Source organism: Salmo trutta, chromosome 25 (assembly GCF_901001165.1).
Source record: "Salmo trutta chromosome 25, fSalTru1.1, whole genome shotgun sequence".
NCBI classification, from domain to species: Eukaryota; Metazoa; Chordata; class Actinopteri; order Salmoniformes; family Salmonidae; genus Salmo; species Salmo trutta.
In genome coordinates, this window is record NC_042981.1 from 26,503,891 (window position 1) to 26,564,838 (window position 60,948).

The 60,948-nt window shown below is 44.9% G+C and overlaps 1 protein-coding gene across 1 annotated transcript; it reads left to right on the plus strand.

The window, feature by feature from the left end:
- The first annotated feature begins 8,494 nt into the window (after positions 1 to 8,494).
- Positions 8,495 to 60,424, plus strand: LOC115162271 (protein unc-79 homolog). Its single transcript, XM_029713420.1, has 52 exons — positions 8,495 to 8,596; positions 10,350 to 10,470; positions 14,876 to 15,189; positions 22,582 to 22,752; positions 22,991 to 23,086; positions 23,226 to 23,281; positions 23,586 to 23,715; positions 24,113 to 24,177; positions 25,030 to 25,118; positions 25,316 to 25,356; positions 25,564 to 25,592; positions 27,346 to 27,575; positions 27,992 to 28,163; positions 28,363 to 28,593; positions 28,825 to 29,015; positions 29,327 to 29,450; positions 32,609 to 32,752; positions 34,304 to 34,519; positions 34,833 to 35,060; positions 35,191 to 35,341; positions 35,633 to 35,712; positions 35,876 to 36,024; positions 36,261 to 36,418; positions 37,439 to 37,620; positions 37,847 to 38,048; positions 38,271 to 38,450; positions 38,944 to 39,012; positions 39,548 to 39,885; positions 40,154 to 40,336; positions 40,573 to 40,735; positions 45,317 to 45,466; positions 45,614 to 46,235; positions 46,422 to 47,089; positions 47,841 to 47,942; positions 50,737 to 50,853; positions 50,973 to 51,075; positions 51,193 to 51,333; positions 51,464 to 51,502; positions 51,692 to 51,804; positions 51,902 to 51,987; positions 52,770 to 52,943; positions 53,043 to 53,111; positions 54,184 to 54,294; positions 57,241 to 57,345; positions 57,453 to 57,530; positions 57,648 to 57,737; positions 57,979 to 58,154; positions 58,385 to 58,568; positions 58,725 to 58,928; positions 59,425 to 59,502; positions 59,614 to 59,655; positions 59,762 to 60,424. Exons 1-52 carry the CDS (start codon positions 8,575 to 8,577, stop codon positions 59,948 to 59,950), a joined length of 8,166 nt encoding a protein of 2,721 aa, XP_029569280.1. The 5' UTR covers positions 8,495 to 8,574; the 3' UTR covers positions 59,951 to 60,424.
- The last annotated feature ends 524 nt before the right edge of the window (positions 60,425 to 60,948 follow it).

Consider the following 60,948-nt stretch of genomic DNA (forward strand, 5'->3'; position numbering starts at 1 on the left):
CAAAGCTCATAGGAATTTAATTAAAAGAAAGCTAACTTTTACAAGTTTTTGCCCACTGAACTCCTAAAATTACACAAACATCACACAAGAAACTACAACATAACAACAAAGTTTCAGTCTCAGGCAGCCATATCTGTAACATATCACTTTACATTCTCTAATGTGGTGTATTCAAGTGAGGTGGGTTTTCCAGCCGAGAGTGAAATATGTTTTATTTATTTGTTATTTATAAGTTAGTAGAGCCAAGCTTTCCCCTCGGAAAAGAGATATGATGACTGAGATGTGAGACAGAGCCCAATGTTGGTCCAGCTGTCCGCTCTGCTCTCCTCAGGGACGTCCACAGGGTTTTTAACGGATAATTTATGGGTGTTTTGCTATGAAGTCTACAGTGCCAGGGGAGGATGCTATGGAGGCAGGGGGATGGAGACTGTGCTAGGGAGACAACGATATATTATCATCAGAGCCAAGGTTCATGAGCCTCTGGGGGGAAGGTCAATTGGTCCGCCCAGCTGTAAACCTACAGCTTGAGGGGAAGTTGGTTTCTATGAGAGAAAGAGAGAGAGTGAGAGAGAGGGAGAGAGAGAGAGAGAGAGTGTGTCACGTCCTGACCAGTAATAGGGGTTATTTGTTATTGTAGTTTGGTCAGGACGTGGCAGCGGGTATTTGTTTTATGTGGTTCGGGGTGGTGGTTTGTTTAGTAGGGTATTTGATTTATGTATTCCGGGGGTTTTTGGGCACTGTTATATGTTAGCGTATTTCTATGTTCTGTCTAGTCTTTTGTATTTCTATGTTTTGTTAATTGGGGTTGGACTCTCAATTGGAGGCAGGTGTTTTCTAGTTGCCTCTGATTGAGAGTCCTATATATAGGTGTGTGTTTGTTGAGTACTTTGTGGGAGATTATGCTGTGTATAGCTTTGTGCCTTACCAGCATGTGAGTAGTAGTTGTGTTTTCTTTGTGTTTGTTTTGGTTCTCCTTCTTGTCCGTTTATAATAAAGAAGATGAGTGCACATTTCCCCGCTGCATTTTGGTCTAAATCCGACGACAACCGTTACAGAGAGATGGCTTTGCACAAAGCATAATGTCCTGAACAAGGTAATTACAGTATTATTACACTGTAACGTAGCCTAGCAGTTAGCGCTTTGGGCCAGTAACCGAAAGGTTTCTAGTTCGAATCCCCAAGCCGACAAGATGAAACATCTGTAGATGTGCCCTTGAGCAAGGCACTTAACCCTAATTGCTTTAGGGTCACCAATGATAATGGCAGACCCTGTGTCACGTCCTGACCATAGAAATATGTTATTTTCTATGGTAGAGTAGGTCAGAGCGTGACAGGTTTTTTCTTCTTCTATGTTTTCTATTTCTATGTTTTGGTTCTAGTTTTGTATTTCTGTTGGGGTTTTGTTTGGGATGATCTCCAATTAGAGGCAGCTGGTCCTCGTTGTCTCTAATTGGAGATCATACTTAAGTAGGGGTTTTTCCATCTGGGTTTTGTGGGTGATTAATTTTGAGTTGTGTATGTTTCACCTCTGCGTCACGGTTTGTTGTTTTTGTCTTTCAGTTTATTTATGTATTGCATAGTTTCAGTGTAAATAAAAATGTAGAACGACACACACGCTGCACCTTGGGCCTCTCATTCCTACGACAACCGTGACACCCTGGCCATGACCCCACTCGCAGAGGGTGTCTCGGGGAGAATTGGGATATGCAAAAAACATATTTCCAATTTACACATATTATTAATACACGCTTGTACATGTGTGAAATAGGACAAATATAAGCACCCATCAAATTACACTAAACAAATATAAACGCAACAGGTAAAGTGTTGGTCCAATGTTTCATGAGCTGAAATAAAAGATCCCTGAAATGTTCCATATGCTCAAAAAGCTTGTTTCTCTCAAAAAAATGTGTTTTACGTCCCTGTTAGTGAGCATTTCTCCTTTGCCAAGATAATCCATCCACCTGACAGGTGAGGCATATCAAGAAGCTGATTAAAGAGCATGATCATTACACAAATGCACCTTGTCCTGGGGACTATAAAAGGCCACTCTAAAATGTGCAGTTTTGTCTCACAGCACAATGCCACAGATGCCTAAAGTTTTGAGGGAGCGTGCAATTGGCATGATGACTGCAGGAATGTTCACCAGAGCTGTTGGAAGCAAATGTAATGTTAATTTCTCTAGCATAAGCTGCCTCCAATGTCGTTTTAGAGAATTTGTTAGTAAGTCCAACCTGCCTCACAACCGCAGACCATGTGTGTAGCGTCGTGTGGGCGAGCGGTTTGCTGATGTCAATGTTGTGAGCAAAGTGCCCCATTGTGGCGGTGGGGTTATGGAATGGTCAGGCATAAACTATGGACAACGAACACAATTACATTTTATCGATTGGCAATTTGAATGCACAATAATACGCGACGTGATCAGGCCCATTTTTTTAAGGTATCTGTAACCAACAGAAGCATATCTGTATTTCCGGTCATGTGAAATCCATAGATTAAGGCCTAATTAATTTATTTCAATTGACTAATTGCCTCTTATGAACTGTAACAGTGAAGTCGTTGAAATTGTTACATGTTGCGTTTATATTTTTGTTCAATATATTATTATTATTATTACAAGACTAAGGCGTTACATTCAGGTGGTGCCTGTTGACCGTTTGATTCAGTATTTGCACAGCAATGTTTTACATGCTAAATATGTATGTGATCTCCTTGTTTCCCTCACAGCAATGTTTTACATGCTAAATATGTATGTGATCTCCTTGTTTCCCTCACAGCAATGTTTTACATGCTAAATATGTATGTGATCTCCTTGTTTCCCTCACAGCAATGTTTTACATGCTAAATATGTATGTGATCTCCTTGTTTCCCTCACAGCAATGTTTTACATGCTAAATATGTATGTGATCTCCTTGTTTCCCTCACAGCAATGTTTTACATGCTAAATATGTATGTGATCTCCTTGTTTCCCTCACAGCAATCTCGCTTCACAATGTCAGTGTTTGCGTTCACTCTCCTAGTCCCGACTGGATGGATCATGCACAGTATCCCAGTTTACTGCCAGAGACCCCTCCAGAACACTGACTCGGCTCCACCAAAATGTATAAAAGGACATCACTGAAACATCACTGAGCCACAAAAACTCTGCCTAAATGTAGCTTATCTTAATAATGTATAATATGAATTAATGTATAAACAGTTAAACTAAACCGCAATCATTTACCAGGTGGATGGTAAAATGTTTAATATTTGTAATTTATTTTGTTTCTAAAGAGGTTGAATCATGAAATGTAGTATTTTTGTCTTGATGGCATTGCATTGTTGCTCGTCTTCATTGCAAGATACTAAACATTGTTTCAGCACACTGACACCCGGCCCACTCAGTTTTCACCTCCAAAATTCCAATCTGCATGTGCCTTCAGTTGAATGAGGGATTTTTGAGATCTTCTAGTGGACATACAGAACCAGGAACCAGTGAGTCCACTCAGAACCAGGCTCCAGACACAGGATGATGTCTAAGGGCTGTCTGAAGAGAGAGACCAAGGTGCAGCGGAGTTAGTGTTCATCATAGGAATTTAATAGACCAACGTGAACACTTTACAAAAACAAGAAAACTGACAGCCAAAACATTCCTGTCAGGTGCAAACACTAACAGAAACAATTACCCACAAAACCCAAAGGAAAAACATGCTCCTTATGTGTGACTCCCAATCAGCAACAACGAGCTTCAGCTGTGCCTGATTGGGAGCCACACACACGGCCCAAAACAAAGAAATACAAAAACATAGAAAAAGGAACATAGAACGCCCACCCAATGTAACACCCTGGCCTAACCAAAATAAAGAACAAAAAACCCCTCTCTATGGCCAGGGCGTTACATGTTGCTACTTTATCAGCTGGAGATGGAAAGGGGAATACTCTAATCCTGGTTATTGGCAAACACTGAGATCTGTTGAGAAGTAAAGTTAAGGTTGTAGTGTCTATTCTCTTTGCCTCAGAACTGAAATTCTTGTTTCTTTTAGCTGGGGTGAACTGGGAATAATTCTAATTGATTCCTGTAAAGGAAAGAAAACCATTCCAGATATACAGTTCCAGTAAAACTTTTGGACACACATACTCATTCAAGGGTTTCTTTATTTTTACTATTTTCTACATTGTAGAATAATACTGAAGACATCAAATCTATGAAATAATACAGATGGAATCATGTAGTAAGCAAAAAATAAAGTATTAATCAAATTAAAACATATGTGTCATATTCGTGAATGTAGGTGGCAGGGAAGTCAGGCGCAGGAGAAACCAAGTTGGTTGATATGGAGTATTTAATAAAAAACAAACTCCATAACCAAAGTACAAAATAAACTGGGTAAAAAATACCCGTCACACACCGAAACACAGATCCACGTAAAATAACATACAAACAATCACCGACAAGGACATGAGGGGAAACAGATAGATAAATACACAAGCAATTAATGGGATTGGAAACAGGTGTGATGGAAGACAAGACAAAACCAATGGATAATGAAAAACTGATCAATGATGGCTAGAAGACCAGTGACGTCAACCGCCGAGCACCACCCGTGCAAGGAGGGGCATCGACTTCGGCAGAGGTCGTGACAATATGTTATATTTGAGATTGTTCAAAGTAGCCACCCTTTGCCTTGATGACAGCTTTGCACACTCTTGGCATTCTCTCAACTAGCTTCATGAGGTACTTTCCTGGAATGCATTAACAGGTGTGCCTTTTTAAAAGTTAATTTGTGGAATTTCTTTCCTTCTGTCACGCTCTGACCTAAGAGAGCTGTTTTTTCTCTGTTTAGTTAGGTCAGGGTGTGATATTGGTGAGCATTCTATGTTTTTTGTTTCTATGTTTAGTTCTTGTTTTTCTATTTCTATGTTGGAGTTTTGGGATGATCTCCAATTAGAAGCAGCTGGTTCGCGTTGTCTCTAATTGGAGATCATATTTAAGTTGGGGTTTTTTCTATTGTGTTTTGTGGGTAGTTGTTTTCCGTTTTGTTGTCTGTTGCCAGACGGAACTGTTTGCTGTCGTTTTGTTTCTTTGTAAAAGTGTTTAGTTTTCATTAAAGAATAATCATGAGCACTCAACACGCCGCGCCTTGGTCCCCTCTATACGACGACCGTTACAGAACTACCCACCATGATTGGATCAAGCGGCGTACCCAGGCAGAAATGGACACCTGGTCACATAAGGAGTGGACAGAAAGGAGAAACTGGACTTGGGGCCAGGTAATAGAGAGATATCGGAGCCTACCGGGGAAGAACAAGAGGCAGCCCCCCAAAATATTTTGGGGGGGGGCACACGGGTAGTTTGGCTGGGCCAGGGGTGAGACCTGAGCCAACTCCCAGTGCTTATTGTGGTGAGAATGTGCCTGCTTCTCGCACTCTCCCTCCAGTGCGCCTCCATAGCCCAGTATGGCCTGTGCCTGCTCCTCGCACTCATTTACATTTACATTTAAGTCATTTAGCAGACGCTCTTATCCAGAGCGACTTACAAATTACTCCCCCTCCAGTGCGCCTCCATAGCCCAGTACGTCCTGTGCCTGCTCCTCGCACTCTCCCTCCAGTGCGCCTCCATAGCCCAGTACGTCCGGTGCCTGCTCTGTGCACCCGGTCCTCAGTGTGTCTCTCCAGTCCGGTGAGAGCTGTTCCAGCTCCACGAGAAAAGCCTCCAGTGATAATCTATGGTCCGAAGCCTGTAGAGATGATCCATGGTCCGGAGCCTGTAGGGATGTTCCATGACATGAAGCCTCCAGAGGTAATCCATGGCCAGGAGCCTGTAGAGATAATCCATGGCAAGAAGCCTGTAGGGATTATCCATGGTCCGGAGCCTGTAGGGATAATCCATGGCAAGAAGCCTGTAGGAATTATCCATGGCCCGGAGCCTGTAGAGATGATCCATGGTACGAAGCCTCCAGTGATGATCCATGGTGCGGAACCTATAGAGATGATCCATGGCATGGAGCCTGCAGCAACGGTCCCTAGTCCGGAACCTATAATGACGCTTCCCAGTCCGGAGCCTCCAGCGACGCTCCCCAGTCTGGAGCCTCCAGCGACGCTCCCCAGTCTGGAGCCTCCAGCGACGCTCCCCAGTCTGGAGCCTCCAGCGACACTCACCAGTACGGAGCCTCCAGCGACGCTCCCCAGTCTGGAGCCTCCAGCGACGCTCCCCAGTCTGGAGCCTCCAGAAACACTCCACAGTACAGATGCCCACCAGGACCCTCCCCTATAGGTTCAGGTTTGCGGCCGGGAGTCCGCATTGTGGGGGGGGGGGGGGGGGTGTACTGTCACTCTCTGTTTAGTTAGGTCAGGGTGTGATATGGGTGGGCAATCTGTTTTTTGTTTCTATGTTTAGTTCTTGTTTTTCTATTTCTATGTTGGAGTTTTGGGATGATCTCCAATTAGAGGCAGCTGGTTCGCGTTGTCTCTAATTGGAGATCATAGTTAAGTTGGGGTTTTTTCTATTGTGTTTTGTGGGTAGTTGTTTTCTGTTTTGTTGTCTGTTGCCAGACGGAACTGTTTGCTGTCGTTTTGTTTCTTTGTAAAAGTGTTTAGTTTTCATTAAAGAATAATCATGAGCACTCAACACGCCGTGCCTTGGTCCCCTCTATACGACGACAACTCTATACGACGACCCTTCTTAATGAGTTTGAGCTAGTCAGTTGTGTTGTGACAAGGAAGGGGTGGTATACAGAAGCTAGCCCTATTTGGTAAAATTCCAAATCCATATTATGGCAAGAACATCTCAAATAAGCAATGAGAAACAACAGTCCATCATTACTTTAAGACATGAAGGTCAGTCAATGATTTCAGAAAAGTAAAAAATTTTCAATGTATCTTCAAGTGCAGTTGCAAAAACCATCAAGCTCTATAATGAAACTGGCTCTCATGAGGACCGCCAATGTATCTTCAAGTGCAGTTGCAAAAACCATCAAGCTCTATAATGAAACTGGCTCTCATGAGGACCGCCACAGGAAAGGAAGACCCAGAGTTGCCTCTGCTGCAGAGGATAAGTTCATTACAGTTACCAGCCTCAGAAATTGCAGCCCCAAAAAATGCTTCACAGAGTTCAAGTAACAAACACATCTCAACATCAACTGTTCAGAGGAGACTATGTGAATCAGGCCTTCATGGTCGAATTACCGCCATATCTTTGTGAGACGCAGTGTGGGTGAATGGATGATCTCCGAAATGTGTATTACCCACTGTAAAGCATGGAGGAGGTGTGATGGTGTGGGGGTGCTTTGCTGGTGACACTGTCAGTGATTTATTTAGAATTCAAGGCACACTTGACCAGCATGGCTACCACAGCATTCTGCAGCGATATGCCATCCCATCTGGGTTGCACTTAGTGGGACTGTCATTTGTTTTCAACAGGACAATGACCTCCAGGCTGTGTAAGGGCTATTTGACCAAGGAGAGTGCTGCATCAGATGACCTGGCCTCCACAATCACCTGACCTCAACCCAATTGAGATGGTTTGGGATGAGTTGGACCGCAGAGTGAAGGAAAAGCAGCCAACAAGTGCTCAGCATATGTGGGAACTCCAAGACTTTTGGAAAAGCATTCCAGGTGACTGCCTCATGAAGCTGGTTGAGAGAATGTCAAGAGTGTGCAAAGCTGTCATCAAGGCAAAGGGTGACTACTTTGAAGAATATAAAATATAAAATATTTTTTTGGTTACTACATGATTCCATATGTGGAATTTCATAGTTTGATCAAATCAAATCAAACTTTGATGTCTTCACTATTATTCTACAATGTAGAAAATAGTACAAATAAATAAAAACCCTTGAATGACTCGGTGTGTCCAAACTTTTGACTCATACTGTAAATAGTCAGTTGCCATAACTCCCCAGTGACAATGGAAAGACTGTTGGAAAAGCAAAAAAATTATAGGAAGCAATTTCCCTTCACCACTACTTACTGCGGTTCTCAAATTGCCTACGGTAGTTTGATAGTATCCTACCTAAACATAGTCTTTGTGCATACTGTCAAAATACATTGTTTAAAAATGCTGCCCCTGATGCTCTTTATAAATTACAGTTACAAAATCTCTGACAACCATCTGGATTATTAATTATATAAAATAGTGATATATAGCTTATAGTGTAAGACAAGAAGTATACCACCACCTTTGAAACTCACTCTTTGAATCTCAGCTGATGCAAAAGAGCATTAGCAGCTTCGTGTTGGGTCGGGTGTTAAATATCACTTTCTTGAATGACAATTTGTCAGAGTCGGACCAGTCCATTTTGAAAGGTATGTGCTGATTTGGGTCTGGCTTTTCTATCAGCACAATGACATACACATTCCCAAATTATAAAAATGTCCATGAAAGACCCCGCATGCATTTAAATGATTTACGAGGCCAATGCAATCGATTGCAATTTCTGCTAACATGCTTTTTATGGCAGCAGTGGTACAACCAGAGCGAGCCTGTGAGCGAGGGGGGATTATTCACTTTTTCAAGACTGAGGGGGAACAACACCGTAGGGGAGAAAAAAAAAACATTTGACAGTGTTTGTTTTAGGATTCGTGAAGTGTTCCCACAATGTCTACGAAAGCAGAGCAATGTAAGTACCATTATTTAAAATGTTCCTGACATATCATTATCCACCCATTTTTAGGTGTAATTTTCTAGTAAGAAAGCAAAGGAGGGGAGCTGTCCTTGGTGATGAAACCGCGGTTGCTAAGGCAGGTTGCAACACGTACTCGCTCTGCAGATGATGGCTCTAGGTAGGGGCTAGTGAAGGGGATGCGCTATTTTCTGGCGGTGGTCAACACAACGATATGGGGAAAAGATAATAATAGATATTAACCTTTCATTTTTGATTGACACGTTGAAAGAAAGGTTGGTGCGTGGAAAGAGATGTAGGTTATTCGTTTCAAGGTCGATTTCACAAATGCTCCGCTAAACAATATGGTGGCATTGGTGATCAGTAATGTGGTTGCTTTGCTTGTTCTTTTACTTACTTGACATAATATGAGACGAGTTTTTTTCTTCGTCATTTGCCTCTGAAACAGGTGGATGAGCATACTGCGGTTACATTGTATTTGATCAACTGAATCAATGCACAGTGTAATAAACAATTGGTGGTTTGTTGTTGTTGTCAATCAACACACCTTGGAGAACTCAACATTACTCAAGTAGGCATGTGTTACTTGGTTTCGAATAGGCCTATAATAATAACTGGAAGAAACAAGTTAATATAGGCCCATCTACATTTATTTGGTATAAAGACTGCTCAATATCGACTTGAAATATACGTGGCAATGTTTGGGGCAAAATAGAATGTTCTGTAGGCTGCTCTATGGTCCCATGTAGGCTATGTATTGTAAACATCACAAGAAATGGAAATAATCACAATTTGAACTCTAGCCTATAGACGATTTGTGTTGTTTCTCCTTATTTCAGTACATAGACATTACTGAATTGGTCGGACGTTAGTTTGCACAAGTTTCACAAATTTTAGCCCTTAAAAACAACAGTTGAAATTATTTTTTGGCAGGCAAAAACTAGAGACAGTAGATGTTCAGATTTTGCACCTTTGCTAATCTCGTCCACCCAGCAGGCTCTAGCAAGTGAGCCTATGAATGAGGTTACACCTTTGCTAATCTCGTCCACCCAGCAGGTTCTAGCAAGTGAGCCTGTGAATGAGGTTACACCTTTGCTCACATTTCTGGTTTTGCAAAGTGTGTCTGAAGGTAGCCTATTTTGGCAATGCAGTCATTCATTGCTATGAAATTTGCAAAAAAATAACACACTCATACACCCACGTAGATAACCTAAACACACTAATTGACTTACACACACACGCATACACACACGCACGCATACACACACGCATACACACACGCATACACACACACACGCATACACACACACACACACACACACACACACACACACACACACACACACACACACACACACACACACACACACACACACACACACACACACTCACACACACACACACACACACACACAAAAACAAAGCCTGTGGGTGTTATTGTTATTTTTGGGACATGTCATTTGCCGGTCAGCGAAAGCTAACCACTATTCCTCTCTGAGTCACAAAATGGCACCAAAACGACCCATTCCAGGGCTGGTTGTGACCTAGCTGGCCAAACACAAAGGCCACTTAAAGAGAGACAATGAAGGTGCCACAGAGACCCTCGCCCTTTGCCATGCTTATGGGGCAGCATATCAATGACCAGGCTTATACTGTACCAACCCTAACCCATTGCCCCCCCCCCTCCCCGATTTGATAAAGGCTTCATCAGATGTCATATGTTTGTCACTCTGCTCTTTATCTTGTTTAGTTGCCTCTAAGATAAGATACTTGCAAGAGTATCACAACCGCGTGCAACACAATATTTACCCCGTGCCCTCCGGAACAGACATTGCAAACACATTGAAATACTTTTCCCAAACCCTGCTCAGGTAAGTAGCCTGCGCTGGAACCACAGGTGAAGTAAAGGAGTGTAACAGTATTTGATGTTTAGTTTCAGAGGAGAGGTGACTGGGGTTAAGCCTAATTCTAATACATGCACAGCATCATGACAGTATTACTGCTGGTAGGAAGTCAGTTGGAATTAAAAGATAGAAGTGGAAATATGGGAAACGGTATTCTACAATGTAACTTTATAGTGTGCATCATCATTTAAGAATCCTAGTTGAAAACCCTCAGGTAATTTTCAGAGAGGGAATTGTCTTGCTCCATCCTCTGCCTTTGCGATACCATATGCTTCATGTTGCTGTATGAGGACCATGATCCTACAGTATCTCATCACTGCACTGTAACATTCTGACCAAACTGGACGCATGCGTGCGCCATCGCGCCATGTTGATTTTGTACCCCCACACCAGACATGATGATCAAGACACGCAGGTTGAAATATCAAAACAAACTCTGAACCAATTATATTAATTTGGGGACAGGTCGAAAAGCATTAAACATTTATGGCAATTTAGCTAGCTAGCTTGCTGTTGCTAGCTAATTTGTCCTGGGATAGAAACATTGGGTTGTTATTTTACCTGAAATGCACAAGGTCCTCTACTCCGACAATTAATCCACAGATAAAACAGTATATACCGAATTCCTTTCACGTTATCTTTCCTCCTTCCTCAGTCTTCTTTTTTACTTCTTTGGACTTTATATGGCGGTTGGCAACCAACTTTATGGTGCATTATTACAACCGACTGGAGTGTGGACGTCAGTTCATCTTTCAATCACCCACATGGGTATATGCTCCTAAAAACCAATGAGGAGATGGGAGAGGCTGGACTTGCAGCGCATTGAGCGTCACAAATAGAACCTATTTCTATTTTACCGCCTGGCCACGCAGACGCTCATTGAGGCGCGCGAGCAGTGTGGGTGCAATGATTGAATAACATGTATGTGTACATTTATTTTTACAAAGCTTGCGCACGCGATGCGAGCGGTGTGGTCAGCATGTTAGAGTCAACAACATGTTCCCCCTCTTATCATGCCATGGCTGTTTGGAATAGTATGCTCAAATTGAGACAAGCCAATAATGGCAATTTTGGTAGATTCGAATTGTGTTGATGTTGTCTAAAAGTAGTAGGTTATAAATGTTAATAATGATGTTATCTTGCTGATTATACTGGGTATGGTTTGTATTATATTTGAGAAACAAACGAACAAAAAGAAATAGGCAATTTCAACCCCTCTGTAGGTTCAGTGTTAGCTTTCTAGATGTACATGTCCATGGGATGTCCTGGAGTCTCACTCCCAGAGGGTTAGGGGAGGTCTGGTCCTCTGGTTCCTTGGGTCTGACAAGTCCCCAATGTGCTGTGACAGAGGATGGGAAGGAACAACACGTCCCCTCAGAACAGGTCAAGAAGCCAGGGCAGCCATTATGGCCATAAGCAGTATGTGACATTTAAGGCTTTGAGTTTGAGCAGAGCTCTCTGTGAGAATGAGCTGTGCTTTGATCATTGGCTACAGAAATCATCATCATTAGGCACAGTTATCTAAAGGGATGTGCATCAGGGAGACAGAACTTTCATGTTCCACTTTTATGAAAATTATGGGATTATGATGATCCCTTTAATTTCATCACACAGTGGACATACAGTAGTAGTGTACTGTAAATACATTTTACTGTGGCCAGATTCTGATTATTTTCAAGTCAAACATTGGTAAAGTATCCTGGATCTTTCTGACTTTGCTGAGAGAGCTAGCAGTCCTTGTGAGTGTGTGGTTACAAGCCTGGCATCCTATTTGTCCTTGGCACAGATGGAGCGTGATGGGGGCTGTGATTGTACGAGCCTGTGTTGTGGCAGCATGTTAACTCGAATGACAATTGTGTCTGTGAGGCGCAGTATCGTTGGGGTGTGAAGGGAATCCTGCTGGTATGATACTGTAACATTCGTCTCGTGTTTTCCTTGAGCTAAATCTCCTCCCTCCCAACTCACACATCAAGGCATGCCTCCCACATTGAAACCACTCTGCACTGCTCAGTAGACTCTCAGACATTCAAACAGACACCTGTGTTTCATTGGCCTGGGGTGCACTGAGGTTTGAAAACTGGAACGAGCATATGTCAGGTTCCTGAAAAGAAAGAACCCTGCACAGACAGAGGATGGAGCGGCCAAATTAATATTTCATGAATTCTGCAGCATAGAAAGATATCAGTGTAAGACATTGACGGTATTGGTTTAAAGGGATGGGGCTACCCATGGGCTCAATTTAAGGAGGTTTACCCCAAGGGGGTGCTATGTAACATGTTATAAATTAGTCAAGTATGATATAGTTGCCAGATTTTCCTCCCAGCCAGTCATCTACAAAGTAACACATACCAGCCAAGCTCTCTAGCTCTCTGCATCAATGAGCCATGGATTCACAGTCGCCCTGACCCCATGCCAAATTCCATCGCTCATTAGAGTGACTGTGAGGAACCAAGATTCAGTCTGACACTGAAAACAGATAATGTAACGTATCATAGTATGATGGAATGTTGAACCTGGCATGAACAAGTCACACTCAAAGGAAATCAAAAATCTCACATCTAGCTATTTGAGACACAAAAAACAGGGGCTATTACGATATTGTATCCCCTAGCTAATGCGTCATTACAGTAATGCTACTTATAATCGGTGGCTCACTCATGCTTGAGAGCAACAACACATTGCCACACTTAGAGAAAACATTTGGAAGATAGAGTTGCTTTGATTGGAAGAGTAGTATGTTTTACCTGATCTGAGATGTGTGTCTAACTGTGAGTGCATAACGTGAGTCTGTGTACTGTATGTGGGTTTGTCTGTGTGTGTGTGTGTGTGTGTGTGTGTGTGTGTGTGTGTGTGTGTGTGTGTGTGTGTGTGTGTGTGTGTGTGTGTGTGTGTGTGTGTGTGTGTGGGGGGGGGGGGGTTTGTTCAATTGAATTCTGCAGTTTGATATGTGCAAAGGGGTTAGTGATATTAAGTCATACTCCACAAGATATAAAGCTGACCCCCCCATTGTTAAACTGACTATCCATTCCAACTCCCCGAGAAAAACGTTAAAGTTTTTTACACTTTGGTTACTGGTATTTAAAATTGTCCAACATATCCGAATTCTTGCGGAGTATAACTTTCAGGGGAATTGTCAGAGTAATGAAGTGTTAAATGATGTTGATATTGTAAAATGTTGTAATAGTAGGCTATTCTGTATTTCTACACTATAATCCCCTTACTCACTGCCCCTCTAGAAATGCTATACCTCTATCTCTATGAATGACCTTTCAAAAACAATACATCAGCATTTGTAATCTGTGCTCTCATGCTAAGTACCTCCAAATCATTTTACTGATAGAAAAGCTTAGTTTTTTTACATAATGTTTAGTGAAAGAGAAGGGCTCTCCACCCCCCTCCCCCCCTCCCCACCGCTAGAATCCTCACACACTAACCAACCAACTAGTTCTCCGTCTCTCTAAATGGTGCGATTTCCACCTTGCCAGGGGACAGAAAACACAAACGTCCATCCCACATTAGCTCACAAACATAATGCTACCGGTCATCCCGTTTGAAACAACCTCTTCCTTTGTCATTATAGTTTCTCCCCTACCGTAGATTACTTCTTACAATTATTTAAGAGACTTGAATCCATATGCCTGTTGGATCTCATTATTTCTCCTGATGATACTGATACAGTATCATAATGTATGCGTACAGACATTTCTCTGGTGCAATAAACATGTGCTGTGACCCAGGAATTCTTATCTAACCTCACACACATATTTATTACTAGCTGAAGCATGTTTCAAAAGTGCCACCTCTGTATTTTTCCTAAAGGATTTGGTGTAGCTCCCATCCTTCACGACAGCCCCACAAAACAGGATATATATCCCTGAGAAACATCATGGCCCATTGGCATCACTGTATGACTGTTGCTGAATTGATCTGATTGGAATATAGCAGCCATAGAGGGAAACCATTTGCAGTTTCCCCTTTGGAGAAGTATGGGGTTGCCACTGAAAACATGCAATTTTTTACATTCTTGCTCCTTGTCACCAGATACGCATGAGATGCAGTGATCATTGCAGTTTTTGCAAACATTTCTGTTTATATTTTTTGTTTTTAGAAGACAAAGATATACAAAAAGTGAAATAGAAAATGTAAGTTATTCTATATGACACTGAACAGATAAAGCAGGGAACAATTCCCCATGCCTTCAGTGAAATATTAGAGACACTGCATCCTATGTTGGGTCTATCTGGGTTAGTTTTTTTCTATTTACCCTGTCTCTGTAGTGCCATTTCAATGTAATGTGCTGTTTCTTTGTTTCTTTGTTGTCTCTTTTTTCCCTTGTTCCCCCCTCCCCCCTACCCCCTCACCCCCGGAGCAGCATTCTGTCCCGCACAGGCAGGAAGGAGAACCAGGAAGCATCCAATTTGGCCGTGCCTATGACCATGTGTCTTTTTCCTGTGCCATTCCCACTCACCCCATCTCTAAGACCACAAGTCAGTTCCATCAACCCTACAGTTACTCGCTCCCTCCTTTACAGCGTTCTGCGTGATGCCCCGTCAGACCGCGGGGGGCAGGGGCAGCAGAGTCGGGACGCTCAGCTCTCAGAGTACCCCTCTCTGGACTATCAGGGGCTCTATGCGACCCTCGTTACCCTGCTTGACCTGGTGCCCCTGCTGCAGCACGGTCAGCATGGTGAGTGAAGCCAGGGTGTTTGTTCTCTCCCCCCCGACTGTCTTTCTTGACCACATGAAGCTGCCTTTTCTGGCCTCATTTCTACCAAGAGAGGAGTCCCACAGAAGATCTAAAGGCATGCATGGGGTGATGGGGAACACGCTGGATCCTGACAGTGTCAGGAACCACTCTAAATAGCAGGAGGATGAAGTCAGGCGCAGGAGACCGAGGTGCGTGAAACACACGTTTAATGAATAAGTCCATAATAGCCAAAACAAGGCAGGGTAACAAAACTCCAAACAACAGGAAAAATGAATCCTAGAAAGAGTCGAGACGCAGCCCAGCAACCCTAATGCCCAAAATGACAGCGGCAGAGGAAAAACAAATCCCCAACCTACTAAAAGGACGACACAAAAATAATCCCGCACAAACCCCAACTAAAACAGACAGACTAAATACCCCACTAATGACCTAACACAAAACAGGTGCTAACCTAAACAGACATCACCAAATGACACAGAAACAGAGATCGGTGGCAGCTAGTAGGCCGGCGACGACGACCGCCGAGCGCCGCCCGACAGGGGAGAGGCGTCACCTTCTGTGGGCGTTGTGACAGTACCCCCCCTTGACGCACGGCTCCCGCAGCACGCCGAAGCCGACCTCGAGGACGACCCGGAGGGCGAGGCGCAGGGCGATCCGGATGGAGGCTGTGGAATTCCCGCAACAGCGATGGATCCAAGATGTCCCCCACCGGTACCCAGCACCTCTCCTCCGGACCATACCCCTCCCAGTCCACGAGGTACTGCAGGCCCCCTACCCGACGCCTGGAGTCCAAGATGGACCGGACTGTGTACGCCGGGGCCCCCCCGATGTGGGGCGCAGGGACCTCCCACACCTCAGCATCCTGCAGTGGACCAGCTACCACCGGCCTGAGGAGAGACACATGAAACGAGGGGTTAATACGGTAATAGGAAGGGAGCTGTAGCCTATAACACACCTCGTTTATTCTCCTCAGGACTTTGAACGGCCCCACAAATCGCGGACCCAACTTCTGGCAGGGTAGGCGGAGGGGCAGGTTCCAGGTTGAGAGCCAGACCCTGTCCCCCGGGGTAACACGGGGGCCTCACTGCGGCGGCGGTCAGCGCTCTCCTTGTGCCGTCCCACAGCCCGTTCAAGGGATTCCTGGACGGCACTCCAGGTCTCCTTAGAGCGCTGTACCCAGTCCTCCACCGCAGGAGCCTCAGTCTGGCTCTGATGCCAGGGCACCAGGACCGGCTGGTAACCCAACACCACCTGAAAGGGCGACAGGTTAGTAGAGGAGTGGCGAAGAGAGTTCTGCACCATCTCGGCCCATGGCACGAACCTCGCCCACTCTCCCAGCCGGTCCTGGCAATAGGACCGCAGAAACCTGCCCACATCCTGGTTAATTCTCTCCACCTGCCCATTACTCTCGGGGTGAAAACCTGAAGTCAAACTGACCGAAACCCCCAGTCTCTCCATGAACGCCCTCCACACCCGGGACGTGAACTGGGGACCTCGATAAGAGACGATGTCCTCAGGCACCCCGTAGTGCCGGAAGACATGAGTAAACAGGGCCTCCGCGGTCTGTAGGGCCGTAGGAAGACTGGGCAAAGGGAGTAGACGGCAGGACTTCGAGAACCGATCCACAACAACCAGGATCGTGGTGTTCCCCTGAGACGGCGGGAGATCCGTGAGGAAATCCACCGACAGGTGGGACCATGGTCGCTGTGGAACGGGGAGGGGCTGTAGTTTCCCTCGAGGCAGGTGTCTAGGAGCCTTACACTGGGCGCACACCGAACAGGAAGAGACATAGCGCCTCACGTCCTTAGCCAAAGTGGGCCACCAGTACTTCCTTCTAAGACCCCGCACCGTCCACTCAATCCCTGGATGACCCGAGGAGGGTAGGGTGTGCGACCACCGGATCAGTCCGTCGCGGACACCGAGCGGGACGTACTTCCGACCCGCGGGACACTGAGGTGTAGTGGGTTCTGATTGCAACGCCTGCTCGATGTCCGCATCCACCTCCCAGACCACCGGTGCCACCAGACAGGAGGCTGAAAGTATGGGAGTGGGGTCAATGGACCACTCCTCGGCGTCGTGGAGACGAGACAGTGCGTCGGCCTTGATGTTCCGGGAACCTGGGATGTACGAGATGGTGAACTGAAATCTCGTGAAAAACATAGCCCACCTGGCTTGGCGAGGTTTCAGTCTTCTCGCAGCCCGGATGTACTCCAGATTACGGTGATCAGTCCAGATGAGAAAAGTGTGTGGTGCCCCCTCAAGCCAATGTCTGCACACCTTCAGGGCCCTGACCACGGCTAGCAACTCCCTGTCCCCCACATCATAGTTACGCTCCGCCGGACTCAGCTTCTTAGAAAAGAAAGCACAGGGGCAAAGCTTCGGGGGCACGCCCGAACACTGTGACAGCACAGCTCCAACCCCAGCCTCGGACGCGTCCACCTCCACTATGGATGGCAAAGTGGGGTCTGGAGGTGCCAGCACTGGGGCGTCGGTAAACAGAGTCTTCAGCCGACAAAAGGCTCTGTTCGCCTCCGCCGACCACCGCAGCCGCACCCGGCCCCCCTTCATCAGTGAGGTAATGGGAGCCGCCACCTGCCCAAAGCCCCGGATAAACCTCCGGTAGTAATTGGCAAACCCTAAGAACCGCTGCACCTCCTTAACCGTGGTCGGAGTCGGCCAATTACGCATGGCCGCAATGCGGTCACATTCCATCACCACCCCGGATGTGGAAATGCGATACCCCAGAAAAGAGACGGCGCGTTTGGAGAACTCACATTTCTCGGCCTTGACGTACAGGTTATGCTCCAACAGTCGCCCAAGCACTTTACGCACCAGAGACTCATGCGCGGCGCGTGTGGCGGAGTAGATCAGAATGTCATCGATGTACACCACCACACCCTGACCAAGCAGGTCCCGGAGAATCTTGTCCACAAAGGATTGGAAGACAGCTGGAGCATTCTTCAACCCATACGGCATGACGAGGTACTCATAATGGCCAGATGTAGTACTGAATGCGGTTTTCCACTCGTCCCCATCTCGGATATGCACCAGGTTATACGCGCTCCTGAGATCCAGTTTTGTGAAGAAGCGCGCCCCGTGAAATGACTCCACCGCCGTAGCGATGAGAGGTAGCGGGTAACTGAAACCCACCGTGATGGAATTTAGACCTCTGTAGTAAATGCACGGACACAAACCTCCCTCCTTCTTCTTCACAAAAAAGAAGCTCAAGGAGACAGGTGATTTGGATGGCCGAATGTATCCCTGTCTCAAGGACTCAGTGATGTATGTCTCCATAGCCGCTGTCTCCTCCTGAGACAGAGGATACACGTGACTCCTGGGAAGGGCAGCGTTAGCCTGGAGGTTTATCGCACAATCTCCTCGTCGATGAGGGGGTAATTGAGTCGCCTTCGTTTTACTGAAGGCGATAGCCAAATCGGCATATTCTGAGGGAATGTGCACGGTAGAGACTTGGTCTGGACTCTCCACTGTAGTCGCACCGATGGAAACCCCTATACACGTGCCCGAGCACTCCCTCGACCACCCCTTAAGAGCCCTCTGTCTCCACGAAATTGTAGGGTTGTGAGTGGCCAGCCAGGGAATTCCCATTACCACCGGAAATGCAGGGGAATCAATGAGAAAAAGGCTTATACGTTCCTCATGACCCCCCCATCACCATAACCAGTGGCACAGTGACTTCCCTCACCAGGCCCGACCCAAGTGGCCGACTGTCTAGGGCATGCACGGGGAAGGGTTGGTCCAGCTGAACCAGGGGAATCCCTAACTTATTGGCGACCCCACGGTCCATAAAAGTCCCAGTCGCGCCTGAATTGACTAGCGCCTTATGCTGGGAGTGAGGGGAGAACTCAGGAAAACAAACTAAGGCATACATGTGGCCAACAGGGGGCTCTGGGTGTGTCTGGTGCTGACTCACCTAGGGTGTCGACGTGGTGCTCTGCCTGCCCTCTGAACTCCCGGGCGAGCCTCTCCAGCACCGGTCGGCAGTGTGCCCTCTGCAACCACAGTGTGCGCAGGAGAAGCCCCCCCCCTCCGGTCCTCCTAGCTGCAGCCCCCCCTATCTCCATGGGCGTTGGAGCAGGAGGACTGGGAGGTGGAACGAAAAGGCCCCGACCGGAACGCCCGTGGGCAGCCAGCAGGTTGTCCAGCCTGATGGACAGATCAATGAGCTGGTCCAGGGTGATGGTGGTGTCCCGACATGCCAGCTCCCGGCGGACGTCCTCTCTCAGGCTACAGCGGTAGTGATCAATCAGGGCCCTCTCATTCCACCCCGCTCCCGCGGCTAGGGTCCGGAACTCCAACGCAAAGTCCTAGGCGCTCCTGGTCTCCTGTCTCAGGTGGAACAGTCGCTCACCGGTGAACTCCGGGTAGTCATCCCTAGCCGAGTCTGGACCCTCCCAGATGGCGTTGGCCCATACTAGGGCTCTACCCGTGAGACACGAGGCGAGGACCTTAACCCTCTCCTCTCCCGAGGCTGTGGGGCAGACGGTCGCTAGGTACAGCTCCAGCTGGAGTAGGAACCCCTTACACCCAGCGGCCGTCCCATCAAACTCCCTGGGGGCGCGATCTTAATGCCACTGTGGCTTAGCTCCGTCGGTGCTGGTAGGGGCGCAGGGTATTGAACCGGAGCTGGCATGGGTGGGGGAGCGCCTCTCTCCCAGCTCTCTAGACGCGCCAACACCTGGTCCATAGCTGTACCCAGGCGATGGAGGATGTTGGCATGCTGGGTAACCTGCTCCGCCATGGACGGAGTTGGCGCTTCTGCTCCTGCTGACTCCATGATTTCGGGTGCGTGATTCTGTCAGGATCCACTCTAAATAGCAGGAGGGTGAAGTCAGGCGCAGGAGACCAAGGTACGTGAAACACACGTTTAATGAATAAGTCCATAATAGCCAAAACAAGGCAGGGTAACAAAACTCCAAGCAACAGGAAAAATGAATCCTAGAAAGAGTCGGGACGCAGCCCAGCAACCCCAATGCCCAAAATGACAGTGACAGAGGAAAAACAAATCCCCAACCTACTAAAAGGACGACACGAAAATAATCCTGCACAAACCCCAACAAAAACAGACAGACTAAATACCCCACTAATGACCTAACACAAAACAGGTGCTAACCTAAACAGACATCACCAAATGACACAGAAACAGAGATCGGTGGCAGCTAGTAGGCCGGCGACGACGACCGCCGAGCGCCGCCCGGCCGGGGAGAGGCGCCACCTTCTGTGGACGTTGTGACAGACAGCTCACTTTATTGATAACCTAGAATAACCTGGAATTTACAGACATACTGTAGTACTGTATACATGTATTAACTGTTTGCTTTCTCTTTTTAAATGAGAATGTGAAATTGGAAAAATGCATTGAAAATGGAAATGTATTTGCAAAAAAGCCATTTAAAGGTTAAATTGCTATGGCTAGCATATGTTGTGTATCTATTAACTGCACCAGGGAATAGTAATCTGTCAATAGCAAGTCTGTGAATACAGTTGTTGACGGAAGTTTACATACACCTTAGCCAAATACATTTCAACTCAGTTTTTCACAATTCCTGACATTTAATCCTAGTAAAAATGCCCTGTTTTATGGCAGTTATGATCACCACTTTATTTTAAGAATGTGAAATGTCAGAATAATAGTAGAGAATTATTTATTTCAGCTTCTATTTCTTTCATCACATTCCCAGTGGGTCAGAAATTTACATACACTCAATTAGTATTTGGTAGCATTGCCTTTAAATTGTTTAACTTGGGTCAAACGTTTCGGGTAGCCTTCCACAAGCTTCCCAAAATAAGTTGGGTGAATTTTGGCCCATTCCTCCTGACAGAGCTGGAGTCAGGTTTGTAGGGTTGAACACACTTTTTCAGTTCTGTCAACACATTTTCTATAGGATTGAGGTCAGGGCTTTGTGATGGCCACTCCAATACCTTGACTTTGTTGTCCTTAAGCCATTTTGCCACAACTTTGGAAGCATGTTTGGGGTCATTGTCCATTTGGAAGACCCATTTGCGACCAAGCTTTAACTTCCTGACTGATGTCTTGAGATGTTGCTTCAATATATCCACATAATTCTCCTTCCTCATGATGCCATCTATTTTGTGAAGTGCACCAGTCCCTCTTGCAGCAAAGCACCCCCACAACATGATGCTGCCACCCCCGTGCTTCAAGGTTGGGATGGTGTTCTTCGGCATGCAAGCCTCCCCCTTTTTCCTCCAAACATAACGATGGTCATTATGGCCAAACAGTTTTATCCGACCAGAGGACATTTCTCCAAACTTTATTGCGTCAGGAGAGAGATACAGATGGACGCAGCTGCGCCAAAAAACCTCCAGCCAACAAGGCAAAGTGTAAAGCGCACAAAACAGTCACAAAACCTCAAATGTATAACAATACAGGCTTCGTGAAATAACACGGGAAAAAATACGTAACACACAAACAATTTCACACAAAGACATGAGGGGGAACAGAGGAATAAATACATGTAGTGTGATTGGGGAATGAAAACCAGGTGTGCAGGGAATAAGACAAAACAAATGGATAAATTAAAAATCGACCGCCAAATGCCGCCCAAACAAGGAGAGGAGCCGACTTCGGCGGAAGTCGTGACAGACAGGGAATTTTTACTTGGATTAAATGTCAGGAATTATGAAAAACTGAGTTTAAATGTATTTGGCTAAGGTGTATGTAAACTTCCAACTTCAACTGTATATCTGAGTATATAGAATATTTGCAACAGTAGTGTTTCATGAATAATTTAAAAAAATATGAAAGCATGAACGCCTATCTTCTTGACTGGAAAGCCCTACCCTTTGCTGAGGGTAAACATCAGTTTCATAATGCTCTCTCAGGATGTTATTGTTTTTATACCAAACCTGGGTTCAAATACTATTTCAGGTATTTTAATTACTTTTCAATATTTTTCAAAACAAGTATTCAGATACATATTTATTTGAAGTATTTGAATATTGGAACATATTTGGAAAATACACTCAAATATACTCCCATGCATTTAACCCAGCCATTTGGAAAATAGTATTTGAAATAAGGTATGAAATTACTTTCAAATACAAGTTGGTTGTCTATTTGATTTTTACAAATTAACCATTCAAATACTCAATTAAAAGTACTTATTTTGGGATGTGTATTTGAAAATACTCAAAAACACAGATTTTTTTTTTTTTTTTTACTCAAATACACATATATCTGAACAGATCTGATTTATACAAATTCTATATATTTATGTGTTTTCTTTAAGTTTTAATGCTATATTTTTCATTTACTTTGTAAAATATGTACATTTCATTGAATTTCTGTCTCTCTCTGTGTTTGTGCGTTTTGGCTCTCCCTTCTCCCATCAGATCTTGGACAGTCCATATTTTACACAACAACTTGCCTCCTGCCCTTTCTCAGTGACGATATTCTCAGCACTTTACCCTACACTATGATCTCCACTTTAGCTACATTCCCCCCATTCCTTCACAAAGACATCATTGAGTACCTCAGCACCTCTTTCCTCCCCATGGCTATATGTGAGTACAGCCACTCTGTATCAAACATCCATCTACATGCATGTGAAAAAAAACACTTTGTTGAATTCAAGACAAGTCATTAAGTGGGATAAGTATAATTTAATATGAGTAGTCATATGTTTTTAGCAGAAATGTCAATGTGCATCACCATGTCAAAGGAACTCCTTGGTTGGTGTCCTACCTTATGCACTACTTCATGAGGTTTAGGTTGTTTCTTCTCTTTTCTGACCTTTTTTAGTGGGTTCCACTAGAAGAGAAGGGGGCGTCCCAGCATATGTCAATCTCTCTGCCTCCTCCATGCTAATGATTGCTATGCAGTACACTTCCAACCCAGGTAAACATGTAACTTAGGTTATCCCCAACCAGTACAGTACGTCACAGTTTTTCTGTCGTGTAGCACAGCCTGTCTTTTGATTCATACTGTGTTGTACCTGCCACCTGCGTGACTTAAATATTTGTCTATTTGTTTCCAGTATACCACTGTCAGTTGTTGGAGTGTCTTATGAAGCACAAGCAGGAAGTGTGGAAGGTATATGTTCACAAATTGAATGTGTCATAATTCACATAGATTAGATGCCCAAACAACCCTCTCATACAGATGTAGGATCTTCATTTGATCACCCTGTAGAAGGAGAACTGCAACAGGGTGATGTCCATTAATTATAATCCACATAATCATTTACATTTTCTGTTGCTGCAGGATTATTTACCTGCTGTAGTAAACTTGCTCAAATTAAGATCCTACATCTGTAGATATGGAAAGTGTCAGTGAAAAGCTTTGTGACGGTCTTACACATTAGCTCATCACTATGGCCTGTGTTGTGCTGTGGCAGGACCTGCTGTATGTTATATCGTACGGACCATCCCAAGTCAAGCCTCCAGCCGTGCAGATGCTCTTTCATTACTGGCCAAACTTAAAGCCCCCAGGAGCCATCAGTGAATACAGTGGACTGCAATACACAGGTGAGGTTGCTTATGGTCTGCCTGTCAGGCTGTGCTTGTATGCAATACAGGTGTAGGATTTTTATTTGATCACCCTGTTGCAGGAGAACATTCCAGCAATACAGGACATACAGGACATTTGAGGTTTGAAAAGGCTTCTGAAGTTTGTAATTTTCACTTTGAAATTTCAGACTTGATTTTACGAAAAATGCATCATCCTCTACAAAAATGTCCATTAATTTTAATCCACATAATAATTCAGATTTCCTGTTGCAGCAGAATTATTTTCCTACTGTAGCAAACTGTCTCAAAATAAGATCCAACATCTGTAGATCTCAGGTTGCAGCAGTCTAACCCTCCTCCCACACTACCTTTTCCCCTTTCCTTCTTTCCCTCTATTCTATTCCCCCTGCCACAGCCTGGAACCCCATCCATTGCCAACACATTGAGTGTCACAATGCCATCAATAAACCTGCTGTCAAGGTAATGTCTGAGTAACTACTGTGCACTGTAGCCAATATAAAACACATACAAGACCAATATACTCAATGAGAACATCCATTGTGTACACAAACATAAAGTGAATACACACAGTATGTGCCAGATTGCCATGGTGTGTTAAAGCGTCTTGGTGTTTGCTGCTGTAAGCGCAATGTTAAATGAGCCAGGGATTGCTTGAGTCACTGTGGTAGTTCCGTAGGGTAATGATATCAGTGGCCACCCGACTCAAGGCCTGTTTGCTATGCTCAGCCTGTCTCTGCTCATCTGTGCTAAAAACGGACAAGTAGAGCAGAGACAGGAACAGGGGCAGGGACATGGGACGGATTTCAATTACCCAGGATTATAGAGGGTGTGTGTGTGTGTGTGTGTGTGTGTGTGTGTGTGTGTGTGTGTGTGTGTGTGTGTGTGTGTGTGTGTGTGTGTGTGTGTGTGTGTGTGTGTGTGTGTGTGTGTGTGTGTGTGTGTTGGGGGGGGCTAATTGGAAGCGATGACCCCATGCCGCCCCTGAGGATAGGGCGCCTGTAAGTGAGAGCAGTAAATTACAGAACACCATCTGAGCATCTAGGCCATAAGCACTGTAGCTTAATACAGGGCCATGCACAGATCATAGATAACTGAACAGAACCATATGCATGCAGCCAGCTGCAGAGACAGGTAAAGGGGACATTATACACACACACATTTATTTGAGTTTGAGGTGTTATCACGTGTCAGGGCACAAGCAGTGGAGAAATACGGTGTGGTATACACTTCTTATGACACCTACAGCTAGATATCCCTGCTACTACTGTATATTCCATCTGGATTCTGTAACTGTCTGTTGTCGCCCTATAGATGTGCATCGACCCCACCCTCTCCGTTGCACTGGGAGACAAGCCCCCTCCTCTATACATCTGTGAGGAGTGCAGCCAAAGGATAGCAGGGTATGTTGTTGTAACCTCTTTCTCTCCACATAGATGCCATTCCAAACATCACCTGCTGTCTGCTTCATTATTTTGGTCTTTATCCCAAGGGAGAAGCATCACCATGGTTACATAATTCCATTGCTGGAAGTGTATTTTCAACTGAGGTATTCTCAGTTAACTACAATTTGATTTACATATTCGTGTGACCTTTACAGAGACCATTCAGAATGGCTTGTTGATGTGCTCTTGCCCCAAGGTGAGTGTTAGCAAACAAGTATTAGCATTCAGGTTGCCATCTCTCTCTCTCTCCCTCTCTCACACACATATACAAGTACATACACGCACACATGTACCTCAAAATACCCCCAAAATAGAGTCAATCAGAGCGGAGTTATTTAGGCTGAGTGAACCCATTGTCTGTCTGTATGTTATATTGAAAATCTCTGTGGCCTCATTTTTACAGCTGAGATATCTGCTATTTGTCAAAAGAAGGTAAGACATGAACGTTGGTGCATTGATATGTGTTTGTGTTTGTGCTCTCATCAGCTCATGTAGTATTCATAGTGGTAAAACTCATGGCTAAACAAGAGTACCCCTTTCTTCTTCATATTAGAGAAACAAGTGAAGTAGACTGGTGAATAGAATTGTTTGCTAGTATTTGTTACTTCTCTGTTGGATGGCTTTGCTTACATAATCATGGACTGTGGCTGTGCCTCCCTTGCTATGTCACTGCTGGTTGTGTATAAATATCATGCCTTCATGCCAACATCCACCCAGTGTTCATTTAACCATGAGCAGTGAAAACTGCTGTGTAACTGATTTGAGGACAGGAGAGAGATAACCACTTGTGTCATTTTAAGTGGTGGAGAAAGAAACACTATGCTAGCCTGCTACAGGCTAACGGGGCCCAAAGAAGCTACAACTTGCACTTCGACATTTCATATAGCAGACCATTACATTTATCTCTGAAGTGTTTAAGGACCGTGCACTTTCATTTGGAGAGTCCATTCACTCGAACACTCCGTTCATTACTTGTCTAATGGATGGTCCAGTCTTAATGGAACTGGCAGGGCATGATGTTTGTTCCGGAACACAGTCCAAAGGCATAAAAGTTCCCCCTTGGTTCCCACGGAGACTGACACACAAATCTGTCAGGTAGTGTATCAAATCAAATCAAATGTTACGGGTGTAGACTTAACCGTGAAATGCTTGCTTATGAGCCCTTCACAACGATGCAGAGTTAAAAAAGTCTAATAAAAAGAAAAGACTAAGCTGAGCAGCTGCCCAGGGTTGTCATGGGAAACAGCTGTCCTACATCTAGTTCATCCAGCAGTAGTTTTAATCCTCACACAGCCTTTTCAATAGGCTTTGTCCCACTGTAGAAAGCTCTTACCTGGATCCACGCCAGCTCTCTCATTATCAGCACACATTGTTCTATCTGAGATGTGATTGCTTGTCAGAGTTACAGCTAGGATAGAGATTGCTTTCACAGTGCTCTGCAGTTACAGTATAGGATATACTGTAGTGCAGTGTTCCCCAACCCGCAAGTGATTTTATTTGGCTCCCCAAGTTTTCTGAGCAAAATTGTTTTTTATTTGTTTTTGTTGGACATAGAAGACTGTAAAAACACCAGTAAATTAGCTCCAAGTGATTAGAATTTTGGAAATCTGTTCCAAAGGATTCCCATGCATAATAGTGATAATAGTAATAATGTGATCGTATACAAATGTAAGCAAGGTTTGAAATGATGATATTTTAGTATCTGTTTGGGCTTCTTGTGGTCAATTTGCTGTACTGTATCCATTGACCAGGTTTTCACCATTGTCAGTTGTATGTTTTTGTAAAGATTACAGAGAGAGATGGGGAGAAGACAGGAAGAGAACAGAGGGAGAAGATCTGTTCATTTGAAAGGCCGAAGGTTTCAGTGGCTGACCAGATTAAACCAGTCCCCCTATTGCCACCCTTGTTATTTAAAAAAATAAATAAGACACCATATGTACAGTCTCTATCTAAGAATGATGCTATCTGTCCCATGGCAGCCTATTCATTAGCATACAGACACAAAAAGAACACCACTCGTTCTTTTAATTTAGGACGTTTACACATCAATGAATTTATTGAGGCATAGGACCGTTTAAGGAAAGCTTTTTTTCACAGTGAAAACAGTTTATTAGGATTCTTATATCTTATAGTTTCTAAATGATACGAGGAGTTGTTTTATCTCATTGTCCCCTCTGTCTTGTAGAACTGTAGCTCTCATGTCAGGAGGGCAGTTGTCACCTGCTTCTCAGCTGGTTGCTGCGGGCGCCATGGCAACCGACCCGTCCGCTACTGCAAGCGTTGCCATGTCAACCATCACAGCAGCGAGGTGGGGACTGCGGCGGAGACCCATCTGTACCAGACCTCCCCACCTCCCATCAACACCCGCGAGTGTGGGGCAGAGGAGCTGGTGTGTACTGTGGAGGCTGTTATCAGGTATTTTTATTTGTATTTGGTGCATTTTTATTTGTATTTTTTTATTTAACATTTATTTAACTAGGCAAGTCAGTTACGAACAAACTCTTATTTAAAATGACAGCCTACCCAGGCCAAACCCTAACCCAGACGATGCTAGGCCAATTGTGCGCCGCCCTATGAGACCCCCAATCATGGCTGGTTGTGATACAGCATGGAATCGAACCAGGGTCTGTAGTGACGCCTCTTGCACTGAGATGCAGTGCCTTAGACCGCTGTGTCACCATCAGAGACAACACAGGCAACCAACCGCATGCTTCACAGTAGCACTGTATTCAACCACAGTTATCTCTCTATCACTATCTGTCTATTTCCCTCTGTCTTTCTGTCTGTCTCACTCTTTATTCCCCCTCTCTCCATCCATCTATCAACATCAGTCTACTGAAGGAGGCAGAGATCCACGCGGAGCTGCGTGAGTTTGAGCTGAACAGGCGTCGTCAGATGGGCCTGTCTGCCTCCCACCACTCCCTGGACAACATCGACTTTGACAACAAGGAGGACGACCAGCACGACCAGAGGCTCCTCAGTCAGTTTGGCATCTGGTTCCTGGTGCGTGGCTCGCTGGTCTATTACTCACTATCACTGTCGAGAGATTAGGATGTTGACACACCTGTCTGGGCTCTTATTACAAGCCTGTGCTGTACTCTCTTCATAGTGCAACATTACAATGCTTTAACCGTATCCGTCTCCGATCTTGGAAGCCCCTGACTGACCATGTTACACCCTATCCTTGCCCCCACCCCTGAAGGTGAGCCTGTGCACCCCCAGTGAGAACACGCCCACTGAGAGCCTGGCGCGGCTGGTGAGCATGGTGTTCCAGTGGTTCCACTCCACAGCCTACATGATGGACGACGAGGTGGGCTCCCTGGTGGAGAAGCTCAAGCCCCAGTTTGTCACCAAGTGGCTGAAGACCGTGTGTGACGTGCGCTTCGACGTCATGGTGATGTGCCTGCTGCCCAAGCCGGTGGAGTTTGCCAGGGTGAGGAGGAGCGGGGAAGGAGAAGGGGTGTTGGAGTGTAAAGGCGGCTCAGGAAGTGTTCATGAGGGGTTGTAGGGTGTAATGTTGGGTGTAGTGTAGTATGAGGTTAGGAATGTTTCTCTGGGGACAATGCACACTGGAGGGACAGTGTGTGATGGTTGTGTTTTTTGGTGAATATCCCCCTTGGTTATACCTGACCTTGTGTATGTGTCTATGTACCCATATCCCCAGGTGGGGGGTTACTGGGATAAGTCTTGCAGCACGGTGACCCAGCTGAAGGAGGGGCTGAACCGGATCCTGTGCCTGATCCCCTACAATGTGATCAGCCAGCCGCTATGGGAGTGCTTCATGCCAGAGTGGCTGGAGGCCATCCGCACTGAGGTGCCTGACCAGCAGCTCAAGGAATTCAGAGAAGTGCTCAGGTACTGTATACTGGACCTCCTCCAAGTCACCTAGTTCAATGTACCACCTCCTCTACTTCAATGGTGTGCTATGGTTACTGATCACGCACAAATCATTTTCTGTCTTGTGAGAATAACAGAATGTTATGTGAAATGATATGTGACTATGTGTAACACACAGTGAAAATGGTTTCCATTGTCCCATTGTCCCATTGTCCCATTGTCCCATTGCATTGTCCCATTGCTAGTGATACACCTGAGAGGGGATATACCAAAATGCTCAACTCTAAAAGCATGGCCCCTCCCTCCTCACCCCTCTGTTTCCCCTGCAGCAAGATGTTTGACATTGAGCTGTGCCCTCTGCCCTTCTCCATGGAGGAGATGTTTGGGTTCATTAGCTGCAGGTTCTCAGGCTACCCAGCCTCTGTGCAGGAGCAGGCTCTGCTCTGGCTGCATGTGAGTATAAGGCCTGTGGCTTTTTATGAGGATCCATTTCATATTGTGTGGTTGAAATGAAATGAAATGAACAGGTTGTCATGATGTGTATGCCTGTGCAGGGGCTGTACTGAATATGGAACTGGGTCACAAGGCTAGCATGAGACTGGAGTTCTGAGAGTGAGAGAGGAGGGATTTTGCTATTGATTCCATATGCACTCACAGTCTGCTGTCCTATATACGTGGAAGGGTTTCTTTCACGCCTGTGATAACAGACACCAAAGTAATTAAATCTGAATATATACAGTTGAAGTCGGAAGTTTACATACACTAGGTTGGAGTCATTAAAAATTATGTCGTGGCTTTAGAAGCTTCTGATAGGCTAATTGACATTATTTGAGTCAATTGAAGGTATACCTGTATACCTGAATGTATTTCAAGGTCTACCTTCAAACTCAGTGCCTCTTTGCTTGACATCATGGAAAAATCAAAAGAAATCAGCCAAGACCTCAGAAAAAAATTGTAGACCTCCACAAGTCTGGTTCATCCTTGGGAGCAATTTCCAAATGCCTAAAGGAACCATGTTCATCTGTACAAACAATAGTACGCAAGTATAAACACCATGGGACCACGCAGCCGTCATACCGCTCAGGAAGGAGACGCGTTCTGTCTCCTAGAGATGAACCTACTTTGGTACAAAAAGTGCAAATCAATCCCAGAACAACAGCAAAGGACCTTGTGAAGATGCTGGAGGGAACAGGTATAAAAGTGTCTATATCCACAGTTAAACGAGTCCTATATCGGCATAACCTGAAAGGCCACTCAGCAGGGAAGAAGACACTGCTCCAAAACCGCCATAAAAAAGCCAGACTACGGTTTACAACTGCACATGGGGACAAAGATCGTACTTTTTGGAGAAATTTCCTCTGGTCTGATGAAACAAAAATAGAACTGTTTGGCATAATGACCATTGTTATGTTTGGAGGACAAAGGGGGAGGCCTGCAAGCCGAAGAACACCATCCCAACCGTGAAGCATCATATTGTGGGGGTGCTTTGCGTCAGGAGGGACTGGTGCACTTCACAAAATAGATGGAATCATGAGGAAGGAAAATTCTGTGGATATATTGAAGAAACATCTGAAGACATCAGTCAGGAAGTTAAAGCTTGGTTGCAAATGGCTCTTCCAAATGGACAATGACCCCAAGCATCCTTCCAAAGTTGTGGCAAAATGGCTTAACTGCTAGCGGAACGCCTCACCAATATCCAATGGTAGAGCGTGGCGCGAAATACAAATACCTCAAAAATGCTATAACTTCAATTTCTCAAACATATGACTATTTTACACCATTTTAAAGACAAGACTCTCGTTAATCTAACCACATTGTCCGATTTCAAAAAGGCTTTACAGCGAAAGCAAAACATTAGATTATGTCAGGAGAGTACCCTGCCAAAAATAATCACACAGCCATTTTCAAATCAAGCATATATGTCAAAAAACCAAACCACAGCTAAATGCAGCACTAACCTTTGATGATCTTCATCAGATGACACTCCTAGGACATTATGTTATACAATACATGCATGTTTTGTTCAATCAAGTTCATATTTATATCAAAAAACAGCTTTTTACATTAGCATGTGATGTTCAGAACTAGCATACCCACCGCAAACTTCCGGTGAATTTACTAAATTACTCACGATAAACGTTCACAAAAAACATAACAATTATTTTAAGAATTATAGATACAGAACTCCTTTAGGCAATCGCGGTGTCAGATTTTAAAATAGCTTTTCAGCGAAAGCACATTTTGCAATATTCTGAGTAGATAGCTCAGCCATCACAGGCTAGCTAATTTGACACCCACCAAGTTTGGTGCTCACTAAACTCAGAATTACTATAAGAAAAATTGGATTACCTTTGCTGTTCTTCGTCAGAATGCACTCCCAGGACTTCTACTTCAACAACAAATGTTGTTCTGGTTCGAAATAATCCATAGTTATATTGAAATAGCTCCGTTTTGTTTGTGCGTTGAGGTCACTATCCGAAGGGTGACGCGCGAGCGCATTTCGTGACAAAAAATGTCAAAATATTCCATTACCGTACTTCAAAGCATGTCAAACGCTGTTTAAAATAAATGTTTATGCTATTTTTCTCGTAAAATAGCGATAATATTCCAACCGGGCGACGTTGTATTCATTCAAAGACTGAAAGAAAAACATGGAGTCGTCTCGTGCACACGCAGCTCCAGTGTCATTGTTCCCTGCCTGACCACTCACAAAAACTCTTGCTGTTTTTCGCCCAGAGACTGCAGAGACGTCATTCCACTTTCTGGCGCCTTCTGAGAGCCAATGGAAGGAAGCCTTAGAAAATGTCACGTTACAGCAGAGATGCTGTATTTTTGATAGAGATGCCACAGAAGGAGAACAAATTGTCAGACAGGACACTTCCTGTATGGAATCTTCTCAGGTTTTGGCCTGCCATATGAGTTCTGTTATACTCACAGACACCATTCAAACAGTTTTAGAAACTTTAGAGTGTTTTCTATCCAAAGCCAATAATTATATGCATATTCTAGTTTCTGGGCAGTAGTAATAACCAGATTAAATCGGGTACGTTTTTTATCCGGCCGTGTAAATACTGCCCCCTATCCCTAACAGGTTTTAAACAATTTAAAGGCAATGCTACCAAATACTAATTGAGTGTATGTAAAGTTCTGACCCACTGGAAATGTGATGAAAGAAATAAAAGCTGAAATAAATCATTGCCTCTACTATTATTCTGACATTTCACATTCTCAAAATAAAGTGGTGATCCTAACTGACCTAAGACAGGGCATTTTTACTAAGATTACGTTTCAGGAAAACTGAGTTTAAATGTATTTGGCTAAGGTGTATGTAAACTTCCGACTTCAACTGTATTTAGGTCACACATACTACAGGAATATATGTAAAGTACTACATCCACATTTCTATCCGCTTATATACGTCTTCTCTTTTGCCTCTCTTAATGTCTCTGTTGTCTGTTTGTGTGTTTTATATGTGTGTGTGTATGTGTAAACCTGTTAACCTAAACCTGTTGTCATTGTGTCGTGTGTGAGTTTGGTGTGCATCTTTGCATGATCTCTTGTGTGTTTGTGTACCTGTTGGTGTATGTGTGTGCGTGTCTGGTTGGACACAGGTGTTGTCAGAGCTGGACATTGTGGTGCCTCTGCAGCTGTTGATCGGGATGTTCTTTGACGGGGTGAACTCAGTGAAGGAACTGGCCAATCAGAGAAAGACTCGAGTCTCAGATCTAACTGGTGAAAATACTGAGGCTCGGAGGGTAAGATGTCGTACTAGTTATCAACTCCCATGAAAAACTACCTAAATTACACAGAAATAAGCTATTATCACTCAAATTTCCTCTCAATGAAACAGTAAGAGCAGAACAAATGAGCTGAGGAACTATACAGTTTACATCCACAATCTGAAAATGCTTGTTATCTATTTACCCAGCTAGCACATAATGTTCTGAGAACCATATGTTTCTTAGAGCTTGGTGAGAGTGTGGTTGGCCTATGGTTATTTTGCATACAACCTTCCCACAACTTTCTGGGAATGGTGCAGGAGAGTTGCTTGGTTGCTTGGCAGCACATTTAAGGAACTTAACAAACAAAAAAACATTATTTGCTGGGTGTTTCATTACTTTAACAGAATGTTTCCTAAAAGTTCAAGCATATTTTGGTAATGTTCTAGGAACGTTCTCCAACTGGTTTGGCATTGGGAATGTTCTCAAATAGTTCAGAGAACGTTAAGTAACAATGTTCTTTTGTGGGAATTTCAATTCTTCAGCATAACATTTCCTACAGGTTTCCTCGTGGTTCTATTTAAAGTCATGTTCTCAGAACATTAAGAAAACTTTCCATAAAAACCACAAGAAAACCTTAGTAACTTTCAAAGAACGTTTTAATAATGTTATTTAAAAACATACATTTTGTTCTCAGCATCAACAAAACTCTCTATCCTTTGTCTTGTTAAGTGTGTTCAGGTGTGTAGGCCGCACCCACTAATTGGCCACACCTGATCTTAATGAGTGCTTGTTTCCTTTGAAATGGGGTCTGTTTGAATAGACTGAAATGAACAGCTTTATATGAGTAAAAAAAAACATGTCTACATTCCATGGATAGAGAACAGAATATCATAGGTTTCAATCTCCCTGACGCCATTCAACAATAAAAAAGAAATGTGTATGCATGATTAATGCCTAAGCAAATCAATGTCCATGTGTCCTATTTGTGATTGGAGTTCAAAACAGTTAACCTAAGCAAGCAGTGTTATTCAAAGTCATATTGAAACGTTCTCAGAACGTTATTTAATTACCTTAAAATAACCTATCAAACCTCCCAGGAAAACTTTTAGGGAACCGTAATAAAACATTCTCAGAACCTCCCTGCAACCTAAAAATGTACTTCCCAGAACAGGCAACATTTTCACTTCTGTTCTCAGAACGTTCAAAAAATGTTCAGTTTTACCAGCCAGGGAACTTGCCTTCGTTCCAAGAACCAATGGGAAACCAAAAAAGTATGTTCCTACAACTTCCAAGGAACCAAATATGCTAGCTGGATACCCTCTATTGTCAACCATCCACAGGCATGTGCGTTGCCCTGGTTACTGCTGAAGTCTAAATATAGTCCTATTTAAGGGGCTTAATTGAGCTCTGCCATCATTCAGATTTATCTGTGAAAGTTAAAGCCTTTGGCTCATCTATCCACAGTATATTTCTACACCTGAATACACCTTGATAACTTGGAGGGTAGATCTCATGACAGTACAATTATGGAACGATGATACGTGTGTGTGTGTGTGTGTGTGTGTGTGTGTGTCATGTCCCTAGGAAAGTGTGGTTTCAGATCCAGGCCATCTTGGGCCGCACAACACTGTGAGCCCGTTCCCCAGTCCGTTCCGGAGCCCATTCCGGAGCCCCCTGCACTGCAGCCCCTTTAAGAACCTGGGCCATGCTACGGGACACTGTGCCCTGGACCTGGACTGTGACGACGATGACATGAACCTGGGCTGTTTCATTCTCATGTTCGACCTCATCCTCAAACAGGTGGCAAGCCCATACACTGCAGACATAGGTTCAATTATAGAGTACTGTTACATTTTACAATACCTCATTGAATACATCAGAGCCACCAAGCTGAGTTCTGTCCCACTTTCTATTTATGTGGGTTCTCCTGTTCAACAATGTTGTAGTGCTTCCTTACCACTACTAATAATTTCATCCATTTGTAAAGCGCTTTCCATTATACAGAATAATCTCAAAGTGCATAATCTAAAAAATAAAAAGCAAATAGAAAAAAATGGACACAACTAGACAGGGCAACTGACACGATAAACCCAGCTACAATGTCCTTGTCCAGATGGAGCTCCAGGATGACGGCGTGATGCTCGGTCTGGAAAGCAGCCTGGGGAAGGACATTGTGGGCATCATCAACAACGTCTTCCAGGCCCCATGGGGGGGCTCCCACACCTGTCAGAAGGACGAGAAGGCCCTGGAATGCAGCCTGTGCCAGTCCAGCATTTTGTGCTACCAACTAGGCTGTGAGCTCCTGGAGAGACTCACCCCCAGGGAGGAGATACGTCTGGTGGTGAGACACACAAGCAGACTCCTGTAAAAACAACATGAAGGATGTCCTGAATTGGTCCAATTGTTTTTCAATGGTTTGTAATTCTTACTGTATTTGGTTGTCAGTAGACATTATTGTGTCTTGACTATAGGAGTCAACAGACATCTTGGAGGACACATTGCTGTTGCCTCAAGTGTTTGGGCCTGAACAACGGACAAAGCAAGGGGCAGAGGAAGCGGACAACCCTGCCAGCACACACACTGACAACCCTACAATTCAAAGTTACTCTCCTGACAACCCACGTATGTATCCATGGCAAACTAAGGCTTGGGTTGGAAGGGTTTTGGATTGAGTACAGAATATCTCAGTGTACTGATACAGATCTGATGAAACACAAGCAGAACAATTCTCAGTTGTGTAGGTGTAAACACCCCAGCGTTACCAAAATCTAATCCCAAATGAAGAAAAAAATATGAGATGAACACTTCTCTGTAACAGTTCAGATGCTGCGTGCAACATGAAAAGGAAACACTGCATAGTTTCTCCTCTGCTGGGGAATTCTCTCTTTTACAGCAAAGATTTCTCTCTTACAGCAATGAAGAATAATGCTGATAAGAAGTTTTCCTACCAGCAGCTCCCTGTGTCTCTCAAGCTAATATACACTATTCTGCAGGTACCTGCCAGTCCACCTTTGTCCAGTGTTAAGGGATCTTGTCATGTACAGATATAAATTGTCTATACAATATAATAGATGCCTAATCAAAGACAATAATCCTGTATCCTCATTAGAAAAGACTGAGTGAGCAAAGGAAATGTACCTTTTGTTCCCTTTGTAGGAAATGTCTAAGTTTGAGGAGCCTGATATCTTGTTCAACATGCTGAACTGTCTGAAGATCCTGTGTCTCCATGGAGAGTGTCTGTACCTGGCCCGTAAGGACCACCCCCATTACCTGGCCCACATCCAGGAGAAGATGCTCATTCCCAGGTCAGCAAAGTCACCATCACCGCATGGTGCCCCTCCTGCAGTTTCACACGTAGCTTGTTGTTTGTTTACATAAATCTCTACTAGTACTTTCTTTAAACATGCCTTGAGCCATGAGATGTAGCTACATGCAGAAACTGAAATCGTTGATCTTGATGTCAGTTGTACTTGATCATCAAATACGTGAAGAGCAGCCAGGTATGTGTGTGTGTGTGTCTAATGTGATATGTGTGTTCCAGCCTGTGGACCATGCTGAAGTCCGAGTTCTGCCAGCTGGCCTCCCTGGCCGTGCCCCAGCTTCTGCATGCCCTCTCCCTCTCCCACGGAGCAGACATCTTTTGGAACCTGGTGGACAGCAACTTTAACAGCAAGGACTGGAAGATACGCTTCGAAGCAGGTGAATTATATATGAGCCTCCATCTCACGTGTGTGTGTGTGTGGGGGAGGGTGGGGGGTACTGTATGTGATGATATGAATGAATCATGAGGGGAGGACCTCCACCTCTGTCCTATAATCCCCCCAACAAACCCCTGTCTGCAGACATCTCCTCCCTGCATCACCATGGTTAGTTACTACAGTATGCGTCTCTAGCATGCAGCACAGAGGAATTGTGGGATTATTAATCAGATCCTTCTCTCCCTGTGATTGGCAGAGAGGAGCAATGTGTGACCTTGAGACAGAGTCAGAGGACAGTGTCTCTGGCAGCATGAATATACTGTAGACACTGAGGGTAGATCATTACTAAATATAAGTTAGGTTAGATACAAATATCTATCTTTGATTTCATTTTTTGCTTTTTTATTGTGACATTGTCACAGAGCACCAATAAAGGGAAAGGGAAAGGGGGATACCTAGTCAGTTGTACAACTGAATGCATTCAACTGAAATGTGTCTTCTGCATTTAACCAAACCCCACTAAATCAGATTAGAATATAATATAATAATATCAGTCTGTTACATTCACATTAAATCATTTAACAGACTCTGACTTTAAACAGCATAGAAAGTAGATGTTTATTACATATTGCTTGCAAAATAACATGAACAATTGCTAAGGGAAATAATGTGTCATGGCTACAGGTTGTGTACACACGTGAACCGTAGGATGATGATCATGAATTTTAATTATCTAATTATGGCCTCATATTAGCTATTCTGAAACAGATGGTAATTTACTTGTCTGTGTAAATCAACCCAAAAAGACACCAGTTGGGTGCCAAATAATCACTATGGCCCACAGGCAATCTGGCTACAATAATATCTCCACACTGCCATCTAGTGACACTGTACATTACCCATCAGTGTTAGAGTGATGCTGCTTTTAACATTATCCTTTGCAGTGTCCTATCAAACTAAATGTGACATGGCGCTGAGATGTTGTCTTGTGCCCTGTCTGTGTTGTCATGGTAACTCCCAGTGGAGAAGGTGGCGGTGCTCTGTCGGTTCCTAGACATTGGTTCTTTGACGAAGAACCACCTGCTGAAGTACTCCCTGGCCCACGCCTTCTGCAGCTTCCTGGCCTCTGTGGAGGATGTCAACCCGGCTGTGGCCACACGCGCCAGGCTGCTGCTGGACACCATCAAGAGCCCAGCACTACAGGTGACTAACAGAGCTCTATCTAGGCCAAGATAAATACTATTAAACTGCCATACAACCACTTTTCATGTGACAATTGATAACGTGTATGGAGTCTTTCTTGTCCTGGAGGACAAATTGCTTTGCAGCAAGTCAGCAAACACGTTTTTATTGATGAATAACACAAAAACATGTAAGTGCAGTGCTAACACTTGTTTATGTCTGTGTATGTGTGTTTGTGTGTCTGCAGGGTTTGTGTCTGTGCCTGGACTTCCAGTTCGACACGGTGGTGAGGGACCGGCCCATCATCCTCAGCAAGCTGCTGATGCTGCACCACCTGAAGCAGGAAGTCCCTGCCCTCAGCTGGGAGTTCTTTGTCAACCGCTTCGAGACGCTCTCCCTGGAGGCCCAGCTCCACCTGGACTGCAACAAGGAGTTCCCTTTTCCCACCAGTACGCCTAGCTGGGGGATTTTATCAGTTACATAGTCTGCAGAATAGAATTTACACTATGACTTATGTTCAATACAACAAACCAACCATGTAGGGAAACATAAAGCTGTGAAATCAGAACATTACAGTTCATGTTTGTGTGGTGGAGGTGTGTTAAGTGTTATGAGACATAGGCACATTGATGTATGTTATTTATCTTTCCTTTCTTGCCTCTCCTTGTCAGCCATCACAGCTGTGCGTACAAACGTGGCCAACCTTAGTGATGCAGCGATGTGGAAAATCAGACGGGCGCGCTTTGCCAGGAACCGCCAGAAGAGTGTGCGTTCCCTCCGTGACAGCATCAAGGGCCCGTCCACAACCAAGCGAGCCTTCTCCCTCCCAGAGACTCTGTGTAACCGACTACGTGAGTGTCCATCGGTTGGTTAGGCTACTAGTCCGTAGGTCTCAGCTTTTGTCTGTCCCATGCTTCTACTGTTTCTCTCTTCATCAATTCACCTCTCTGTTCTGTTAGTATACCTACAAAATCTTTATTCCTGTTTGTTTCACTCAATTGCATATTTTCTCAGTGATTTGTTATCTTGCTGGAGGTAAGAGGTTTGTCTTCTCTGTGATTTCCTCATTGACCCTGCACAGGATGCGGTCTGAGTTTCTGGGAGAGGGGGTCTACTGTTGGCTTTAGACTGTGTGTGGTTGTTGAGCTTGAGTAAGCAAGTGGAGGTTAAATTATTAATGAATAACTCTGAAAAGTCTCAGCATCCAAATACATATTAGGATCCCTTTATGTGAATGATGTGAGACATTGGGATGTATAGGGTTATCTGGAAGCTCAGACTTGTGTCCTGTGCTACCTCCCAAGAACATTCTCCTAAATTGCATTCTTCATGTGTGGTTTTTAGCTTTAAGGCTTACGAGGCAAGAGCACTCTGCCCCGACTCTGGGAGATATGATAGAGAAAGTCCTGCCAGGTAAATAACAACCCAAATCTAAATACAGAAACAGATCAACATTCCCTTCAGCATAATCGCATCATATGACTAACTTATGGCTACTGATAAAGTTGATGGGCATCAGGAAACTTGATGAAAAAGCAATGTTTGCTCTTCATTGACATTCATTGCTTTTCATCCAAAATTCATAGATACCCACTGGGCATACACTGGTTGAATCAATGTTGTTCCCACGTCATTTCAATGAAATTACGTTGAACCAATGTGGAGTAGACGTTGAACTGACATCTGTGCCCAGTGGGTAGTCCGTTCTTTTTTAGTCTTAAAAACAAACAATGTTGGAATTGGAGAAAACTGTTACTCTTGCTATCTTGATAGCTTGTCACATTTTCTGTTTGCATTTTACATATTCCATGACTATGTTAAAGTGACGTCCATATATGTAATCACCCTGCCAAATGTAGACCAAGTTAGATGACTGTCGTACCCTCCCCCGAGCTTTGTTCTCCTGCTTCACCGCCCCTCTCCTCTCCATCCGCTCCCCTATCGGCAGCACGTTTCCTCCCGCCTTTTAACCCTGATGCTTCGGCCCCTCTCCAAGGCCACAGCCCCTCACCGGAGGACGACTCGGTCATCAGGGACCTGCTCCCAGAGGATGCTGGGATAGATCACCAGACGGTGCACCAGCTCATCATGGTACTCATGAAGTTCATGGCCAAAGACAAGAGCAGTGCCGAGGCAGACATCGGCAGTGCCAAGGCCTTCAACTCGGTGAAGCGCCACCTGTATGTGCTACTGGGCTATGACCAGCAGGAGGGTTGCTTCATGATCGCACCGCAAAAGATGAGGACCTCCACCTGCTTCAATGCTTTCATCGCTGGCATCGCACAGGTCAGAGGTTATCATTAACCCTATAAATGACTCTGAGTTAATGCTGTACTAGTTCCGACATTTGTTTTAAAGACAATCCTTGAGTAAATCTGGAGTTTAATCCCGAGAAAAATCCTGCTTCAGTTGGGAGTAAATGAAAGATGGGAGTTTTTCAGTTTGTTTCCCACTGTAAAGTTTTAAGTATTGTGTTGCTGCTGCTGAATGATGTGAATTATGCCAATCTGTCAAGCATCAAGAAGAACCAGGTGTGATGTGATATCTCCTCCAGGTGATGGACTACAACATTGGGCTGGGGAAGCAGCTGCTCCCCCTGGTGGTCCAGGTGTTGAAGTACTGCACCTGCCCCCAGCTCAGACACTACTTCCAGCAGCCGCCGCGTTGCTCTCTCTGGGCCCTGCAGCCACACATCAGACAGATGTGGCTCAAAGCCCTGCTGGTCATCCTCTACAAGGTACACACCACCCACAGTTGGAATATAATGAAATCTTATTCACTATGTGAATGTGTTTACATTGTAAACTTTATAGATGCAGTGTGTCTATAATTGATTACCTGTACTTGTGAAAATGTAATATTGAGGACAACTAATTAATATATATTAAGTTGCTTTGTACTCTCTTACCCTGTACTCTCTCTTACCCTGTACTACCTTTGTACTCTCTTACCCGATCCTGTGTGTGGTCTCAGTACCCCTACAGGGACATGGATGTGAGTAAAGGGGTTCTGCACCTGATCCACATCACCATCAACACCCTGAATGCCCAGTACCACAGCTGTAGACCCCATGCCACTGCTGGACCCCTCTATAGTGACAACTCCAACATCAGCCGCTACAACGAGAAAGAGAAAGGTGGGGACAACAGAGATTATCGCATGCCTGGATTGTAAATATAGCCTTTTATTTGAAATTAATCAGTAATAAGAATTAAGAGTTTTGGACATACATTACATTTACATTACATTTTAGACATTTAGCAGACGCTCTTATCCAGAGCTACTTACAGTTAGTGTATTTATCTTAAGATAGCTAGGTGATACAACCACATATCACAGTCATAGTAAGTACATTTTCCTCAATAAAGTGAGGAGGGGATGCGAGGGTGGTGCTGTGGGATGATTTAACATACTCTTTGAAGAGGTAGGGTTACAAATGTTTTCGGAAATATGGGCAAGGACTCTGCTATCCTAGCTTCAGGGGGAAAGCTGGTACCACCATTGGGGTGCCACGACAAAGAGCTTGGACTGGGCTGAGTGGAAGCTGCCCTCTTGTAGGGGTGGGAGGGCCAAGAGACCAGAGTTAGCAGAACGGAGTGCTCGGATTGGGGTGTAGGGTTTCAGCATTTAACCTTTATTTAACTAGGCAAGTCAGTTAAGAACAAATTCTTATTTACAATGATGGCCTACCCCAGCCAAACCCTAACCCGGACGACACTGGGCCAATTGTGCACCGCCCTGTGGGACTCCCAATCACGGCCGGTTGTGATACAGCCTGGAATCAAACCAGGGTCTGTAGTGACGCCTCTGAGATGCAGTGCCTGAGATGCAGTCCACTCGGGAGCTCTGAAGGTAGTGAGGGGCAGTTCCTCTTGCTGCTTCGTAGGCAATACCATGGTCTTGTAGTGGATGCAAGCTTTGACTGGAAGCCAGTGGAGTGTGCGGAGGAGCGGGATGACATGCGAGAACTTGGGAAGGTTGAAAACCGCTGCGGCATTCTGCAAAAGTTGCAGGGGTTTGATAGCACAAACGGGGAGCCCAGCCAACAGCAAGTTGCAGTAGTCCAGACGGGAGATGACAAGTGCCTGGATTAGGACCTGCGCCTCTTCCTGTGTGAGGTAGGGTCGTATTCTTTGGACGTTGTAGAGCATGAAGGAGGATATGACAGCTCTGAATGACTTGGTGTATAGAGAGAAGAGGAGATGACCTAGAACCGAGCCCTGCTGGGCATCAGTAGTGAGAGTATGTGGTGCAGACACAGATCCTCTCCACGTCATCTTGTAGGATCGGCCTGCCAGGTAGGATACAATCCAAGAGTGTGCAGAGCCTGAGACACCCAGCCCTGAGAAGGTGGAGAGGAGTATCTGATGGTTCATGGTATCAAAGGCAGCGGATAGATCTAGGAGGATGAGAACAGAGGAGAAAGAGTAGGCTTTGGCAGTGCGGAGAGCCTCCTTGAAAGAGAAAAGCAGTTTCGGTTGAATGACCTGTCTTGAAGCCTGACTAGTTAGGATCAAGAAGATTGTTCTGAGAGAGATAGCGAGAGAGTTGGTCAGAGACAGCACGCTCAAGTGTTTTGGAAAGAAAAGAAAGACGGGATACCGGTCTGTAGATTTTGATGCCAGAGGAGTCGAGTGTAGGTTTCTTGAGGAGGGGAGGGACTCGGGCCGTTTTGAAGTCAGAGGGGACGCAGCCAGTGGTCAGGAATGAGTTGATGAGGGAAGTGAGGAATGGGAAAAGGTCTCCAGAGATGGTCTGGAGAAGGGAGGAGGGGATGGAGTCGAGCGAGCAAGTCGTCGGGCAGCCGGACTTCATTAGTCGCAGGATTTCATCTGGAGAGAGATGGGAGAAAGAGACTAAGGCGTAGGGTACTTCTGTGTGAGTGGGACCAGAGGACTCAATTGGCTGAGTGAATGAGGAGTGGTTGACAAAGTGGTTGACAAAGTTGTCTGCAGAGAGGGAGGAGGGAGGAGGAGGCGGTGGAGGATTAAGGAGGGAGAAGAAGGTGGAAAAGAGTTTCCAAGGTTAGTAGCAGAAGCTCAAAATTGAGAGTAATAGAAAGTAGCTTTAGCAGCGGATACAGAGGAAGAGAAGGTAGAGAGGAAGGAGTGAAAGGATGATAGATCCTCCGGAAGTTTAGTTTTCCAAAATGTTCGCTCAGCTGCATGCAGAGTAGGGTCCAAGAGGCAGAATCAGGAGACAGGAGTGAGAAGGATTTAGCAGAAGGGAGAGATGATAGAATAGAAGAGGAAAAAGTAGTGGGAGAGAGAGAGCGAAGATTGCGACGGCGCATGACCATCTGGGTAGGGGCTGAGTGGTTAGGGTTGGAGAAGAGGGAGAGAAAAGGAAACAAAGTAGTGATCAGAGACCTGGAGGAGGGTTGCAGTGAGATTAGTAGGCGAACAGCATCTAGTAAAGATGAGGTCAAGCATATTGTCTGTCTTGTGAGTGGGAGGGCACTGGGAAAGGGTGAGGTCAAAAGAGGCAAGGAGGGGAAAGAGGGTTGGAAAGAAATTAATCGAAGGCAGATGTCAGGAGGTTGAAGTCATCAAGTACAAAGAGCAGTGAGCCATCATCAGGAAATTAGCTTATCAAGGTTTCAAGCTCATTGAGGAACTCTCTAAGGACACCTGGTAGGTGGTAGATGACAACAATGTTAAGCTTGAGTGGAATTCAAATGAGGAGATGGACAGGTGAGAGAGGGAGAAAAGAGAAAATCTCCATTTAGGAGATTCCTACCACGATGACCAGATGCTCTTGGACTATGAGAGAAATTAAGAGAGAGCAGCTGGAGTAGTGATTTGGGTGATCCAAGTCTCCGTCAAAGCCCAAAAATACAGATGTAGGATCTTAATTTAACCTACACTGCTCAAAAAATAAAGGGAAAACTAAAATAACACATCCTAGATCTGAATGAATGAAATAATCTTATTAAATCCTTTTTTCTTTACATAGTTGAATGTGCTGATAACAAAAACACACAAAAATAATCAATGGAAATCCAATTTATCAACCCATGGAGGTCTGGATTTGGAGTCACACTCAAAATTAAATTGGAAAACCACACTACAGGCGGATCCAACATTGATGTAATGTCCTTAAAGCAAGTCAAAATGAGGCTCAGTAGTGTGTGTGTGGCCTCCACGTGCCTGTATGACCTCCCTACAATGCCTGGGCATGCTCCTGATGAGGTGGCGGATGGTCTCCTGAGGGATCTCCTCCCAGACCTGGACTAAAGCATCCGCCAACTCCTGGACAGTCTGTGGTGCAACGTGGCATTGGTGGATGGAGCGAGACATGATGTCCCAGATGTGCTCAATTGGATTCAGGTCTGGGGAACGGGCGGGCCAGTCCATAGTATCAATGCCTTCCTCTTGCAGGAACTGCTGACACACTCCAGCTACATGAGGTCTAGCATTGTCTTGCATTAGGAGGAACCCAGGGCCAACCACACCAGCATATGGTCTCACAAGGGGTCTGAGGATCTCATCTCGGTACCTAATGGCAGTCAGGCTACCCCTGGCAAGCACATGGAGGGCTGTGCGGCCCCCCAAAGAAATGCCACCCCACACCATGACTGACCCACCGCCAAACCGGTCATGCTGGAGGACGTTGCAGGCAGCAGAACGTTCTCCACGGCGTCTCCAGACTCTGTCACGTCTGTCACGTGCTCAGTGTGAACCTGCTTTCATCTGTGAAGAGCACAGGGCGCCAGTGGCGAATTTGCCATTCTTGGTGTTCTCTGGCAAATGCCAAACATCCTGCACGGTGTTGGGCTGTAAGCACAACCCCCACCTGTGGACGTCGGGCCCTCATATCACCCTCATGGAGTCTGTTTCTGACCGTTTGAGCAGACACATGCACATTTGTGGCCTGCTGGAGGTCATTTTGCAGGGCTCTGGCAGTGCTCCTCCTGCTCCTCCTTGCACAAAGGCGGAGGTAGCGGTCCTGCTGCTGGGTTGTTGCCCTCCTACGGCCTCCTCCACGTCTCCTGATGTACTGGCCTGTCTCCTGGTAGCGCCTCCATGCTCTGGACACTACGCTGACAGACACAGAAAACCTTCTTGCCACAGCTCGCATTGATGTGACATCCTGGATGAGCTGCACTACCTGAGCCACTTGTGTGGGTTGTAGACTCCGTCTCATGCTACCACTAGAGTGAAAGCACCGCCAGCATTCAAAGTGACTAAAACATCAGCCAGGAAACATAGGAACTGAGAAGTGGTCTGTGGTCCCCACCTGCAGAACCACTCCTTTATTGGGGGTGTCTTGCTAATTGCCTATAATTTCCATCTGTTGTCTATTCCATTTGCACAACAGCATGTGAAATTTAATGTCAATCAGTGTTGCTTCCTAAGTGGACAGTTTGATTTCCCAGAAGTGTGATTGACTTGGAGTTACATTGTGTTGTTTAAGTGTTCCCTTTATTTTTTTGAGCAGTGTATATTGTTGCAGGAAAATAATCCTTCAGCAACAGGATTTTAAAATTTAGTCCATAATGTTGCTTGATCGGTGGTAAGGTTATTAGCTGGCCAAAAATTAGGCTGCATGAAAAGGCAATACTGTTAATATAACTGTGTGTTAATGTGGGTTTTCAGTGAATTTATGTAAATCACAAAGCTCATCTGCATTTCCTGCAGTGCAAGAAAATAGTTAGCAACAAAAGACTGATCAAATTAAGATCCTACACCTGTAATGTGTATGATGTTTTTTTCAGAGGAGGACAGTGTATTTGATGAGTCTGACGTTCATGACACCCCAACTGGAGCAGGCAACAAGGAGTCTCAGACCTTCTTCGCCCGTCTGAAAAGGATCGGTGGCAGCAAGTCTGTCAAGTACCAGCCGGTAGAGCTGAATGCCCAAAAAAGTATGAAAATAGTCTCAAAGGATGACCTATTTTATCCAGCAATTAAATTAATTGAACTTAAATGCTTTCGCTGACATGAATTGAGCATTCACAGATTTTCCCAATCAGATATGATCTATCTTTTGATCCTCTCTCTGTCTGCGTCAGGTGAAATTGAGCTGTCTGAGTACCGTGAGGCCAGTGCAGTGCAGGACAACATCTTGCACTGTGTGAGGGAGGAGAGCACCAGGAAGAAGCGTCTGCAGGCCATGCACAAGCAGAAGTCCCTGGACATTTCCAACACTGACTCCATCCTCTACAACTTGGACGAGCACCGACGCAAGTCCTGCATAGACCGCTGTGACCTGCAGCATGGTACCCCCGGGCCCCCCTCCTCCACTACCTCCCACCCCAGGCGGACAGGGGGCCACGGGAAGGGCTCGTCAGATGGCTCCTCAGGCCGAGCGGAGGGCAGTGACCACCAGGACCGTTCAGGAACCCGGGGGGGCCACTCAGACTGCTCTAGGCCTGTCATCCCAGAGGTGCGTCTCAGCTGCATGGAGACGTTTGAGGACAAGGCTGACTTGGACTCCCCTCTTACAGGCGGCTCTTCTGCAGAGAAGGAGGACCAGGACCTCATTGACCTCTCCTCCGACTGCACTTCAATCCCAGAGAAGCACTCCATCCTTTCCATGTCTGACAGCGACTCCCTGGTGTTTGAGCCCCTACCACCACTGAGGATCGTGGAGAGTGACGAGGAGTTTGACCTGAACATGGTGATGGGCCCCAGGTTGAATGGGAGTGCCAGGCCCCCTGCTTCCCCTGCCATGCCTGCTGCCTCCCCTGCCAGGCCCCCTGCCTCCCCTGCCAGGTCTGCTGCCTGCCCTGTCAGGCCTGCTGCCTCCCCTGCCAGGCCCCCTGCTTCCCCTGCCAGGCCCCCTGCTTCCCCTGCCAGGCCTGCTGCCTCCCCTGCCAGGCCCCCTGCCTCCCCTGCCAGGTCTGCTGCCTCCCCTGCCAGGCCCACTGCCTCCCCTGCCAGCAGCAGTACCGTGTGCCTGTCCCCCATGGTGCAGGTGAGCGTGGACGACTGTTCTAAGGAGAAGAGGACCACAGACTCCCCATCAAAAGAAAGCCCCCAACAGCCTCTACAGAGGAGGCCACGCTATGCAACCCCCACCACCTCCCTGGAGCTGCCTGACTGGTCGGAGCACCCTGGCCTGGAGAGCCCCATGACTCTCAGCTTACAACAGAAGAGGGACCTGCTGAGGAAGACCCCTGCTGTCCCTGACACCTCCCTGGATGACTTTGTGCATCCTGAGGACTTGAAGGCAGGGGTGGGTCTGGGGACCAGTCCCTCTGGCAGGATGATCTTCCTGGACATCCCTGAGGACACAGTTGAACCCCTCACCTCTCTGGAGGGGAACAACAACGATGAAGAGGAATATTATGAAGAAGATGATGAGGACCTTGATGACAGTGACTTTAAACCTGATGATGATGAGAATGACGAGGCAGAGTTTAAGATCCAGATAGTTCCCCGGCAACGCAAACAGAGGAAGATAGCTGTGAGCGCCATCCAGAGAGAGTACCTGGACATCTCCTTCAACACCCTGGACAAGCTGGGTGAGCAGCCCACTGACACAGGTAAGAGAGATCAGGGTCAGGGGAGACAGGAGCCGAAGTCCAGAGAGAGGGGTCCCTCTGTATGGACTTACAGCTGCTGTATCCTTTTCTGTGCCCCTGAGATAAGTATGCTGACTTCATGCACAATGTGCCTTTGGACGTATGTGTGTTTCAGTGACGACGTCTCTAAGGTTTGAGGGGGCTTATGGGATATGATAAATTGATTGATAAAATAATTTATAAAATAAGTTTTCTACTGAAGTGTCTGCTTAGAAGTGCAGAACCACATATATCCATGCTACCTCCAATCTTTAGTCAACTGGTCACCATTGCTGTTTCCTGTCCTGTGGTGTGGCTTTGTCTCTCCCTTTTCCCATTCCAACCCATGGTAAACTTCTGAAAAGCCTACTGTAAAAGAAAGTCTGAGAAACCGATAAGTAAATATCAGTACAGCGCCTTCAAATTACTGCAACACACTTTCCATAAATAGCTGTCCATATAAGAACTAGTAATAGCCTAAATGAGAAGGCAATTTCTTTTTTTACTAAATAGTACATCAATAAACCACATCTTCATTTTAGATTGCTCTTGCACTAGGACTCAATGTATACTTGCAGTTAATTACTTGTAGCTCAACACTACATTTGTATTGGCGTTGGGTGTCTGCAACATCCCATGCGCTAACCAGTTGTCTACATGTGAGGTAAGAAGGAGGCTGAGATGCTGAAGCAGACACTATTCCGCCCCATCACTCACCCACATTGCCTTGCAGATCACAAAGTTCTGTCTACCCTGGAAAAGCCACGGGAATCCGCCTCAGCCCCCACCCTTGAAGCTGCTATCCCAGAAACAAGCAACCGCTCTTCAGTATCAAGTAGGATCCAAATACTTCCACATTGTCATGTGTTTAAATCACCCCAAAACACGGATGTGGTCATTACACCAAGAACTTTACACTGTTCAGACATTTGGCCTTGACTTTCAAAGGTGTAAAATACTTTTTTTTAGTAGTGTTTTTCTCAGCCTTTTGTTTAAGACACCAGTGCAGTTTTTTCAGGGTTATTTTCTTTTTCTTATCAATAGATCAGGATTCTACCTATCCGACTATATATAAATTAATTAATATACGCAACTAAGCCATTAAATCATTTCATTTTTATATTTACCTCTGTGAGTGTCTTCTACTCCCCATTTTCCTGACGGTTGCTTTAAAGGGCAATTCCACCACTTTTCAACTTCATATTCATCATCTCCAGCACGAATACAGTGTCTACATTATGTGACCGACCGGTTCGATTTGGTCTTATGTTGCAAAATTTGAAATTGTCTTTTTTACGTTAGATAAAAGTAGAGACTCAGAGCTAGAAAATGGTATACCATACACTGCAGTTGAGGAACAATGGGAAAGTAATTCTGCTTTGAAAGTTGATAAACTTGTAACCTCACTTTTGAGAAAATGGCCCTTGAATGTTTTGGTACCTTCTTTGTCTACACCCATTCGGCATTGTTCACACCCTTTTAAGCTTTAGCCCCACCCATCTCTTTAAGGATTCACATGTGAGGCCATGTATTAAACAACCATAGATTTCAAGACTAAAGGCTGGTTTATGCTACGGGTGTGTCAAAAATGTTTATCTGGAGTGCCAGAGTGTGCTCTGGGTGTTCGTAAACTCAGAGCATTGTCAGATTGGCAGGACGCTCTGGACAAAAAGTAGGGTTGATCCGAGCGTTCTGACCTAACAACAGCAGTCAAGCACCCAAGCTAACTGGCTAACTTTGGCTAGCTACTTCCAAACACCAATGAGAGAACATCTCACTCTGACCATTTTACTTGCAGAGCTAGCAGAGCTGATTAGGCTGTTTTCATGTTAACCAGAGCGTTGGCGACTGCAACTGTGCTGCTGGCTACAATTTAATAAAAAAAATTTGCCAACGTTTACTAACACCAGCCATATTCAACAGGTGTTGAGCGTTCATAAATTTGTTATTTTGCGCTTTGGCACACTCAGACGAAAGTACTCTGAAATTGGCATAGGTTGCCAGAGCGAATTTATCAGCTGCCAGCGACAGTTGTCGCAGTGACATCATAAACATTTTATTGAAATAGGTACTTGCATAGTGGAGTATTTTGTTTAGACATGTAGCTAGCTAGCTAAACAATGAACCATAATCCCAACTCATAACGTTACTACCCTACAGTACACTTTAACTTGAAATGAAAATGACTTTCTGACAAAATTAGAACCATGTAATATCTGAAAATGTAGCTAGCTAGACTCTCTTACCCGTATACATGGATGGACGCTTCACCCTCTCTGTCACGGATGCCATGGTTGCCCTTAGTTTGAAGATGTAATCCAGAGACAGGTGTTTTATACAACAGCCTTCTGTGTGTTATTTTTTCGACTCCGTCTGCATATTTACAATCAAACCCTCTAATTCCACTGATTTCAAAACTCGGTCCTCCAGAAATTGGAGAGCAACACTTTTGCAGTTCTACTACGTGAAATCTTTCAAAAATGCAGCGTTAGAAAGGATTACCTATTATAGACAGAAAGGTGCTACATGGCAGACCAATCCAAACTCATCTCTCAGCATGTCCAGCCCTTCATTATCTCAGCCAATCATGGCTAGCAGAAAGGTTGCTGGCTTTTTCTTATTTTTTTGTATTTTCACCCCTTTTTTCTCCCCAATTTCATGGTATCCAAATGGTAGTAGTTACAGTCTTGTCTCATCACTGCAACTCCCATACTGACTCAGGAGAGGCAAAGGTCAAGAGCCATGCATCCTCCGAAACACAACCCAACCAAGCCACACAGCTTCTTGAGACAATGCCCATCCAACCCAGAAGCCAGCCACACCAATGTGTCAGAGGAAACATGTACACCTGGCGACCATGTCAGCGTGCACTGCACCCAGCCCGCCCCAGGAGTCACTAGTGCGCAATGAGACAAGGATATCCCTGCCGGCCAAACCCTCCCCTAACCCAGACGACGGTGGGCCAATTGTGCGCCGCCCCATGGGCCTCCCGGTCGCGGCCGGCTGCAACAGAGCCTGGACTCGAACCCAGAATCTCTAGTGGCACAGCTAGCACTGCTATGCTGTGCCTTAGACCACTGCGCCACTCGGGAGGCTGCTGACTTTTTCCATGGCTAAACCAACTAGACTCGTAATTTAACAATTTTATTTGTATTTACAGATGGCATACAAGTTTGTTATTAAGGCACATGAAAGTTCACATGTTCCAGAAGGCATTTCTGACCCAAAAAAGTTTATGTTCAAATGGTGCTCCAGTGAAGTAGTGACATGCGACACACGCCTAGTTTCCTGAAAAGGGTTACATGTGAAAACAGCATATTTCTATGATCAGTGGTTAAAAATATAAGAAGAAAGGTCCTAAAACAATTATTCTCTGTGACATCACAGGGTAGGATTAAAAGTAAAAAAACAGGGATTCTCAAAACCTGCAACGAGTTTCTAGCCCAAGGTAGAAATGCACCATTGTCACATATGTTGGCACTGGCATTGTGCTGGAGATAATGAAAATGAGGTTGAAAAGTGGTGGAGTTGCCCTTTAAGTAAACCAGACACTGAAATTAAAATAGTGGAGATAGAGGGAAAGTACCAGGCAGCTCAATCCTTTGGGTGTGTGTTTGTCGCACCCCCAGCTCAGTACCGTCAGGCAAAGCGAGGCTCGTTGGGAGCTCTAACCATGAGCCAGCTGATGAAGAGACAGCTGGAGCACCAGTCCAGTGCCCCTCACAACATCAGCACCTGGGAGACAGGTCAGTCACTGCTAACTATCTCTAGTCCACCTCTCCAGAGGGAAAAACATCAAAACAGATTTTTAATGACTGTGCTTGATTGGGTTTGGCTGTGCTGATTTTAGTGTTTCTTTCTACAGGCCCCACCAAGACCAGCCTCCTATCTGCCCCCAGTACAGTCAGCATGTTTGTGCCTGCCCCTGAGGAGTTCATTGACGACCAGCCCACCACCATGACTGACAGGTGAGGGAACCTACCGCCAACCACTAACACTGACTGGTGTGTCATTCAGGATCGCAGACACTGTATACATGAATGGTTATTTAGTGTTATTAATGATAATACTGTGTGGTCACACAGGTGTCGTGACTGTGGTGCAGTGCTAGAGGAGTATGATGAGGAGACCCTGGGCCTGGCAGTGGTGGTGCTCTCCATGTTCATCCACCTCAGCCCTGACCAAGCTGCTCCACTGCTGCTGGACATCCTGCAGTCTGTGGGCAGGTCTGGCAACTACAGCAGCTCCTGCACCAACCCTATTATACATCCTCATACCCAAACCTGATTGTTCAGTAACATTTTTGCACACTCTCTGTCATGTCTCCATTGTTAAATTCAGATTTGTGTCTTTCAGGCTGGCATCTAGTGCTAATTTCTCTGGGCAAGCTGAGAGGTATGACACATCACAACCAGACATACTAAGTATATTATTATATTGTGTGTGCTAAACTCAGGTGTAATGTGGATGCTGATGATTTGTTCACGCTGGCTGTATTCTTGTTCGCTGGCTGTATTCAAATGAGAATATATGCCAACATGAGGTGCAGACGTTCTATGTGTGTTGATGTCTCTGTTGGTGTAGCATGTTGATCCCTGGCAACGCAGCAGGTGTGGCTAAGCAGTTCCTCCGCTGTGTGTTCCATCAGCTGGCCCCCAATGGCATCCTGCCCCAGCTCTTCCAGAGCAACATCAAAGGTCTACTCATACACACCACAATATGTCTCCTGTTAGGAGCAGCTCTCCGAGGGTCATGGTTGGATCTTTACCCTCATTCTTTTCTGTGCATTTTCAGATGGAGGTTTTCTGAGAACGTTGGCCTTGTCCCTGATTGATTTTAATGAACTGAGTTCTGTGGCTGCACTGAATCAGCTGCTGGAGGTGGGACGTTTTCCTGCTTAGTGTAATGCTTAAAGCTCAGCACTTGGCTGAAGGTACTATGCGGTGTGTGTTTGTGTATGGGCTTTATATTTTATTTTTAACTTTAATTAGTAAATATTTTCTTAACTCTATTTTCTTAAAACTGCATTGTTGGTTACGGGCTTGTAAGTAAGCATTTCAAGGTCTCCACCTGTTGTATTCGGCGAATGTGACAAATACATTTTTATTTGATTCAATCAGTAATGCAGAAGATCAGCGTTATAACGCGGTTGACATTAAAAGCAATGTTTCCGCATTCATAGTAAATGCTGCGTATGTCGGCTCTATCGGAAATGACCTTTACATTTCAATCGCGCTACAACGCACATCTTCCAGATCTTGAATTGAATCGAGCCCTGTCTTGAATCTCAAGAAAAATCTTCACTTTCATCATGTATCCAGCAGGAGGAGCTCTTGTAAAAGTTGACAAGACTAACACTGCTGTTTGGATAGCATGATACTAAAGCAGATAATGAATACTGCTGAAGAGCATGCCTCTGCATGGTTATTAAAATATTTACTCTGCACTATTAACTTGGTTTGTTTTATTTAGCAATCTTGCACTGTTACAATGTTAAAGCAATAGCACTTATGATAGTCTATCTCAGTTCACTCCTTTGGCTCATAACAATCAATAGTCCAAACCACTTTTAGAATATATTTTTAAACAATAATGTAACAGCTTGTAAGGGCTCTATGGCAATAAATTGTAACCCTGTTATCATTTATGCCACTGTCCTCAGGGTCTGAACAACAAGAAGAGTCTACCAGCAGGGGGCACCATGCTGCACTGCCTGGAGAACATTGCCACCTTCATGGAGGCCCTGCCCATGGACTCCCCCAGCAATTTGTGGACCACCATCTGCAATCAGTTCCAGACCTTCCTCACTAAACTACCCTCTGTGCTGCCTCTGAAGGTACTGGACCTCGCTCTGCATATAGGCTGCATTGACTGTTTTTTGACTGATCAATATAGAGCTATAGCCTTATGAAGAATTTGATGACGTCTCTCTCAGTGTCCCCTGGACTCCAGTTTGAGGATCATCATTTGCCTGTTGAAGATCCCCACCACAAGTGCAACCCGGGTGAGTCTGTCTGTGTGTGCTTGATATACATTAAGACTACTAACCAAATGGTGAGGTCAGTCTTCATTTGAGTGTCAGAAATACCACTATCCCAGGCCCTGAGCAGGTTATGATTGGTTACATTCTGACTCTTTAAATAAAATGACTTAGACCTGATAGCATTCAGTTATGTCAGATCAGAGGAAGGCCCGGAAAATTGCCAAAATACTCCAGGTGCCCAAGCCATGGACTGACAGTTCACTCAGCTACCGTCTGGCAAATGTTACCTGAGCATTGGCTCTCGGACCAACAGTCTCCGAAACACCTTCTACAAACCATAAGTGTGCGAAATAGTTAACTGATGGCTACCCGGACTATCTTGAACTGACTCAATGAACACTCACAAGACTATATATACACACTATATATACACACACTACACTGACACACTAAACCCACACACATTCACAACATTATGCACACACACACACACACACACACACACACACACACACACACACACACACACACACACACACACACACACACACACACACACACACACACACACACACACACACACACACACACACACACACACACACACACACACACACAACAAACACACATGCGCATACCGACACAACACACCTCTGTTCTTTGTTTTATTATTATTATTATCTATCCTGATGCCTAGTCACTTTACCCTGCATTCATGTACATATAGTATCTACCTCATATTCCTCCACATTGATCTGGTATTGATACTGCCTCCATTGAGCATTTTATTATTCGTGTTACTATTTATCTTTTTATTATGATCATTTTCTAACTCTGCATCATTGGGAAGCGCTCGTCAGAAAGAATTGCATGGTTAAGTCTACAACAAATAACCTTTAGATTTGATTTGAGATCTTGTTCAGTGGTCAGTGAACAGCTCACTCACATTGACTGTCATTTGCTTGACTGAACCCAGAAGTCTTACTCATTTGGAATGAGCAGAAAATATAACAAAACCACTGGTGTGGTAAGATCCCCTCACCCACCCTCCAGGCATTGACCCTTAACTCCATCTCTTCCTCTTCTTCCTCAGAGCTTACTGGAGCCCTTCTCCAAACTGCTGAGCTTTGTCATCCAGTATGGAGTGTTCAGTCTCTCTTACCTGGTGGAGCTGTGTGGCCTCTGCTACAAAGCCTTCAATAAGGTAAGATATGTACAGGTTAGCTTACATTTGATATTAGTATATTTGTTTATTATGTAAAACAAACAAAAAAATTGGTACAGATGTAGGATTAATTTGATCACATTTGTTGCTTTATTTTACATTTTTACATTTTAACTGAGAGCTGCACTATCTTCCTCTATGGGCCCCTCGACCTCTCCTTTGTCCTTGCTCTCGGCCTCTTACTTGGTCCATTTTTACAATAAGCAACTCAGAAGTGACCTCTTTTATGCATGAATAAGGACTGATTGCTGATTGAACAATTGTGCAAAGAAGTTTTGCACACATGCAGAAGTGGTTCACATTCATGGGAGTCATTTGTATCAGCTCTGACCAAATGTTTACATTTTGTTTGACATGATTTACTCAACTGACTTGCGCATTTTGTAGAAAGTTGTGTTTACTGTTTTGTAAAAATGTGCTTAGGCATTTGTATTGTGTGTGAAAGCAATGAGAAATGACAGTTTTGCAAAAAATTATACTGTTGTGCTCATTAGGTTATGATGGAAAGCAAGTGGACCCAAGTTTCATTAAAAGTGTCTTAGCAATCGAGAAAAACTGTAAAATTATTTGTCGCAACGATTTGCCTTAATGAAAAATGTATAAATCCTTACAAAAAAATTAACATTATAATCCACATAATAATTCACATTTCCTGTTGCTGCAGGATTATTTTCCTGCTGTAGCAAACTGTCTTAAATTAAGATCCTACATCTGTAGTAATGCAATGATCTCATGTGAAAGGCCCAATTAGAAAAGCGATACAGAAATCTAACTTTCCCACATTGTTAAATATAAAACCATGTCTGCAGACCTTTGTGTACAGTAGTTCTTGGTTGTAATACTTATCCCCAGCCTCTCCCGCTAGACAGCAAGGTGGCTGTGTGTCACAGATGATTAAGTAGGCAATCAGCCAGTATTGATTTACATGATTAATTGGGGCTCTGGGCTGAGGATGTATGGTGTGTATCTGAGGGCAAGCCTCCCTCTGTTAGAGCTGGGGCATTGGCTGTCTCCTGCTGCAGGAATGATGGATCCTCACCCTGCTACTGCTGTCACAGCGCCATGCTTTATGTCTCCAGCTCTATTGATTTCCTCTAGCCTTTTAAATCCCTGCTATATAACATCCGTTTGTCAATATGGAAGTCAACATGACTGATAATGTCTATTTAACTGTTTCCTGTGCAGTTAGTCTTATGAGGTGAGCTTTCTCAAATGCAAGTTTAAGGAGGATTTTTCATTGGGTTATTGTAGACGTATGGATGTTTGGGAAGTTATGTTTATCACTAATGCACTATACATTGAACATTTTAACAAATGTGACACCAAATCAACTGTACCACTGGTGTTTCATGCTAATGAGAAGGCAATGATTTATTTTGTAATATACACTATATATACAAAAGTATGTTGACACCACTTCAAATGGATTCAGCTATTTCAGCCACAGGTGTATAAAATCGAGCACAAAGCCATGCAATCTCCATAGACAAACAATGGCAGTAGAATGGCCTTACTGAAGAGCTCAACATGGCACCATCACAGGATGCCACCTTTCCAGCAAGTCAGTTCATCACATTTCTGCCCTGCTAGAGCTTCCCCGGTCAAATGTAAGTGCTGTTATTGTGAAGTGGAAACGTCTAGGAGCAAGCACAAGCTCTCAGAACAGGACCGCCGAGTGCTGATGTGCATACCGTGTAAAGATCTTCTGTCCTAGGTTGCAAAACTCACTGCTGAGTTCCAAACTGCCTCTGGAAGCAATGTCGGCACAATAACTGTTTGTCAGGAGCTTCATGAAATGGGTTTCCTGTTTCAGTATGACAATGCCCCTGTGCACAAAGCAAGGTCCATACAGAAATGGTTTGTCTAGATCAGTGTAGAATAACTTCACTGGCCTGTAGAGAGCCCTGACCTTAACCCCTTTGGGATTAATTGGAATGCCAACTGCAAGCCAGATCTAATCACCCAACATTTTTTTAACATTTTACCTTTATTTAACTAGGCAAGTCAGTTAAGAACAAATTCTTATTTTCAATGATGGTCTAGGAACAGTGGCTTTACTGCCTTGTTCAGGGGCAGAATAACAGATTTTTACCTTGTCAGCTCAGGGATTCGATCTTGCAACCTTCCGGTTACTAGTCCATCGCTCTAACCACTAGGCTACCTGCCGTGCCTGACCTCACTAATGCTGTTGTTGCTGAATGGAAGCAAGTCCCCGCAGCAACGTTCCAACATCTAGTGGAAAGCCTTCCCAGAAAAGTGGAGGCTGTTATAGCAGCAAAGGGAGGACCAACTCCATATTAATGCCTATGATTTTGGAATGAGATGTTCGACAAGCAGGTGTCCACATACTTTTATAGTGTAGTGTAGTGTAGTGTAGAGTAGTGTATGAACCAATATGTACGACTACCAACGTGTATAATAAGGTGATAATAAGGTAACTACTGTATGCTATGCCATAAGTATACTAGAGAGAGAGAGAGGGGATGACAGTGTAGTCGGTAAACAGGCAGCAGGCAGAGCTCTGTATTGAGTGGATGATTTAACAGAGAGCAGTGGCTTCTCAGGCTGACAGGCTCATCTGAACTGGATCTCTGGGAGAGAGGAGATCTAGACTGGGTGCCATGCTAATCAGCTCCTCTGTCTCTCTGTCTTTATTCAGAACACAGAACACAGCCTTTATACTCCAGTACACACAGGCAACACTGTATGAGCACTGGAGAGGCAGAGAGATATAGTGCACAGCCCTGTAATATTTAATAAGACAACCACTTGGCAAACCTTCTTCCCCCAGTATGCCTAAGAGTTTATCTCACATGGTCCCTCTAAAATTAATTACAACATTTGTACACAGTGGTTTTCTATATTCTCTCTCCACTATCCTTATTTCCTCTATCCTGAGCTATTTTGTGTGTTTTGTTTGCCCAGGAGCGAGATAAGTTCTATATGTCTCGTATTGTGGTGCTGGAGCTTCTACAGGCTCTGAAGTTCAAGTCTCCTCTACCCGATACTAACCTGCTACTGCTGGTCCAGGTAAACAGTAGTACAATCAAATCTACTTGTGGAAAGGACTTCAACTCCAAAGTACCTAAGATGACTGCATATTTATTAATGTTAACTGCATCCGTGTATGTTCTCAGTTTGTTTGTTCAGATATTGGTACGAGGCTAGCAGAGTCTACTGTTCTCTCAAAGCACATGATCTCATCTCTTCCAGGGGTAAGACAGTACATCATACATTGGTTCTATGGGTCCCTTTATGATAACCTAATGAAACCAAATGAGATACAGATATTGGCCATTTGATTGTTGCACTATTCTCTCTGTCTTTTTCAGTGCACGACAGCAGCAATGGAATGCATGAGGCAATACATCAGTGAACTTCTAGACTTCATAGCAGATATGCACACACTGACCAAACTAAAAGTGAGTTTCCTCCTCCTTCACCTATCTTACATAAGTCTCACCTCTAGCCATCTTGTCATGTGGGTGGGTGCTTATATTTGTCCTATTTCACACATGTACAAGTGTGTATTATACGCAGGTGTGAATTGGAAAAATGTTTGCGTATCCCAACTCTCCCCGAGACACCCTCGGAGAGTGGTGTCACTGCCAGGCCCTAGTCATGTGACCTATCCTGTGATCATGTGACACTCTCTCGCTCCAGAGCCATATGAAGGCGTGTTGTCAGCCACTGCACGAGGACACGTTCGGAGGGAACCTGAAAGTGGGCCTGGCACAGGTAGCTGCCATGGAGATCAGCAAAGGCAATCACCGTGACAACAAGGCAGTGATCCGTTATCTGCCCTGGCTCTACCATCCCCCGTCCGCCATGCAGCAGGGGTGAGAGGCACAGACATTTACAGCACAGATGTCACGTTCAGTGATCTCACTATTTATAACCATGAAGATAGAACTATATGTCATAAATGGTATAGCAGACCTAACCAGTTATATTTCTGTAGTTGAATGCTATCAGTAGAAGTGCCTCTATATGACATTACAATACATTGGGAGTCTAATAAGACTGTAATGTTTGCTCAACAAGCGTTTAACCTCTGTCCACTCCCTAGACCTAAGGAGTTCATTGAGTGTGTGTCCCACATCCGCCAGCTGTCCTGGCTGCTCCTGGGCTCCCTGACCCACTATGCCCTGCACCAGGGCTCCACCTCCTGTATGCCCATCCCCCTGGACGCTGGCTCACACATCGCTGACCACCTCATCGTCATCCTCATCGGCTTCCCTGAACAATCCAAGGTCTGGACAATGTCTAAATGTTATATGCATAAATGTTGAAGTAAATGCTACGTAAACGTATGAAGATTTTATTTGTCCTCCCTCAACCGAAGTCTAGGATGAGATAAAGACCAAAGTGTCACTGACCTATCTCTTCTTTCCATCCTCTGTCTGCAGACGTCAGTGCTGCACATGTGCTCCCTGTTCCATGCCTTCATGTTTGCCCAGCTGTGGACCATTTACTGTGAGCAGTCGGCGGCCACTCCGGCCCTGCAGAACCAGAATCAGACAGAGTCCTCCTCCAACGCCATCCTGACCGGCCTGGAGTTCTGGAGCCGCGTCACACCCAGCATCTTGCAGCTCATGGCCCACAACAAAGTGGTGAGGAAGATCCACACGTTTATCTCTCCGTCAGCTGCAAGAGGGGGTGGGCTGGAAATAGGATGTGCATGGAGATATGTGTAACAGTTGAGTGTGAAACGTAAAGCTAGGCTATTGTCACCTCGGAAAACTACTACTCAGATTTTGGTAGTTGTAAATGTGGCAGAGGAGTTGGCTAAAGCACAAACAGATCCTTGTTGTGTCTGACAGGACATTGCTGTTATGTAAGGCCGGGATTCAATCCAATCGCGCTTTGTCCACAATGCACGTTTTAAAGGCAATGTTCCTGTGTTCGCGGAGACCACATTCACGGTAAACGTCGGCCCAATCAGAAATAACCTTTAAAGCATTGTCTAAATACACAGTCAGATTGAATCCCGGCCTAAGAATCTGCTTTGCTATGATATATTTTGATTCATATTTGGAAGCAGGGTGATCATAAATCATGTTCTGATCCCTGGCAGTAATACGAATGTGCTCTTTCTAACTTTCCAAGATGGTGGAGATGGTGTGTCTACATGTCATTAGCCTGATGGAGGCTCTACAAGAATGCAACTCAACTATCTTTGTGAAGGTAAGAGGGGCATTTACCCACAATTTCCCCAAACATTTGATTTTACACTTTATTTTGCCTCTTCATGTTGCTTTCTATTTCAACTCAAAATTCCCCTCTTCTCTCCATCAGTTAATACCTATGTGGTTGCCCATGATTCAATCTAACCTAAAGGTAAGAGTTAAATTGCAATTCAAATATGATTTGTATTATGTTTATATATGGATATAGATGCTCAAATTTTCTTCAGAACAAAAAACTCTCACCCTGTCCCATGCAGCACCTGTCTGCAGGGCTCCAGCTGCGGCTGCAGGCCATCCAGAACAGAGTGAACCATCAGTGTGTGCAGGGCCAGGCGGCCGGGGCCCTGCCCTTCGCCCTGCGCAAGTGGCTGCAGTGCACACAGTTCAAGATGGCCCAGGTGGAAATCCAGTCATCCGAGGCTGCCTCACAGTTCTACCCCATGTGACCTGCCCACCTCTCACTATGGGAGATCCTCCAAGTCCCAGTCCTCCTCAGGACCAGCATGCATCTGTCTGCTGCCTGCCTGACCATAAACATCAGGAAGTCGACTCCTGCATAAACTGACTCTCGCCGTCTTAAGACACTGCTTCTGACGTAATCATCTTCAGCACCTTTTAAACTTTGCATATCTATACTATTCTTTGGTGCAATGAAATGATAGGTGAGTACAGGGTGGGCAGGTGGGCAGATGTAGGGGGATCACAGTTCTGTAGTTAACAGGTTAGGTGTCCAACATGCTGTGTGCTGCATCAGAGGTCAGAACAGATGGAGAGAATATATAGCAGCAGATGATAGTCTGGATGAGGAATGCTGAAGCTCAGACTTGTTCACTTGGTGATGCTCATGGTCTATATCGTTATGTTCAGTTGCTTGGTTGCAAGCCTGATAAAAATAATAAAATCAAGACACATTTTCTAAATCTTGTTGTCGCTGTCATTTCTTCAGAGGACAGTTAAAGTGCACAAAGTGTGATATGATTGCACATCTGCACAGTACCTACTACAGTATATCTTCACTAAGGTTTATGGGAAAACTAAATGACGGAAAAAGGATCTGTTAAACCCAATGACTGTATAGGAACCACCCATATCCTAGCTCAGAAGAAACCAATAGCAATCATACAATATATCTTATCAGTAAATCCAATTAGACTTTAGGGCTCCTGTCTCACCTCTTCCACTGCTCTGTTCCAACAGGTTGACCCTCGCCATCAGAGCCCAGATCGATCAGCCACAATGTAGGTTGCAGTAGCAACAGAAGCAGCAGCGTTGTAACTCGATCAGGATGAAACCAAACAGCGGAGGTAAACAAGACAAGCTAGTCCGTGTTGACCGCCCCCTGTAGAGCCTAGCCATCATTTTCTACAGACATGGACCAAATACAGTTACCTCTGGTCTAATGTGGTTTGTCATGATAAAGCATTGTTGTGGAATCTAATCACAT

Bases quoted from the DNA above. Each gene is read 5' to 3' on its own strand.
- LOC115162271 (XM_029713420.1), top strand. From the start codon at position 8,575: ATGTCTACGAAAGCAGAGCAAT. The intron at 24,178-25,029 runs GTAATGTCTGAG...GTCGCCCTATAG, and splicing joins TCAATAAACCTGCTGTCAAG to ATGTGCATCGACCCCACCCT. The intron at 28,164-28,362 runs GTGCGTGGCTCG...CCACCCCTGAAG, and splicing joins AGTTTGGCATCTGGTTCCTG to GTGAGCCTGTGCACCCCCAG.